A 72,089-nucleotide genomic window follows, 5' to 3' on the forward strand; every position below is an offset into this window, starting at 1 on the left:
GAGCAGTGTAACGGTCAGGAGGAAAGTGGCCGGCTGGGCGCGCGCGCCAAGTTCAAATGTACAGGCGCGCGGCACAGCAGGAAACCCAGATTGGGAACCAGGTCCTAAAGCCCGCCGGAGAGAGGGGGAAGACTCAGGGGACTCCTCAGCGTCAGAAGAGTCTAGAAGAGGCGAGACCCCAGCGGACAGGCGGGCCCAGAGGAGAAGAGAGCAAAGGAAGAGGTGGAGCAAGGCTAGAGTCTTAAACTGGTGTCTGGGGGGAGGAGATTCAGACGGAGCTTCAGCGGTCTAGAGTTTGAGACGTAGAGCTGCGAGCCGCGGCTTTGAAATCGAAACTGAACTTCAATAGAGACTTTTGTAAATAGTAACGCACTGGCGTTGGTCCTTTGTGAGCTGGGACCTCGGGCAGCTCTGACACTATGATATACAGTGGTACCTCTAGATGCAAACGGGACGTGTTCCGGAGCCCCGTTCACATCTAGAAGCAAACATAACCAGCGACGGCATGTCTGCATACGCACACGCCGCTTTTCGCCACTTCTGTGCATGCGCGTGATGTAATTTTGAGCATCTGCACATGCGCAAGCATCGAAACCCGGAAGTAACACACTGTATTTGCGTTGCCTGACCTTGTCCACATTGTTGGAGGTCAGATGGATCCCACAAATATTTCAGGTATAAACTGGAAAATCATTAGGCAGTTTGGCTTCTGAACAGGATTTCTGGGGACAGGGTGGGGGGATATTGGATGCTCATGTCATGTCTTTTTGAAAATTAAATACTTGCCTTAATTTAAAACACTCTAACATATTGAAGTAGAAAATATGGAGAAAATTCTGTGACCTTAACTTTGTGATAGCAAAGTTATACTGTAGATATACTGTATTCCGACCCAATGCCATTTGCTATCTGCTTTTTAAGGCAATGACTGTTTTTCTGCTTGCTCTGTCCACATAGAGCAGGCTTGCGGAGCAGCTCCATTAGAACCTTCATTAGGTCACATTAGGAATCCTACAACTTACAACAATGCTAATCCTCACCTGAAAACAGAGTGAGACTTCGGCCCAGCTTTCTGGACTGCTCTCCTCTGAAAGAGGCGTGTTCTGCACATCACTAAGGGAGGAGCAGAGTCTTTGCCATGAAAGTGAATTATTGATCCCATTTTATAAACAAACAAACAAACAAACAAACAAACAAACACAGTGGTATATTTATTGAATGTCTCAAAGCTGTTTTCATAAAGGACTCCTTAAGTTCTGTGTGATTCTGGAGTCTCCTTTCATGAATCAGGAAGCATGTTCTGAGTCATTCAAGAACTTTGCCAACACTGGAAAAGTAGCTCAGAGCACTTAAGCTCAGGGAGATCAATGAGTTTTAAAGTGCCCAACTTAACTTCTTGCTCATGGCCCCAAGATTCAGGAGCAGGAATCTATCACCCTTTGTAGAAATCAAAAGATACTTTCTTCTTGGAGAACCATCGTGTTTTATTTATATATTTAATATATTTTTATTGCTGTCCAGGGATAGCTCATCCCCCACAAACCTTCAAATAATGACAAGCCAACTAGAAACATTGCTCCAGGCTGTGAGGCCTTTCAGAACATTTTTCCTAGGACAGAGGCAGAATGTGGCTGGCTTTTGCCTGCAATCTCCTCTCTTGATCATTCCTAGTCCACATCTTCAGCAGATCAGAAATAAGGGCCAATATGCATGGCAGCATGGTGCTCTTCCCTGTGCGAAGGCCCTCAGCCCCTTGTTCAACATCTTTATAAGTGGCTTGGACAAAGGAATTGAGGGGATGCTCTTCAGATGGGCAAATTTTTGCAAAAATAAGATAGGTGGTGTACAAAAAGTTGTCATCCTTTTTCTTTGGCTATGTGCTTCCCTGGGGTCAAATGTTTTAATAATAGGCTCTACAACTTGAGAGTTACAGGCTGTGTCCAGTGGCAGCCTTGTCTCACAAACAGTAATCAAATCAGCTCTCTTCACACTGTTCATTCAGACCTCTCAAAGAGTCTCCTGTAGTAATGGAGAGATCTGGAAGAGAGACACACTTGCCTCTTATTTGCTCTTCTCCTGGAGACACCTAGTTTGGCTGTCCTAGGGGATTTTAACATCCATGCTGACACGACCTTACAAGGAGCCGCTCAGGACTTCATGGAAAGCATGGCCTCCATGGGCTGTCCCTAAATAAGTCTGGCCCAACCCATAGCCGCGGACATGCCTTGGACCTGGTGTTTACCTCTATGGATGTTGGTGATCTGACACTAAGTAAAAGTGAAACAAAAGAAGTGCCATGGTCAGATCACTTCCTGGTGCAACTGGACTTCTCCATGACCCTTCCCCTCTGCAGGGAGGTGGGACCTATTCGGATGGTCCACCCCTGCCACTTAATGGATCCAAATGGTTTCTAGAGAGTGGTAGGGGATGCCATGTTGATGGCCATTCAGCTGATTCCCTGGTGGCCCGCTGGAATGTTGAGTTAACCAGGGCTATTGGCTGTTTGGCACTGAAGCGCCCTCTCCGATTGCATGGAGCCTGGACAGCCCCGTGGTTCTCCATAGATCTGAGGGCAATGAAACAATTGCTGAGACGGCTAGAGCGCTGGTGGCGAATAACTCATTCTGAATCTGACCGGACACAGGTTAGAGCTCAATGTTGAGCCTTACCAAGTGGTGATAGCGACAGCGAAGAAAACCTTCTTCACCGGCTCTATTGCATCTGCAGAAAACAGCAGCAGGAGACTCTTTCAGGTGGTTTGCAATTTAGCGGAACCACCTGTTCCAGTACGGACCAAATGATCTCCTGCAATGATTTTGCAAAGTTTTTTGCAGATAAAGTCACTCAGATTCGGGAAGAGGTAGACTCCACCTTGGGAGCAGGGCTGGGGTGGGAGAGCGCTAGAGTCCTGTCCTGTTGTGTGGGATCAATTCCAATCTGTTACCCCCGAGGATGTGGACAGGCTGCTTGGACGAGTGAAACCAACCACTTGTCTCCTTGATCCTTGCTCATCCTGGCTTATAAACGCTAGCCGGGAAGGGCTGGGCGATGGGCTTCGTGGGATGGTGAATGCTTCTCTCTGTGAGGGAGCCTTCCCAGACCCGCTGAAAGAGGCGGTTATTAAACCGCTTCTTAAAAAAAACATCTTTAGATGCAGCCACGATGGTCAACTATCACCCAGTCTCAAATCTTCCATCCTTTGGCAAGGTGATTGAACGAGTGGTTGCTGAACAACTCCAGGCACGCCTGGGAGAAGCGGACTATTTGGATCCCTTCCAGTCGGGATTCATGCCTCATCATGGGACTGAAACTGCCTTGGTCGCACTGGTTGATGATCTCCGGTGGGCTAGGGACAAAGATGAAAGCTGTTTCCTAGTTCTGCTTGATATCTCAGCAGCGTTCGATACCATCGACCATAACATCCTTCTGGACCGTCTTGAGGGGCTGGGAGCTGGGGGCACTGTCATACAGTGGTTCCGCTCCTTCCTCCTGGGCCGTGTTCAGAAAGTGGTGGGGAGGGAGGGATGAGTGTTCAGACCCCTGGGCTCTCACTTGTGGGGTGCCTCAGGGTTCTGTCCTCTCCCCCATGCTTTTCAACATTTACATGCAGCCGCTGGGAGAGATCATCACGGGGTTTGGGCTGGGTGTTCATCAGTATGTGGATGATACCCATCAGAACCAGTGAAGGCGGTGAAGGTCCTGTGTGTCTGGAGGTGGTTGGAGGATGGATGGTGGCTAACAGGTTGAGGTTGAATCCTGACAAGAAAGAAGTACTGCTTTTGGGGGACAGGAGGTGGGTGTGTCTGGAGGACTCCCTGGTCTGGAATGGGGTAACTGTGCCCCTGAAGGACCAGGTGCGCAGCCTGGGAGTCATTTTGGACTCACAGCTGTCCATGGAGGTGCAGGTCAATTCTGTGTCCAGGGCAGCTGTCTACCAGCTCCATCTGGCACACCAGCTGAGAACCTACCTGCCCATAGACTGTCTCGCCAGAGTGGTGCATGCTCTGGTTATCTCCCGCTTGGACTACTGCAATGTGCTCTACGTGGGGCTACCTTTGAAGGTGACCCGGAAACTAGAACTAATCCAGAACTCAGCAGCTAGACTGGTGACTAGGAACAGCCACCGAGACCTACATTGGCTCCCAGTACGTTTCCAAGCACAATTCAAAGTGTTGGTGTTGACCTTTAAAGGCCTAAATGGCCTTGGCCCAGTATACCTGAAGGAGCGTCTCCACCCCATCGTTCTGCCCGGACACTGAGGTCCAGCACCAAGGGCCTTTTGGCGGTTCCCTCATTGTGAGAAGCAAAGTTACAGGGAACCATGCAGAGGGCCTTCTTGGTAGTGGTGCCCACCCTGTGGAACGCCCTCCCACCAGATGTCAAAGAGAAAAACTACCAGACTTTTAGAAGACATCTGAAGGCAGCCCTGTTTGAGGAAGCTTTTGATGTGTAATAGACTATTGTATTTTAATATTCTGTTGGAAGCCGCCCAGTAAAGCAAGATGAGCGCCGCAACTCCAGAGTCGTACACGACTGGACATAACAGTCACGGGGCCCTTTACCTTTTTACATGTATTTTCATCTCTGAGGTAACTAAAATCCTCCTTTTCCAGTCCGCCTAGTTAATGGCTTAATCAATCTTATAAACGCTTTGGATAGAGCTGATCAGACTAGCCCAGATAAGGTAAATTTAGGAGTGAACACCTTTCCTGAACTGTAGTTAGACATATAGAGCACTTAATGCAAAATAATATTCTTAGTATGGCAAATATAACTCTCATCTTAAAATAAGCTTCCCTGCTTGCTTTTCAAAACCCCTGCCATTTTTTGCTCCATGGACTTATGACATATTGAAAGGGTGAATACTACACTTATCTTGGAGATATAGATGCAGGCTTTGGAAAGTATTCTGGGGAAGAGAATTTGAAAGCATATGCTATAATGATTGTATAACATTTATGTTATATTTAAATAGTTTATTAAAAAAACAATTATATTAAATACAGACTAACAGAATATTCATAATACAGTATATTTTACAGAAAAAATAGCCAAGTAGAAACATGTTTCTTTTAAAAAAAGTTCTTTGAGCTTTCTTTTTAATAAAATATTTTACCCGTGAAGATAAAAGTTTCTCGTCAGACCTGTATAAAGACAAAATAAAAATGCTTTTACTTTGAAACCTCGGGTGTGATCCACTCCACACTATATTACTTATAAGTAATTTCACTGGAATAAAAATGAGCTCATGCTTAACTCCCCAACTGAAATCCAGGCAACTTAAAAAGTGCTTAGCTAGGATTGGGTCTTATCCAGTATGTTTAATATCTTTACAAACTTACAGTCTATAAATTCTTCAACACAGAAGGAGAGTTACCTTTCGGGATCAAATTGGTCACAGGCTGTTAATTAAAAAAACACACAAAAAAACACAAAGTCAGTGGAGACTCCCTGAATCCATTCTGAAGTGCCTTTTAGCCCTTTAAATTTTTTCTGGGTATCCATAGTGCAGATTTAGTTGGGATTTCAGAACTCCTTGTGTGGCAAGATGGAAAGCCAGAAGTGTGTCAGTGGCAGGTTGCAGCTGCAGAGACCACAGAGACTGACTCCCTGCAGTATAAGAAGGGACAAAACTCTGAGTTCCCAAGTCTAGCGCAGTCTATGCTGCAGCCCAGTCATTCCAAGGCTTCTGATAGTTAAAATGCCACATGCAGATTCCACAGAAGGTGGTGGATATCCCTCATTTGCTTTCTAGATTGTAGCAATGGACATCTCCTTTCCCCTTCCCATCATATCCAGGGAGTCGCTGCCCATATTTATCCACACACCAGCAGTATCCTCTTTTTCGGCCTCTGGATGGACGACACTGCAAGACAAAAGATGAGATTTGATTAGTGGCATCAAGCCAAATGTTTTTGGTGGCATTATGCCTGACGTATAGCATGGAAGGCAGATTGAGAGTACATGGATCAAAACTGTAGGAGGGAAACAGCAGTGACCTTACTGTGGGAGTCTGCCATAGATCGCCAAGCCAGACTGCAGACTTGGGTGATGCCTTCTGAGAGCAGATTACCAAACATTCAAAAAGGAGAGATATAGTAGTCATAGTAGGAGGCTTCAACTTCCCTGATCTGTTGAAACTCAAACTCTGCCAAGAATGTAAGGTCCAACAAATTCATCCATTGCCTCACTGACAATTTCATTTCCCAGAAGGTGGAAGAACCAAGAAGTCCTCAACAATGGGGGGGGGGGACTGAAAGATGAAGCAGAAGTACCTGGAAACTTGGGAGGAAGTTTCATGATACAGAGGCAAGGGAAAGCTGAGAGTAGTCAGACATGCACTCTGGACTTTAAGGTGGCCAATTTCAAAAAGCTGAAGCAGTGAGTGCTTTTTGGGTGAGGGGCACCTTGGGGTCCTACCAAAGCTCTGTTTTCCCCCAGTTCAGTTAACCCACACACAAAAACCTTGAAAAACTCTTTGGTGTTTTCCCTAAGTCAGAAAAATGTGCATGCATCTGGAGGGCATCAGCATGTGGTTTGAGACTCAAAGCCTGTGTTGTACACTGTCATCTTATCAGCGCTGCCAGTGCTGGGAATGAGTGGAATTTTGATGATCCACATAGAAGGCATACAATCAATGTTTCAATGCCAAATGACTGTTAAGGTTCTAATTATCGCACCATAAAAGCTATTCATAGCAGCCCCAAAATGTGAAGAAGCCTTATAAATCACATTAATGTGTAACATTACACACTACAGCTGTCCACCACCATGGAGCTGCATCAACCTTTAATGAGTCTATGGTAACCTCATGAGTAAGGGAGTTGCATATGGACCCTTTATTTGGGAAAGAAAGGCACTCGATTTTTTTATAGGCCACAAAGGGAGCACATGCCTGGCCAAGACACTGTGGCAACAGAAGCCACTCCAGTTGCATTTGCTTGCCAGAGGAATTCCAGGCTTGCAGCTGACCTTTATGAGCAACTGAGCTATCACTTCATATTGAAGGCCTACATGCCTCTTTCCTAATATACAGGGCTGTCTTTGAAAATAAATAAAAATAATTTCTAGAGAAAGCATTATTCCCTGACATGATTTATCCAAACAGCAAAAGCAGAGGTTTGCTCAGAAATAATAATTGAGTAAAGATGATGGGCAAGAAAGACTATTTACCTGAACTCTCCTTTACAAGTTAAAAATAGCAAAGGTTATGTTTGGAGCACACATATTAGGAAGCATCTCAGGTGGGGATAGAAAGCTCTCTCTTTAATATCTGTGAACTGTCATATCGTGTGTTGCTTGGCAAACCTCCTTCTGCCAAACTGTAGAAGTTGTTGTCCACATGTTAACTGATTATTATTATCATTATTATTGTTTTATTTATACCCTGCCCATCTGGCTGTGTTGAATGTTGATAAGGTTTTATGGCATAGGATTCAGAGAGCACCTTACTGCCCAAAAAATGTTTTTTTTTTAGCATTGACATAGTTAATTTGTTCAGGAGCGTTATATTTAGAGAGCGTGGCATGAATTTTGCCAGTCTTCACCTGGGAACACAGGAAGCTGCATTAGATGAAGTTAGACCACTGGTCCCCCTTATTCCACACTGGGGAATGCTGACGGACTCTGACAGCCCAGCCTAAAGTGGGCATCTTCGGCCTGCACTACCTGCCCTCTGGCAGACACGTTGCACTAGAAGGAAGCTGCCCTTGAGGGAACAGAAGCCACAGGACCTAACAATCCTCTCTCTTTTTCTCTTCTAAAGAAAACAAAAAGGAAGGAAATAATGGAAGAAAAAATAATGGATTATCTAGGACAAAATTATTCTTTTAGGCAACTTTAATGGAGTTACCCAACCGGATTACGACAGAAGGAAAAAAAACATAGCAAACAAAATAAATTACCAAACACTTTCTTCCAATTAATAGATTTAATTTGTCTGAATGATGCATGGAAGTTTAAACACCCAATGGAAAAGGAGTTCACCCACTTTTCTGATCTCACTTTTCTGATCCTAACAACTCAGCAGGAAGAACTGATGGAATCTGGATGTTGAGTGAAGTCAAAAAAGCTGAAATTCATCCCAGAACCATCTCAGATCACAGTTTAGTGGAAATTTGTTAAAAGGAAAAGAGAGGAAATTAAGGAGGTGGCGCATGAATGAAAGCTTATTAAAAGATGAAAAGATTTTACAGAAAGCCAAGCAAACATCGAAAGAGTATTTTGAAATGAATTTAAGGAACCGATCAAGGAACCAATGTGAAAATTGTCTGGGAAGCAAGCAAAGCAGTGTTTAGGGTTTTTTCATTCAACTGAATGCATACAAAAGAAAAATGAAGGAAAAAAACCTGAAGTATGGGAGAAACTGAAGAAAAAAGAGAATTATTTAAGATGATCAAGATGATGAAAATATCAAACAAAATATCAAAATTCTTCAAACCCAATTCTCAATGCTGATAAATGAAGAGCTAGAATGGAAAATTAAATGGTTGAATCACAAACATTTCGAATTTGGGAATAAGTCTGGAAAACTTTTGGTTTGGCAGCTAGAGAAAGAATAATCAACCAAATCAAAATAGAAGACAAATGGACCAAAATGAAATTAATAATAAATTTGTTAAATATTATAAAGAATTATGCAAAGAAGGTCCAGAAGGAATAGATAAAATTAAAAATTACCTAGAAGAAAGCAAATTATCGTTGATCCCAGAGGATAAAATTACTTCATTGAATTCACCAATCATGTCCCTAGAGGTTCAACAAGCAATACAAAGATCAAAAATAGGGGAAACTCCTGGCCCAGATAGGGTCCCAGCAATTTATTATAAAAAAATGGAAGAAATTTTATTCCTTCCCCTAAAATATTTAATGAATGATATATTGATGAATGGAACTCTCCCAAACACGTGGAAGAAAGTTAAAGGTAAAGCTAAAGACCGACTCTGGGGTTGCGGCGCTCATCTCGCTTTTTTGGCCGAGGGAGCCAGCGTACAGCTTCCAGGTCATGTGGCCAGCATGACTAAGCCGCTTCTGGCAAACCAGAGCAGCACACAGAAACGCCGTTTACCTTCCCGCCGGAGCGGTGCCTATTTATCTACTTGCACTTTCGAACTGCTAGGTTGGCAGGAGCTCGGACCAAGCAATGGGAGCTCACTCTGTCACAGGGATTCGAACCGCTGACCTTCTGATCAGCAAGTCCTAGGCTCTGTGGTTTAACCCACAGCACCACCTGCGTCCCTGGAAGAAAGTTACAGTATGCTTATCCCAAAACAAGTCGATTTAACAAACATAGCTAATTATAGACCGATCATATTGTGCTTCTAAAGAATGACTACAAAATGTTTGCAGACGTCTTAGCCTCCAGGGTCAAAACAACTCTCCAAGAATTGATACTTAGAGATCAGACTGGATTTCTACCTGGACGTCACATGCAGGAAAATCTTAGGTGTGTGTTATTCATGTGTTGGAATACTTGGACTTTAAAATAGATAAACCTGCTGTGATTATGTTAGTTGATGCTGGAAAAGTGTTTGATAATATCTCGTGGAAATTCATGAAAGAATTATTGAAAGAAATGAGGTTTGGAGAATTTTTTTGTAGAGGAATAAGTGCTATATATGCTGAACAGTGAGCTAAAATAATCATTAATGGCAATATCATGAAGGAATGCCAAATTAGCAAAGGTACATGCCAAGGCTGCCCTTTATCTCCTCTAATATTTATTTTGGTATTGGAAATCTTAAATAAAAAAATATAAGAAGTCAAATTAAAGGGATAACCTTAGGGAACCGGGCTTATAAAATAAAGGCTTTCACCGATGACTTGCTAATAATGACGGAAAATCCAAAAGAGAGTCTATCAAAAATAATTGAAATAATACAAGAATTTGGTGAAGTAGCAGGCTTTAAATTGAACAAAACAAAAACAAAATTATTGGTTAAAAATATATCAGTTCAAGAAAAAGAAGAATTGGAAAAAACATTTGGCCTGAAAATTTGCCAAAAAGCAAAGTGCCTGGGTATTTGGCTAACCCCAAAGAAGAGCAACCTGTTTCAGGATAATTATGTAAAAACTTGGGAGGAGATCAAAAGAAACTTGGATATTTGGACTCAAGTTATCTTTTACAGGAAGAATTTCAGTTATAAAAGTGAGTGTACTACCTAAATTACTTTTTCTATTTCAATCGATTCCTGTGCTGGGTGGGACGGGCTGCCTCAAGGAATGGCAAATATCTATTTCAAGGTTCATCTGGCAGGGGAAGAGGCCCAGAATCAAATATCAGATTTTAATTGACATTAAAGACAGAGGAGGCCTGTCCCTGCCAGATTTAAGATTGTATTACGAGGCAGACTGTCTTATGTGGCTAAAAGAATGGTGTACACTCAAAAATCCAGAACGGCTTGATTTAGAGGGATACAACAATAGGTATGGCTGGCACGCATACCTAGCATACGAGAAAGTAAAAGTACACCAAAACCTCCTGAATCACATTATTAGGAAATCACTGTACAAGATCTGGGAAAAATATAAAGATCACTTAGAACTTAAAGTGCCTTGGTGGATATCTTCAACTGAGGTACTAGCGGTAAAAAGAAAAAATACAGAGGGAAATTGGCCGACATACCAAGTTCTATTGAAAGAAGAGGAGAACCAGTTAAAATTGAAGAAATTTGAAGAAGTGAGAGAATACATTGCTGACTGCTTCCAATATTTCCAATTATTTGAGAGATTTAAAGTTGACAAAGGAAAAGGCTTCGCTCTAGAAAACTCAAGTTTTGAAATACATTTAATCAAGACCAAAACCAAAGTTCTCTCAAAAACATGCTGACTCCTCCTTGACTGGGAAGTCAAGGAGAAGGAGGTTAAACCAACTATGATTAGATGGGCCCAAGATTTTGGCCACAATATAGAGATACCACAAGGGAAAACCTCCAAAAGATGTTCTATCGCTGGCATTTGACACCTTGCAAACTAGCTAAGATGTATAAAAACCTTGCAAACAATTGCTGGAGATGTGGAGAGCCTGATGGAACTACATTGCATTATGTAGTGGACATGCAAAAAAATAAAACCATTCTGGAATGATATTTATCTTGAACTTAAAAGAATATTGAAAGTGAATATCCCGAAAAAAACAGAATCATTTTTACTGGGCATTACTGGTTTGGAAATTCCAAAAAGATATTATTATTATTATTATTATTATTATTATTATTATTATTATTATTATTCTTTATACTATGCCCTCCCCAGCCCAGCCCAGCCCCAGCTAACACTGAATATAAATACAGTAAAAATATATTAAAAAACAACAACAACAAAACCAGTTGATTAAAGTATAAGTTAGAAAAAGGAAAATCTTTTTGTATGCTGCCATGGCTGCGAGGGTTATAATATCTACACCTTGGAAAAGTGGATACATGCCCACCAGATTTGATTGGACATTGGAACTGACAGAATATGTGAAGTTAGATTATTTATCAGAAAGAATTTAATATAAATCCAAGCAGGAGTTTGTTTCAAATTGGAAATATTTTAAGGAATATTTAAAAAGTAGTTGCTCCAATCTGAAAACGGTAGCGGCCTTTGAGTAATTTCTGTAGATAATAAATATCAAAAGGAAAACACATAGAAACGGCAATATCTTAAATAATAAGAAAATAGATAAATATAGGCAATAAGTTTACTAGCACAAAATGGAAAGAGATGGGAAGTCATTTATTTATGAATAATATGATTTTTAAAATTGCATCTTTCCTTCTTTTTATGCGTGTGTTTGTAACATTTGATGATTTAGGGTTGATGATAATAATGAATATAAATATACTTTGGAAACAGATGTAAAGTTATGGTGTAAAGATACAATTGTGAGCAATAAAGCAGAAAAGATTTTTAAAAATTAAAGAAATAAAAATGAAGAAAACAAAAAGGTGTTCGCAAAGAAGGATTATCTTAAGAAAAACAAAACCTATCCATCACCAAGGACTATGGCTTCCGCCAAGCCCACCATGATGGTCTTTGAGAGCCAGAGGAGATGGTCCAGTTTTTGCATGTCTCCTCTTGGCCCTCTACAGGTGCAAAGGAATCTGAAGCTGAGTGTCTGCTCAGAGCCTCCCTTTCTTCCTCACAGATGTCAGTCACACTTTCAGCGCTGACAGTCAAGGGGTAGGTAAACCAACCATTTCGCCAGTTGTATTACGGTGCCTGGGAAGAAGCGAGGAGGTAGGCCGCCTCTTGCTCTGGGGTCCCGCTAGGTGCTTAAAGGACTTGGGATGGAGGTTCGTGACACAAATTCGCACAGCCTAATTTATCTGTAGAGATACCTCTAGGCAAGGCAAGTGTTGGGGTCTTACCAGCAGTGCACTTTAAGCCAAGTGACTACATGTACTTTTTTTAAAAAAATGGAAGGAAAAGGTCCACGCAGAAATCCAATGAGGCCAAAGATGGAGCTTATTGAGGAAAGTCCCTGGGTGTCTCCTAGCAACTGAATGACAAGGAGACCAAACTAACTGATGCTTTTAAAAATATGCTGGTGTCCCAAATTAGTGATGCATTTCACAAATGAGACCAGCTTCCCTGCAGAGACTGCTGCCCTGCCCCACCCCCAGTTGTGAGGCAAGACTCAAGCATCATCCACATGAACTATGACAACTGCAAGAAGTCCTGAAGATACTCACAAAACAAGAGGTTTATTTCAATGCTGAGCTCTTTGGGCTATTTAACCCCTACTTTCTGCTAGGTCTACAATCCCTCAGCGAGGACAGTTTGGGAACAGCGGGTCCCTCTTTCCCTTCTCTGGCTGCAGCCTCCTGTCATGGAGCCAGCATTACCCACAACCTTCCAGGGTTTGTGTTCATCAAAAAGCTGCACATTGTGCTGGGCAGACTCCTCTGCCTCCCAAATGTTTGCTTTATCCATGTTTATATCATTACAGTATATGAACTAACACAGCTTTATTCTAGCAGAAAAATAAAGGGTGTATTCTCTTAGACCTTCAGGCAGGAAAAGCAAACATCATGCCACATGCTAGAATAGCACAATGCTGGCTGTCCTACAGAGAGATCCTCAAGGGGTTGGCCGGCTGGCACTCTGTGCATGCAACAATCCTATGTGCTGAAATGGAGCCCTGCCCCAGAACGAGAGGAAAACCTGTGGCAGAGTTAACAATTGGCTGAGTGCCGGTGGGGAGAAGATGTCACCATTTTTCTTCATTTGTCCCTTTGCTACATAGGTGAATTTTGGATCAAGTGGGTTTAAATACAACTTCTTCAATAACTGTTGTCATTTGTGAGTGTTTTGTGAGGGGTGTGTGGGAGCAACTGATATCCTAATGGACCATAGTGGATCACTGGCATGCAAAGCCACATGGCACCAAAATATGGACAGGGGCATTGTCAGGGTGGGACAGAGCACAGAAGAAACCACTTGCGTACATCAGCTCAAAAGGCTTTCTGCAATCTTCCAGCCAGCTACATATAATCACAATATTATGTTGCTGTGGATGTGCATCTCATAGGGCAGCACAGCAGGAAGGAAACTATGTGATCTCAAAGAGCAAACTAGAGAGCCTGTTTTTCTGCCACCAGAAAATGAGTAGCTAGGGCAGAGGGTTAGGGCAGAGAGTGTCTAAAGCAAGCAAGATTAACAAGTATTCATTGCTTGAATACTTAAATTTTCGGCAGATTCACCAACAAAGAATCACAAAACTGTAGAGCTGTAAGGGACCCCTGCAATGCAAGAATCTCCACTAAGGCATCCATGACAGATGGCCATCCAACCTCTGCTTAAAAACCTCCAAGAAAGGAGAGTTTGCAAGGGAGACCTTTCCACTGCAAAACAGCTCTTCCTCTCAGAAAGTTCTTCCTGATGTTTAGTCGGAATCTCCTCTCTTTCAGAGTCTCCTCAAACTGCAACGGTGCCTCTTGCTCGCCTGGGAGATGTGCCTATAGAAACCTCTGACTGTGTGGCTGCCCTGAAGGCCAATGTCCTGCTGCTCACACTCCAAGCTCAAGTGGCGACCGACTCCAGGGGGTTGTTCCCTTGGAACATAGCTCAGCGGAGCCAGTGGTGTCTTTAGGGTATGTGGTTTTCTTTGCACCTTTTTAGCACCTCAGTGGGTCTTGTTTCTCCATTAGATTTCTAGGGAAGCCCCCAATTCAGCTTTGTGTCCAGCACAGAGCAAGTCATGTCCCTTGGTCTTTGACTTCCAGCATTAACCAAAGCTCCTTGGCTCATTGCTCCCCATCCTAGAGGGATCTGGCATCTAGCCAGGTGGAAGGGTGGGCAGGTGAGGAGAGCAGCATCCCTTTGTTGCCACGACGGCCACATGGCTCACTCTGGGAGATGCTGATGAGAACACTGAAGGGGCCAAGCAAGGCCAGTCAATGCCTTATAAAGAAGCCAGCCAACTGGTTCAGCATGTTCCCCTCGCAGATTCTCACAATCCTACATTCACAGGCTCGCTGGTCTGGAAGGGACCCCCAAGCCTGTAACAATATAATTCAACTTCCTGCACACAGGAAACTAGCATGTCAGGGAGAAGGGTTCTACCTTAGCCCTCTACCTGACAGTTTTTGTCATGTGAAGTGTTGGGGGGAGATGAAGGAATGTAAGCATACAAATCCCTACTTGCAGTCTGAAGTGGGACATCCCAGGAACAGGTTGAGCGAGAACAAAGCCTTCTAAGCTGGTTTGCTTTACATGCTGCATCATTTTCCTACCTGCCGCTTTTCTCCCACAGCTCCCCTTTTGAAATGTTTTTCTACCCCCGACTTTGGCAGAGCTACAGATGTACACTCCCCCCTGACATGAAGCAACACACAGCACAACGCTTGCTCCAGAGGAATTATGAACTGAAATTGGGGGGAGGGGTGGCCAAGCTGGAAGTGGAGAGGACTGTGCAAAAAAAAAAAAAAAAGCTCTGTGTCTGACAGGACAGAGCCCCAAGGGGACGTCTGAACATATCCATAGTGCTGGAGTGCAAACAGTCCTCCTGGAGCAGCACAGCTGCTGGAATTTCAATGCCCACCCCCACCCCTGCCCACCCCATGAAATAAATCCAAGGTTCAAACTAATAAGGAGCGAGGCATCAGCTGCTGCTGCATGGAGCCTGCATCTGAAGTTACTGCAAACGATAGCTGTGAGAGACAGCGAGCACCAATTTCCAGGAACGTGTACTCAGTTATTGTTCTTGGTAATAAATCAGGCAACAGCCCAAAGTGGCAAAAGCTATGCTTACTGTTGATTAATTTGATCAACTTTTCTTAATTTATTATGCCTTGGTTGTGGCAGTGGGCAAAAAGATTGTTAATAATGCTGTTATCTTTTAGGAGGTTGTATTTTAGAGGGTGAGAAGTGTAGACAGCATAGAGGCCAGGACTACCACCTGATATATAGGCACTTTAAACACACTGAACTCACTTCTGAGTAGACGCAGATGAACTTACTGTTTCTTAAAAGAAACATGCATAGGATTGCACTGTAAAGAGTGTATCTGCCTCTTTTTGAAAGGACTTTCCCTGGAAAAATATGTTTTGCAATGCAACAATTGTCACCCTGATCTCCACTGTCTGCCTTGCTTTCCAGTCTCCTGCCCATGCTTTAAGGGGACGAGGGAAGGTGGATGGGTGTCACCGTCCTGGGAGTCAGTCAGTCAGTCAGTCAGTCAGCACCTGGGGCTCCCACTGCATATGGACACAGCTCATACCCCATGAGCTTTACCATCAACAGGTAACTGCATGCCTGCATAGTGTTAAGTTGTATCTGGCCACCAATCCAGAAATATTTCTTGGGTGGCTTACAAACAAGACCAAAGCAATATTAAAAATATAATGTATAAAAATTTAAAAACTAATTTTTAAACAAAAATTTCCTGGCAACCACATAAACTGCATAGTTTACAACCCAGATTAAAATTATAACAGTCAAATGTTAGTTTAAAATGCAACTAAAAAGGTCTCTGCTTGTGAGCTGTGGAAGCTCTTCCGCAGCATCAGTTACCACTGCAGAAAAGGGCCCCTGTTTGCTTGGTAAGCCCCCACCTCCCATCCCTTGGCAAAGAATCTGGAGCATCTTCAAGTTCACTTGCATGTGGCTTCGAAAGCTCCTTGCCAACCTCTCCAGTCCCCTCTGCCCCGTAGGGAGCGAGCCCCTTGCCTATCTAGCAGGAATCCCATCCCCGCTTCTTCATTTCTGGATAAAAAGAAGCTAAATGCACAATTCCAAATTGCTAAAAGCCAGAAAGAAGACCCTGCAAAATGATAGCATGACCATTGTAAAGAATTAGAAGACAATGTGAACTATCTGAAAATATGGTTCTAATTTCTTACATCTGGTCCATGGGATCATAAAGAGTCGGACACGACTAAACGACTAAACAGCAACAACAATTTTTTTACAAGGACCAACAAAAATTCACAAAGTAGCACAAACACTTTTGATTTAAAGAAAACTCTTCTTCAGGATGGACGTGAAACAAAAAAAAGGGAGGGGGGAGATTAAGATGTTTTAAGTGGAAGCCCAGACTTCTCTCCCCAGAGTGATTAAGGCAGATTGCGCCTGGTAATAAAGACTGCTTTCTCAGAAAATCTAAAAGTCAGCAGTTATTAGAATCCGTTTCTGGCCCTAATATTGGTCTACTGTAAGAAGATAGCAGAGCTAGCGGAGAACATGGTTACTGTAAAAGGAACAAGATCTAGATTAAGTACTTGAAACCTGAACTACAGCCCCAAATATAAAAGGAGGAAAATCCTCAGCTGTTCAAGATAAACTGTAGGGGTAAATATAAAGCAAGTGTTGCACTCCTTCTACTTGGACAATGAAGAAAAGTGAAATCAAGGCCCCACAAATGCATTTATGCCTTGAACGATTGAAACTGCCTTTAAAGATGTCACACACAGAGAGAAAGTCAATACAGAGCCATATGAGCAACATATGGGGAAGCAGTTCTTTAACATAGAAGTCTGTGTACTCTTTGGAAGGTACAGCAGGTTGGCTGGTCGCTTGATGTTGACTTTCTTCATTTCCAACTCCCAAACCACATAAAAGGCCAACTAAAACATACAGAGAATGCTTTACTAATAATATTTTCTAATGAAAGCACAGCAGACATCGCACATTTGCATCATTGCTGCAAAATGGCAACTGGAAGCAGGAGGTGTGGCCTGGGAAACCATTCATGGGAAAGACGGTGGTTCATGTGACAAAACTATCTTTTAAAATGTAACGCGTCATGCAAAATAGCAAGGAAGCCTCGTGCAATATCAGCTTTAAGCACTTACATTTCTAAAAACAGGAGGTATTAGGAATCACCTGTCATGAAGCCATGTCTCCTAACTTGGAAATCATGATATAAAATTCTCATTCTCTAATGGTTGCCTGACACGTTTCAGAACTGACCTTGACACTGAAAACAGGTTAGGGATTTGGGACATCACTGTGTCACACATCACAAAGTACCATATTTTTCCATCTATAAGATGCCCCTATGTATAAGACGCCCCCTAGACGCCCCTTAATTTTTGACATTATTTTTTAGGGGAAAGACATAGTCTGCTGGAGAAGAATAGCTTGACCACAATGGTCCAAGCATTGGTAACTTCAAGACTGAATTACTGCAACCCTTCAGCTTGGTCCAGAATGCTGCAGCACGACAACAGGGGAACACCTGGTACTGGGGATAATGGTTTCACTGATGCACAGGAAACTGAGATCATCCTACAGAAACCTGCAGAAAACCACAGAAGCTAGCAGTTGGAGGGAATAACTTCTGCTTTCAGTTATTTCTATACTAATGCACAGTGTAAAGGAAACAAGCAGGACAAATTTGAGCTCTTAATACAGGATGATGAATATGACCTAATAGGCATTACTGAAATCTGGTATGAGAGTCATGACTGGAATGTAGAAATTGAGTGGTTTAACGGTTTAACCTATTCAAAAAGGATTTACCAAACAGGAAGGAAGGAGTAGCATTATATACAAATGATGTATACAACTTGTGAAGAGATCTATGACTTGGAGCATGGAAGACAGATTGAGAGTATCTGGGTAAAAAACTATAGGAAAGGGAAACAACAGTGACCATACTGTGTGTGCCTGCCATAGACCTTGAAGCCAGACTGAAAACTTGGACGATGTCTTCCTAGATCAGATCATCAAACATTCAAATAGGAGAGATATATTAGTCATGACAGACTTCAGCTGTTCCAATATTTAAAGGGGTACTAAAGGAGCTTGCGGATATAATCTCAGAGCTTCTGTCTAATATTTGAGAATTCTTGGAGAACAGGTGAGGTCCCTGTGGAATGAAGGTGGGCAAATGTTGTCTCCATCTCCAAATCCGGGGGGGGGGGGGGAGACCTAGACTGGTCAGCTTGATATCAATACAAGGAAAGGGCAGATTATTAAACGAAAGCGCCTACAAAAGGATGCATGGGTTTCTCAAAAATAAATCAAGCCACGTGAACCTCTTTTCTTTTTTTGAAGGAGTTACAAGCTTGATGGATCAGGAGCAGGCAGTGGATGTATTGTATTTTATTTCAGTAAGGCTTTTGACAAAGTTCCCCATGATGCACTTTCAGAGAAGTTGGTAACCTGAGCTGGAAGAGATAACCATTAGGTGGATTTGCAGCTGGCTGGTAGACCAAACCCAAAGAGTGCTTACTAATGTTTCCTCACCATCCTGGAAAAAAGTGACAAGTGGAGTGCTGAAGGGTTATGTTCTGGGTGCTTAGCTGCTCAACATCTTTATAAATGACTTGGTGTTTATGTCATTTATACCAAGTCATGACACCTCTGGTGGACCTGCCCTAAGGTGAAGGTCTTCTGGGAAATGATATATAATGAGTTGAAAAAGGTATTTAAGTATACCTTCACTAAGAAACCAGAGGCCTTTCTTCTGGGTATTGTAGACCAGAAGGTGTCAAAGAAGGATAGAACATTTTTCATGTATGCAACAACAGCAGCAAGGATACTACTCGCTAAGAACTGGAAAACTCAAGATCTACCCACACTGGAAGAATGGCAGATGCAACTGATGGACTATATGCAATTGGCGGAGATGACTGGCAGAATCCGAGACCTGGGAGAAGAAAGGATTGAAGAAGATTGGAAGAAATTCAAGATTTACCTACAGAAATATTGTGATTTAGTGGAATATTAAGAAGGATGCTTGGTTATAAATAATTGGCCATCATTAAATTGGATCAGAATTTGATGATAAGAGAGGTTAAGAGAAACAAAATTTGTAGGAGAACTATTATATTGTATTTAAATATGTGGTTATAAAATTGAAAATAAGATGATAATTTGCTTGATAAAAATTCATTAATGATGTAAGTGGGAGCGGGAGATGTGAGGAAGCCCAAAGATGTTATGAAATCTTGTAAAAACAAAGTAACGCTGTTTAATATTTCTGTATTTCTTTTATTAAAAACTCCAATAAATATTTATATATATAAAAAAACATCTTTATAAATGACTTGGATGAAGAAATTGACAAGGTGCTCATTCAATTTGCAAACGAAACCAAACTGGGAGGGGTAGCTAATGCCACAGAAAACAGAATTGAGATTGAAGATACTTTAACAGATTGAACAAAATGAATTTTAATAGAGATAAATTTAAGGTTCTACACTTAGGAAGGAATAACCAGTTGCACAGATATAAGATTGGGGACAACTAGGCTACAGCAACAGAAGTCTTGTATCCAGACTGAGGGAAATCACAGTCCTGCTATATTCTGCCTTGATCAGACCACACCTGGAATACTGTGTCCAGTTCTGGGCACCACTATTTAAGAAGGTTATTGGCAAGCTGGAACATGTGCAAAGGAAGGTTGACCAAGATGATCAAGGGTCTAGAAACTAAGTCTTATGAGGAATGGTTAAGAGAGTTGGGTATGTTTAGCCTGGAAGAGGAGACTGAGAGGAGATAGTATAGCCATTTTCAAATATCTTAAGGGCTATCACATGGAAGAGGGAGCATGCTTGTTTTCTCCTGCTCTGGATAGTAGGATGTAAACCAATGGCTTCAATTTACAAGAAAAGAGATTTCTACTAAACATTTGGGAAAACTTTCTGACAATAAGAGCTGTTCGGCCGTGGAACAAACTCCCATGAGAGGTGGTAGACTCTCCTTCCTTGGATGTTTGTAAGCAGAGGTTTGATGGCCACCTGTCCTGGAGGCTTGAGCTGAGATTCCTCCATTGCAGGGGGTTGGACTAGATGACCCCCAATGCGGATTTTATGATTCTGTGATTGCCAACAGAAGTAATATTCAGTATATTACACTCCTCCTCAAAGATCCTCAATAGCTTCAGTTTGTTATTGGGTCAAATTCAAGGTACACTGGTACCTTGGGTTACATACGCTTCAGGTTACAGACGCTTCAGGTTACAGACTCCGCTAACCCAGAAATAGTACCTCGGATTAAGAACTTTGTTTTAGGATGAGAACAGAAATTGTGCAGCAGCGGCGCAGGAGGCCCCATTAGCAAAAGTGGTGCTTCAGGTTAAGAACAGTTTCAGGTTAAGAACAGACCTCCAGAACGAATTAAGTTCTTAAACCAAGGTACCACTGTAAAACCCTCAATAGTTTGGTGCCAGTATAAATGAAGGGTAGCTTTACTCTGTGTGCAGTCACTCAAGCACTTCAATCTGCAGAAGTCAAGAGAGCCTCTCAGGTGGATCTTAACAAATATGGGACAAAACGGAGGACATAGATGATGCCTTCCTGGAACAGATGGCCAAGCATGCAAAAGGAAGGGAGATAGTGGTAATGGGGGACTTCAATTACCCGGATATTTGTTGGATGTCAAACTCAGCTAAGAGCACAAGGTCAAACAGATTCCTCACTGGCCTTGCAGACAACTTCACTGTCCAGAAAGTGGGAGAAGCAACAAGAGGAACAGCCATTTTAGATCTGGTCCTAACCAATGTTGATGACCTGGTTAGTGGAGTAGAAGTGGAAGGATCATTAGGTGCGAGTGATCATGCTCTTCTGAAGTTTACTATACAGTGGAAAGGAGCAGCCAAGCATACTAGGACTCAATTTCTTGACTTTAAGAAAGCCAACTTCATAAAACTTAGGGAAGTGCTGGGTGAGATCCCATGGACAGTAATACTAAAAGGAAAGGGAGTTCATGATGGCTGGGAGTTTGTTAAGAGGGAGATAGTAAAAGCACAACTTCAGGCCATACCAATGAGACGGAAACATGGAAGGTGCCTAAAGAAGCCAGGGTTGCTATCTAAAGAAGTTTTAACTGAGTTAAGATTAAAAAAGGATGTGTACAAAAAATGGAAAAGGGGGGAAACCACCAAAGAGGAATTCAAACAAATAGCCAGCACGTGTAGACACAAAGTCAGAAAAGCTAAAGCACAAAATGAACTCAGGCTTGCTAGAGAGGTTAAAAGCAACAAAAATGGCTTTTATGGGTATGTTCGTAGCAAAAGAAAGAAGAAAGAAACAGTGGGGTCACTCAGAGGAGAAGATGGTGAAATGCAAACAGGGGACACAGAAAGGGCTGAACTCCTCAATGCCTTCTTTGCCTCAGTCTTCTCCGATAAAGAAAACAATGCCCGACCTGAAGAATTTAGACCAAATGATTCAGCAGAGGAAACACAGCCCAGAATAACTAAGGAGATAGTACAAGAATACTTGGCTAGTCTAGATGTATTCAAGTCTCCAGGGCCAGATGAACTGCATCCAAGAGTATTAAAAGAACTGGCAGATGTGATCTCAGAACCACTGGCAGTCATCTTTGAGAATTGCTGGAGAACAGGCGAAGTCCCGGCAGACTGGAGGAGGGCAAATGTTGTCCCTATTTTCAAAAAGGGGAAAAGAGAGGACCCAAATAATTATCGCCCAGTCAGTCTGACATCTATACCAGGGAAGATTCTGGAGCAGATCATTAAGCAAACAGTCTGTGAGCACCTAGAAAGGAATGCTGTGATCACCAATAGTCAGCATGGATTTCTGAAAAATAAGTCATGTCAGACTAACCTGATCTCGTTTTTTTGACAGAATTACAAGCCTGGTAGATGAAGGGAACGCAGTGGATGTAGCCTACCTTGATTTCAGCAAGGCATTTGAAAAGGTGCCCCATGATCTTCTTGTAAAGAAGCTGGTAAAATGCGGTCTTGACCATGCTACCACTCAGTGGATTTGTAACTGGCTGACTGACCGAACCCAAAGGGTGCTCATCAATGGTTCCTCTTCATCCTGGAGAAGAGTGACTAGTGGGGTGCCACAGGGTTCTGTCTTGGGCCTGGTCTTATTCAACATCTTTATCAACGACTTGGATGATGGACTCAAGGGCATCCTGATCAAATTTGCAGATGACACCAAACTGGGAAGGGTGGCTAACACCCCAGATGACAGGATCACACTTCAAAACGACCTTGACAGATTAGAGAACTGGGCCAAAACAAACAAGATGAATTTTAACAGGGAGAAATGTAAAGTATTGCACTTGGGCAAAAAAAAATGAGAGGCACAAATACAAGATGGGTGACACCTGGCTTGAGAGCAGTACATGTGAAAAGGATCTAGGAGTCTTGGTTGACCACAAACTTGACATGAGCCAACAGTGTGACGCGGCAGCTAAAAAAGCCAATGCAATTCTGGGCTGCATCAATAGGAGTATAGCATCTAGATCAAGGGAAGTAATAGTGCCAACGTATTCTACTCTGCTCAGACCTCACCTGGAGTACTGTGTCCAGTTCTGGGCACCACAGTTCAAGAAGGACACTGACAAACTGGAACGTGTCCAGAGGAGGGCAACCAAAATGGTCAAAGGCCTGGAAACGATGCCTTATGAGGAACGGCTAAGGGAGCTGGGCATGTTTAGCCTGGAGAAGAGGAGGTTAAGGGGTGATATGATAGCCATGTTCAAATATATAAAAGGATGTCACATAGAGGAGGGAGAAAGGTTGTTTTCTGCTGCTCCAGAGAAGCGGACACAGAGCAATGGATCCAAACTACAAGAAAGAAGATTCCACCTAAACATTAGGAAGAACTTCCTGACAGTAAGAGCTGTTCGACAGTGGAATTTGCTGCCAAGGTGTGTGGTGGAGTCTCCTTCTTTGGAGGTCTTTAAACAGAGGCTTGACAACCATATGTCAGGAGTGCTCTGATGGTGTTTCCTGCTTGGCAGGGAGTTGGACTCGATGGCCCTTGGGGTCTCTTCCAACTCTATGATTCTATGAAAAGGCACCTTCAAGTATTGCAACACAGTTCTGATTAAATGAAAATTCTATCCTAATTCAAGTATGTGAGGATCAGCATGCATACAGAGAAAAAAATAGAGGCAAAAGTGCAAAACTGAAAGAGAAAACAAGACAGAAAGTCTGCAAGGTGGGCTCTTTGGTGGTGCATGTTTATGTCTGAACTAACCAAGGTGTGGGTAGGTCTGGTGGTCTGCAATTGTCAAGAAAGGTCATAATCTCATGAGGCAGGTGCCCAAAATCCAGACTGCTTGAGATGCCAGCATTACTTAGAAGTAAATGTTCTGAGTGCATATCACTTTCTTGATCACATGACCTAGATTTTGGAAGCAATCCTCAGCAGCATGTAAAGGATACATATGTAAAGTTGCTCAGGTTGTTGTCTGATGGGAAGTTTTGCTTCTGCACAAACCGCTCTAAGCTGAAGCATTCCTTCTGCACATGACTAGAATGTTCAGTTCACATTGAGTTCATGAAAACATTGTACCCTGACCTGTTCCTAATGAATGATTGACCACATCTACGGAATATGATTGTTATGTCCTTTTAAGTCTTGCTATATCAATCACTAGTTATAGTTTAATAAGGAGGTTTTCATGCCGTCTAGTTCTGTGTTCCCTTTCCCACCCTTTAATCTATTGGTGATTAATGCCTATATGCAACCTTTGCATAGTATTTGTGTTAACCAATCAGCAACAAGCACATATGTGGCAATGCTGTTATATTCAATAAAAGGGACTCCCCGAGACATTGTCTGTAACATGACCCAACTCAATTTTTCTAGGAACCCTCAAGCAGCTAATTACTATTCAAAGCATTGATCTATTACAGCCATATGCTCATTTTGCTGTCCATCCCCTTCTTTTTCAGAGAGCTTCTTTTTTTCAACGAAGGGTACTGGAAACTAGGGCCAGTGTCAAGCTCATCTGTGACTTGGCAGAGGTTTCTCCAATTTGATCTGTTGTTATTGACATCAATTGCATCTGACAAGAAGCATTGGAGCCATGTCAGCAGGTGCCCCAAACTGCTGTATTTGATAAAAATGGCATGGGTTGATGATTAATTATTTATTGTTCAGTGATATTTTACTGGAATTACTGACTATAACAGATGAAGGAAGGAAAAACATAAATGGCTGAGAAATTTCACTCACCTGTTTTTTCTTGTAGAATCCCTTCTTGTCACAATTCGGAATATGCAATCCTCTCGGGCTTAAGACATTCAGAATCTTTAGGTTGTTTAATGTGTCTTCCATTTCTCTGCGACAAGGACCCTGACAATATAATGATTACTTATTTATTCTTACAAATCAGAAAATCCTTATATGCCAATACTCTTAGCGTTCTATTTGACACTATGGTAAACACTGGTATTAAGTGTTGTATTAAGATGGAGAATGAAATTTTGACTAAAATAGCAAAAGAACACTAAAGGGTTAAGGAAGGACATTTCCTTAGTCCTGGGTGAAGCCTCCAGAGGGGTGTCACTGTGGGTTTTTGACCCGGGTGAAATAAAGCCTAGTTCCACTCCATCTTAGCTGAAGGTTTCTAGAATATTAGAGAGCCAACTTTGTCTTCACATAAAGGCAGCTGGACTCACACATCTGCCTATCAAGAATTTGGCTGCTTTAACTACTATTTTACACAGCAGATTGTAATTAGGCTTGCATTAAAAAAAAATTAAATGCTCCCAAGCTAACTGTACCCACATAGAGAACTGCATTTAGGGATCAAATAAACTGCCACCTCACTGTGAAGACATTTAGTGGGGAGAAGGGGACATCTAAATCCAGCTTCTGCCCTCTTCAGAGTAGCTGATTAAAACCTGATCCACACTCACCTATTGCACCACACCACACTACACCTAAACTGAACAAATGTTCTACACATTTAGGGCAATTGCTTGGATCCTAAGATTACCGTATTTTTCGCTCTATAAGCTGCACTTTTCCCCTCCTAAAAAGTAAGGGGAAATGTGTGTGCATTTTATGGAGCGAATGCAGGCAGGAGGCTCTGCTCAGCGCTCCCTTTAAAGAGCTGCATGGACCGTGGGGCTTTTTCCCGAGGAGGGAGAAGGGCCGCACACTCCACGCACTCTTTACAGGGAGTGCGGCTCTTGGGGGAGCCTTAGCCGCGGGCAGCCTCTCCCGGGCAGGGGGATGAAGGCTCCCCTTGCCCAGGAGAGGCTGCGAGTGGCTATCCCATAATGCACACAAAAGCTTAGTTGGTCTCTAGGGTGCTACTGGACAATTTTTTAATTTGGGGCTGTTATTCACTTTTTGGTGTTTCTTTTTTTATTTTACATGTGTTTATTGTTTTATCATAAAGGTAAAGGTAAAGGTACCCCTGCCCGTACGGGCCAGTCTTGACAGACTCTGGGGTTGTGCGCCCATCTCACTTAAGAGGCCAGGGGCCAGCGCTGTCCGGAGACACTTCCGGGTCACGTGGCCAGCGTGACATCGCTGCTCTGGTGAGCCAGAGCCGCACACGGAAACGCCGTTTACCTTCCCGCTGGTAAGCGGTCCCTATTTATCTACTTGCACTTAGGGGTGCTTTCGAACTGCTAGGTTGGCAGGCGCTGGGACCGAGCAGCGGGAGCGCACCCCGCCGCAGGGATTCGAACTGCCGACCTTTCGATCGGCAAGTCCTAGGCGCTGAGGCTTTAACCCACAGCGCCACCTGCGTCCCTTTGTTTTATCATACACAACTGCAAATATTTTAAAGATGTTTAGCATGATTCTAATTGCAGTGTAATATATGTTTGCCTATTGCCAGGCTGCCAGAAAAGCCCTTCGTCTGTAAGCAGAAACAGGCAGTACAGTGGTACCTCAGTTTTCGAACGTCTCCGTTGACAAACATTTCGGTTTTCACACGCCATAAACCCAGAAGTAAATGCTTCAGTTTTTGAACATGCCTCAGAAATCAAACATGCCATTCCGTATTGAGTTTTCGGTTTTTGAACGTTTCAGAACTCAAACGGTATTTCAGAACTGATTACATTTGAAAACCGAGGTACCACTGTAATTAACTTTTTTGCCCAGTAACCAAGGAGACGCAGCACATCCATCAGCTAAGCAAGTCAGTTGCAGAAGCTAAAGTTCCGTCCTCTCTTCCCCCTTATTTATACCTCCCACCGTGCTTTTTCACTGTGACTCGGCTTTTCTTAATTGTTCTAAACTTTTCTTGACTCTTCTTTCCTGCACTGAGAGTGGGGAAGAGAAGGAGCTGAATCAGGACTGTATTGCAGGCAGGAGAAACCTCCCCTGCTCCTTCTCTTTCAGTGTCTGTGGCTCTCTCAAGCCTCTCCCCTTCCTCCTCCCTCCATTCCTCCCTGTTTGCCATGTTTGAATAAAAAAGAATGGCAGGCACAAACCCTCTGCCTCTCTCCCAAGCCCTGTGTCTTGCCACTCCTGAAGCAGTTGGGGAAAGGTAACAACGGAGGCAGAACTGCAAGAGACTCCTGGATTTTCACACTTTCTCCATCCTGCAGCACAAGCCAAGCCCTGGTCTCTTATAGAAGCCTCTGAACATGCTGCGAGGAGTGGGGGAGTGGTGGCAAAGAGAGCCACATTGATATTTGCAACCCGCAGATAGCTCTAACCTCCAGAGCAGCTTTAGGAGATTATGAGACAGAATCCCTTTTTAAGCTACGGTGAGCAGGCAGGGCTTGGGCTATGACTATCAATTAAACAGCTATACTGGGAGACCAAAGAGAACATCTCCCAAGGAATCCAATGCTTCTGGCTATATTCCAAAAATTTACAGCAAGCCTGCAACTTACACAGGGTCAGTGACAGACCTTGGGGTCTCAACCCCAAGGAGATGGGGCCCCCCATCTCCTACCCGAGTCAGCACGCTTGCCAGAACTCCAAGCACATCTGAGGCTATTTAGCAGCATATTTAGGGTCCTTCTGACCAGGACACCCCCTCAGCTATGTGGGACCTGCAGCAGCCTAGTTGTCTCATGCCACGGAGACGATAATGTCAAATGCCTGAGTTGCGTGGGAAGGTTTCCCAATGGGACAGTTTCCCAGGAATGGGGAACTCATGGCTCTCCAGAGACTGCCCGACTCCAACTGCCATCAGCCCCAGGCAACACAGCAAAAGGTCGACTATCACAAAGCCATAGGCCAAAAACATCAGGAGGATCCCAGGTTCTACATCCTAACTTACAGCATCATCCTAGTTCCTGCCCTGCTAGGATGAGGTCAGAAAGGGCTCCTATTCACAAAAGATCCATTGTGGAGCAATAAGATTGCTAAAAAGTTGTGACATACTTCGTTAGTACATTTTGTAGCACAGTGCAGTAAACTTTCAATGAAGATTTTCTCATTAATGCTCAGGAGAAGTAGTGAAATGATGGCAAAGCAGTTGCCAGCAGATAACGCATTGAGAGGTTCGTGCTCCAGCAGATCTCACTTGGGCTTTCACTTGGCAGCTTAACGGATCAATCAACTGATCAATCAACTCTTTTAACATTTCCCACAAATTAGCCTCCAAGAGGCAATTGGCCCAACTTTGAATATGTTTTTTAAATTCTTTACATCGTCTATTCCTTACAAATAAAGCAATTCAGGGGCATTGACTGTAGGTCACATTACAAGCTTTTTACAGGTAACTTGTTTCTGAGGTAAAATGCATGAAACAATTATTTTTAAATGGTCAAAATTAGTTGCTTTATTAATTAAATATTCCAATTTCTCAATTAATCTGAATTTAACCACATAGTAAGGCACAGGAGTTTCTAAATCTTCAAGCCCTTTTCCTTCTGGTCACATAGCTGGACTGCAGAGCTGTACAGCAGACAGCAGGAGCAGTTACTGGGAAGCAGCCATCACGAATGAGATCTTGCTTTTGTAATCACCACTTTCCTCTTTTCTCACCCACTGTCTGGATGGACTATATCCTACTGGCCAAGTTTTTGAAATCCTGGCTGTCATCTCTCAATGAAACCAGGTCTGTTCATTGACATACTGTCAACAATATTTCTGCTGCTTCCACTATTGCTGTTTCCCTTTTTATTTTAAAGAAAAATGCTCAGAAGATGGCCTTTGTGCCGTTTGCACTCAGAATAGATTGCGAAATTAAATCAGCATCTCTAAATACGATTTACTGCAATGTCAGAACTTGAAGTTCCCCAGTTTCAGAATTGGTCGGAAGGGGATAGCATGGAAATAAAGTCAACCTGTCTATTACCCTGTGAACAGAAACCTTTGTGTTTCCTTCCTCCTTGTGGAAGAGAAGCAGCGCTCTCCGAAAAGCCAGGCACCCTTGGGCTCCCACTGGAACATTTCTACATTTTGTGACAAATGAGCCAGGCAAGGCCACTTTTTACTTTAATCAGACTCTCTACATTTTCCATTTATGTAGGTTTTTGGAGTGGTCCCTCCCTATTTTTTTTCCTTTTCAACAGCACAAAGTTGTGTCTGGATCAGCCGTGAGTGTTTTGATGCACAGCCAAGAAAAACACAGCAACATTTTGTGTGCTGTTGGCATGGGGATCTGCCGCTTGCCTGCCAAGAGCAGTACATGAACCAGAGTATTCTCTGCTCCCGTTTCCTCCAGTCCGGCAGGTCTGCAGACTTTGTTCATATCCTACACATAAGGAACAAGAAACAGTGACCACTTCATCCTCCATGTGTGGTTTTTTTTTTCACCCAGAGGCATTTTCAGCATGGCAGAGCAATCACTAGCAAAGCTAGACACTGCTTTGTGTGCAGAAGAAAACTTCTGATAGCCAGCCAAAAGTTGATACTGAGTCCTGCATTCACAGCACTTGCTATGACTGGCTGCTTGGGATTATAGGCTCGCAGACATAGACAGAAAGCAAGGAAATTTTTATTTATTAGCCAATCTGTTGTGTATGTAAGGGGAACAGGACATTGCCACCATAAAATCTTGTCCAGCCAGGCAGCTTAAGTATGGAGTGGTGTGGAGAATCCTCTTTGAAACGTCACTTGTCTTCCTCAAACTTTTCCTTCCTTCAGGATGACTCAGAAGTTTCGGCTAAACACAAACCTCATTTACCTTAATGTTTTGCGTTAGGAATGAGACAAGCCATGATTTACACCAGCTTTGCTTACTGGGCAGAGATATCCTCCACCAGCCGTGGATTCCAAACAGAACCCTCAGCTGCTGGTGAGAGAGATGGAGGAAGACCCTCAGCATCACATGACTAACAACCTCCAGGAATATTTGTTGTGGGATATTTAAAACTCCCTTGGGAAACCAACCAATGAAATTCACTTTTCTGCTCTCAAAATTCCTCTGATATTTCTCCCAAACAAGAAGCTTCCACATCTGCCTCAAAATTTCATTCAAGGCAAAACCTGATGTCACCTCTGGTTCGGAGCTGTATGCAATGATCAAAAGAGGCACAGGGACTCTAACCTGCCTGTGAAGTGACTGCTGGTTGACAGATTAAATGTGATTGCAATGGTTCTGTATAATTCAGAAATCTTGCAGCTGTCAGGATCAGTTCTAGTAATTCTGGCAACAACACAAGCTCAGACAACTAACAATATCTAGAGTCTGCATCCATTTAAAGTGATATTTACGGAACACATGTATGTTGCTTTTTCTGTTAAATAAAAATTACTTACATATTCAGTCTCCTGCTTGGACTCAGAAGAGAAATTCAGTGTGTCTGTGCTTTGTGAATCGTATTTGTAGCGTTGGGTATTTTTGGCGTGCTCTTTCCTAATGACATCTATTTTGGTGTGGTGAGCATGTGACTTGGGTTCCAACAGTCTCTGTGTGTTGGAGACAGACTGATTCTCTGTGCTGCTGATGTTCTGGTCTTCTTCTGAATTGCTGGCATTCCCTTTAAACAAAAACAAATGTTCAAAAGTTAGCCCATCGTTTATTAATTGTAGCGGAAGAACTTCCACATGATAATGTCTCTGAAGGTTATTATCACGGTACATTAGGATGGTACACGGAGCATTCAGGATAGCAAAAATAAGAAACTGCAACCTACTTTTTTTCAATGGGGGAGACAAAACAGGGGAGGGCAAACAATAGGAAAAAGGGGGTGAAAGTGAATGGATGAAGCTGCGCTTATGGAGGCTTTCATAAACATAAAAAGGTTTCAGCTACTCAGGCCACAATGCTTAAAAACCAGGCACTTATCCAGGAGGGCTCCGCTGAAGTCAGTGGAGCTATTTTGGAGTAAGTGGTTTGAAGACAGCAGCCTCAATATCATAGAGACGGCAGAATCTATTTCCTGAACAGAAAGAGTTCAGTATTTTCATGACTGAAGGAACCTAGTGACTTTGCAACCAATCATGCCAGTGTTATTATTGGGCTGCAGGAGTTGTGTGTCTTTCATTTATATTTAGATGTTTGAAACCTTTCCTATAAGCTCTAAATTGATTTGTTTTCACAGTCATAATTTTTAAACCACTAACATCTAGCAAATCACCTTGCCTGAATTTGAAGCATTTCCACTTCTTACCAGGAGAGGGCGTATTTTGTCATGACTTGATCATTTCTGAAGTCTGGACCCCAATGAGAAGTTTGTCAGCAACTTACGCCCCTGCAAGGCATGCAAATATCTATACAGGTAATTTGTCAAATTTGCATGCCCTGCAGGCATATATTCATGGTGCATAAAATGCACTGTGAGAGTGCTTATATTTATGATTAACATGAAAAACAATGTGTTTTCTTCTGAATGAGGAGGAAACTAATAACGAAAGGTGACCCACCATCTATGACAAATGGGTTGATATTTATTTAAATGGATATTCTGACCAACTGCTTATACAGCTGCTGTCATTGGGTTTTATTCCATGTTCTAAATTATTTCATTTTTAATTCTCTTTAAATAAACCTAGAATCTACAGTGGTCCCTTGGGTTAAGAACTTAATTCGTTCCGGAGGTCCGTTCTTAACCTGAAACTGTTCTTAACCTGAGGTACCACTTTAACTAATAGGGCCTCCTGCTGCTGCTGCACGATTTCTGTTCTCATCCTGAAGCAAAGTTCTTAACCTGAGGTACTATTTCTGGGTTAGTGGAGTCTGTAACCTGAAGCGTCTGTAACGTGGAGCATCTGTAACCCGAGGTACCACTGTATTTGAAAGCTGTGAACATTGTTTTGCTATGATCCTTAGACATTATGCTGATTTGGCTTTTGCTAAGCATTACAAAGAATTGCTTTCAAATATGGGACAGACACAATGCTTCCAGGTCTGCACAATATTTCATCTTCGTGTGACTGCAGCGGGTTGCATTTGGTTTTGGATGTTTTTAAAGGGAGCATCTCTCAAGCTTGCTTCAGGCTTCCATTTCAGCTGTCACCTGTGGCAATTACACTGGGAATGCACAACTATTAAATGAAGAGCAGAGAACTGCCTGGCTTTAGAACCGACCACAGCAAATGTGTACTGACATCTTTATTCAAAATGACACAAGGCAAGAAGTTCTACAGTGGAGCTGAAGGCCTGAGCAGCAGAAAATGTGGCCGGTTGGCAAAAGGGGGGCCAAGGCATCACCTTCTGGCAGGTGGTTTTGGCACAGCTACTACTGACACTCGGCACACACAAAACATAAACGTTTAAGAAGCCGGATTTGAGGAAGCAGAGTATTCTGTTTTCTATGGGTTTTATTCAAAGCCTCAGCAATGTTTAAACTTCACACTGTTTGTGGTTTGTTAATTTGGGTATTTTGCACAATTCAATTTAAAACATACACACAGAAAGTATGTTAATAAAGTCTGCACAAATTTTCTGTTGAAAAACCTTATTTTTGTTTTTAGATTTTTTTTCAAGCATTCCATGTTACTTTATCATTTCCCATCTGCATATATATATATATGCAGGGAATGGTCTGTCAAAGACCCCCAGCAGCAGGGATGGGCTGTCCTGTGGGGCCACCTGAGGTGAAATAATGTGCTGCCCCACTTCTGCCACTGGTGGAATGCACCACCATGTGCCAAATTAGGAGAGGGGGGTGTCCTGCCAGGCTGTGCCACTCACCAGAATGCCAGCCTTGCAGAAAGTCGGTGAGAGGAGGGTGCTCTGGCAGCCAAAGCGGTGGGGTGGGCAGGGGGCCCCCTTTTGCACTTCTGCCACCTGAGGCAAATGCTACCCCCCCCACCTCACTAGCCAGCTCTGCCCAGCTTATGCCAGCATGTGTCAAAGAGTCTGCAGCACATTTCAAGCTGCGCACAGTTTATGTGGCACAAGGGCAAGTCTTGCGGAGCCACACCGCTGCCCCATGCTACTAGCCAGTGTGACCCAAGACAACAATGGTACATGAGCTCCATTTGGGGAGTCCACAACATGTCTGTTAAGAACACGTACACTGTGAAATCCACATTGTGATGGAAGACAATAAAAGAAGCCCCCCACCACACACTCTTTAAAAAAATAAGCATACAGCATCTAGCACAATGCATTGTAAACTGAAAACAGTATTAAAGTGATCCACCCAGACCCTCTATGCTTTTCAAGTGCTCTGGGGGGTGGGGGAGTTTAGGAACCCCAGACCTAGAAGATAATGCATACTCTCTTAAGCTGAACATTGCAGTGAGAAATTGGCACCCTGAGAGACTTGCCTGTCATTATGGATCCTTTACAGGGAGGAAGCTCTGAGAAGCTTCCAAGGAACCCCAGGGGTTCTGGAACAGTGAGGGTCCTATTTACTTTAGGCAAATCTCAGCTTGATTGCTGATTTTTTAATTTAAAAAAATGGTTCAGTGCTGCATTTTTCATTCATTTCAGTAAGTATTTTCATTTCTTAGTATTTTATTACAAAGATATTTCATAGCAGTTCAGAAAGATAAAACCATTTTTTAAAAAGTCATACATATTGCAGCACACATAGGCCAGAACAACTCAGCGACAGGGCTTCAGGAAAGTCCAAGCAAACAGGTGAGTTTTCGCTAAGTATCAGAAACCACCCCCCTTTGCTTAGTGCTTCCTGAATAAAAGGGGGGGGGGATTCCATTCCTGAGAGTCAGTCTGCTTCTGCAGGGACCACCATGGCAGCCCCCAATAAGCCCCATTGAGAAGGAAGACTGCACATCACATCAGCTGCACTTATTGAGCTGAATCTTTCCACTCACTTCTGGCCACTGAAACTGCAATCCCACATATATGAAGTCCCATGTCTGTAGCACTGCACTGTGAGAGTCCTCCATGCCCCACTGCAGAGAGACGGGGTCTTGCTTTTATTCACCGTTAGGGAAATCAAAGGTGAAAGAATCAGGGCAAGTAGTATCCCTAACGTGGAAAAAGGAGCCAGCCCGGCCTGCCCATTCCCACGGCTGATATATGAGGCCACAAAATCCACCTTTTCCCCTTCTTAACCGACAAATAGGCTCAGGTTTGATTTGTAAAGGTAATGGTAAAGGTACCCCTGCCCGTACGGGCCAGTCTTGACAGACTCTGGGGTTGTGCGCCCATCTCACTTAAGAGGCCAGGGGCCAGCGCTGTCCAGAGACACTTCCGGGTCACGTGGCCAGCGTGACATCGCTGCTCTGGCGAGCCAGAGCCGCACACGGAAACGCCGTTTACCTTCCCGCTGGTAAGCGGTCCCTATTTATCTACTTGCACCCGGAGGTGCTTTCGAACTGCTAGGTTGGCAGGTTTGATTTGTACATCTGATTAAATAATAGCTGCCTATTATTCTGAGTGGACTCCAAGAAATGAAACTGATGTAGCACAATGCTGTTTGCAAGCGTGGCATATTTAAAGATTTTCCTCATTCAATTGTCACAAGGTGAGAGTCAGAAATGTGCAATTGTTAATGGGTCATGTTGAATTCCAAAATCCACATTGGAGTGATACCTTCCTCAGGCCCAATCAGAATGCGTGGCCTGCTTTAGAGTTCTCCAGAACTCTTCATATCAGGTGAGATGTTCAAAAGGATGGGCAAGGGGGATGGAAGTAGAGTACAAAAACTGGGCTGATACTTGTAAGCCATGAGGTTTGCTTGTAGGTTCAGTTCCAGGGTAGATATTGCAAGCTAAACAAATCCATGGCAGGTGCTACAGGCATCAGGTTACACACCTAGATCCTGGGATAAAGAAGCAATTTCTACTCATCATCTGTGAGAAATTAAAGTCTGGTAGTAATCCATATCTTAAATAACAACAACAACAACAATTTATGGTATTATTTATACTCCGCCCATCTGGCTGGGTTTCCCCAACCCCTCTGAGCAGCTCACAACAAAATTTTAAAAGTACAACAAAACGTCAAACATTAAAAACTTCCCTAAACAGGGCTGCCTTCAGATGTCTTCTAAAAGTCAGATAGACACAGGTTCCTGGGAGTTGAAGTAAAGAGAAGCATGACAGTCTTTATTTATTTATTTATTTATTTATTTATTTACTTAATACACGAATTTGCATGTCATCCTTGCGCAGGGGCCATGCTAATCTTCTCTGTATCGTTCCAATTTTAGTATATGTGCTGCCGAAGCGAGCACATGACAGTCTTTATTTGAGGAAAGGCAGGAATGAATGTTGGGTGGCATACCAAGTTTTAAAAAGTCAATCGAAACAACTGATTGGAAGATATATAACCCTCAAAGCCCATCTCTGGATGGTGAAAAATTATCTTTCTGGGTTGTAGATTCTGCCTTGAATGGGTTGTTTTGGATAAGAAGCAGCCACTGATTCTTTATCCCAGAATCCTAGATATGTAATCTCTGCTGCACTTGGGAATGCTGCCATCTCAACCTTGGAACTGAGGATACAAGATGACCTTTTGGCTGTTAACACCCACTCTAATTTTTGTTTATTTTTGTTAATTTTTCCTGACCCCATCCCTTGCTTTGTGTAACATCTCACCTGATGAAGGGCTCTAAAGCTTGCCATACTTTCATGATATTTTGGCCCAGCTGTGGACTCGGGAGGTTATTTTTCTAATGGACTTTTGCTTTTATGGCCCAGTCTGCATGTGATGTTTAGCCAAACCGTGAACCATGACAATACCACAAATGTGCAGGTATGCACAGTAAAATTAAAATATAATATTTTTTTTAATGGCCACTTTGCTCCTCCCTGGTCAGCCTGCTGTCACCCTACCCAGAGCTGAACCATGTGATGTCCAAACCCAGCCTTGTGGTTTTCCTCTCCCAGACAAACCATATGCAGTAAGCCAAGAATGAGCCTTGGCTATGTCTTCGGGTTTGAAAGGCCACCTGTGGATGCAACACAAAGGCCTTAACTTCAAGTAGGGTAGCCCCACAGGAGCAAAGCAGCCTTGATTTCTACAGTGAGTGCCCACACATTCCCACTTAGCTATGGTTTGGCCTAAAGTCCTTCCTTGCATACAAGGCTAAGACACTCTGGGGACTTAGTCAACTCAAGTGTAGACAGAAAAACAGCTTCTTAATTTAGGAAAGGTCAGCAAAAGACAATCTTCTATCAAGCAACAAATCCTCAAATGATCTTCTTCATCAGCAAACCAGTCTCTTATAATGCTTTTTTTTTTAAGCCTATGCAACTTTTCCAGTCCTGAATCCCAACCTTGTGTTTCTGAGAAAAACTGTGTATAAGGAAGTTGACTTGACCACCTGTGCTCAGTTATAGGCACCACTGTAATTGGAGTCACTGGTTTTCTTCTGCAAGTTTTTCTGGCAATGTAAATTGAGAACCCTCCTTTTTTGACCCCTTAGGAAGTCACTGGAAGTCCCCAAATTTAGTTTGAAAATGACAATTTACACCATCATTTGTATCATACATTATTACTATAGCAAATCCGAAACCCGCTGAGAGTATGTCCCACTGAAAACAATGGAACTTATTTCTGACAGGAAACACGTAGGACTGAACTGAACAGTTGCAATTCTAGGCAAACTCACAAGGGCACAAGTCTCTGTTGAGCATTAAGCTGCACTTCCAAGTGAATATGAACAGGGTTGCACAGCACAGTTTTTGCTCCAGGCAGCGCTTCCCTCCTCCCCTCCACTTTCTAGGAAGGCTGCAAATAAGACACTTGACTATGCTTGAGGAGACTGACCATTCATTCGTTCATTTGGGAAGGCTCTTATGCAGTCCATCAGTGTCCCCTCCCTCCATCTTTTGCATGTGCAAAGAATGGTTTTGAGACATAGATAACTTTTTAAAAAGTTATTTATTTATATATATTACTGAACTGAGCCAGAGCTGACACATTTTTGCAACAGAATACAGTCACAATTGTGACCAGAATATAGAGCAATTCAACACCTAAACTTTTTTCTCATTTGGGAGCTAAGTGTTCGCAAAGGAAAAAATGTGTCAAGTGAGAAGGTCAAAGGTCATATTACATCATCATGCCCTTTTCTGTCTTAAAGTCAAGCATTTTGGTCACAGGTGATCATCAGAAACTGAGTTGTTGTGGACACAAGCACAAATCAAACGCCAGGGGGCGATACAGCAAAGCAAACTTCACTTGCTCTCCGAAGAGCCGAGCCAAAATTGCGCAGAAAATGGTCCGCACCAAATTCGCCCAGCCAAGCGCCAACTCCGCTCCCAACGAGCAGGATCCGCACCCGGAGCGGGGCAGGCCGGACGCCAGGGCATTTCAAAATGCGACTGAAGGAGAGAGGGCTGGATTTATAGCATTTGTATGCCACCCGGTAACATGAAGGTCTCCGGCTGGCTTACAAGGAATAAGGAAAGGTCGTTCACAGCACAAGACCAGACGCGAAGTCCGAAGCGCCAGGAAGACCGCTGGAAATCAGCAGAATCTTGGAAGACAGATTTCTAAGGCAATGACCCGCGGCCAGAAGCGGCGCACAGCACGAACTGCCGGCACGAGGAGGAACGGGAGTGGCGCACGGGACCTTCCATTCCTGCGCCGCGGGAAGCTGCCCCGGGGGAAGCCGACGAGCGCCCGCCTGTCCCACTGAGGGCGGGCGGGCGGCTCCTCCCTCCCTCGCTCGCTCCCTCCCTCCCTGGGCGCCGCCCGCTCACCTGGCCCGCGGGTCCCTCGCAGCAGCAGGGCTCGCACTTCGCCGCCGCCGCCTGCTCCGGGCGCGGGCTCCTGGGGGGCGCCGCTGACGTTGGTGCAGAGCCCCCTGCCGTCGAGCAGCGCGTGGAGGGGCTTCTGCTCGCCCCGGCGCGGCCGGCAGCGCAGCCCGGCGCCGCACAGCTCCGTGTAGACGCCGCACGGGCGGCCCTCGGGCAGCGCGCACGTCTGGCAGCAGCCGCAGCCCGGCTCGGGCACCAGCTCGGCGCACGGCGCCGCCGGCGCCTGGCACTGCGCCCGCGCCCGGGAGTCGCACGGCTCGCAGCGCACCACCGGGCCCGGAGGAGCCCCCGACGCCGCCGCCAGAGCCCACAGCGGCGCCCACAGCAGCGCGCACAGGCGGCGCACCATCGCCGTCCCACCGAGCGCGGGACCCGGCGCGGCGGGCGAGGCTCTCCGGCGCCCGGGCGACGCGGCGGGGCCCCGCAAGGCTCCCTCTCGGGCGGCCCAACCGTCAGGCGCGGCCGGAGCTGGACGGAAGGAGCGCCGAGGCAGCCAGGCGCGCCCGCACAGAGCTCCCTGCCGCCGGACAGCGCGGCTCGTCCATCTGCCGCCCGCCCGCCTCCGGCGCCGCCTATATAGCGCCCTGGCAGGACCCGCCCGCAGCCCGAGGGGCGGGGCTGGGGGCAGCGCGGCGGCCGGACCCGCGCGCGACTGAAGCTCGTGCCCTTGGGATCGCCCCCGGCTTCCTATTCAGCACCCGCCGTAACTTAATCAAAAATAAGGATACTTTTTTGGGAGGGGAAGTTGCTAATCTGTACAGTATTCTTAAATCTAGCAATGTATGTTGTCTGCCTTATGGAAAGATACCCACCTGCTTGGGCAGAGCTTTCATTAAGGCGTTATTCGCAGTCTTGCCGTCTATATCCATAATGCAGTTGCACCGAAACTATTATTCAGGAAGCAAGTGTATTATCCTATTAATATGCAACAAGACTCCCGTTTCAATCACTTGAATGACAGTGCCGTTCAAACTGCGGGCAAGCGCCGCGTCTCGTCATCAATTAGGCGGGGCGGGGCATACCTGTGCCCCCCCCCCAATATTTTATTTAGGTTGACACCTCTGTATCTCAGAATCCCAAGCAAAATCGAGATCTAATATCATCATATATCATCATCATAGAAAAGAAGAGGGCAAGGAGTGATGGGAAATTATTAAGTGATGGGAAATTATTACGTGATGGGAAATTATTTGTCTCTGTGTTTTAATCATCTGATGTCTCTCCCTTCCCTTTCTTTGTCTCTCCCTTCATCCTAAAAACACACCAGCAGAGGTCGCTGGGTGCCCAGTATTGAGTTGAGGGATTGAATAAATGAGCAGATTTGCAAAGAAGGGACTGGGTACTGACTCCAAATGGAGAAAGAAAGTTTTCTGTTCTGTTTTAACACCCTCATAGCCTTTTTGGGGTCTGAAAAGCTTTGGGATGATTATGTAGATTGTGTCCAAGATCCAATGGCAAAATAAAGAGCATTTGAGCCATTGATGTCTGCATCTTCCTTCCATTGTAACTGGGACTGATTTTTATTGCACCTTTTCTGTTCCATTGCAAAATAAGGAGTTCATCATTTTTTAAATTTGCAAGTGCCAAGTTTACACCCAGTTAAATAAATATTTAAGTTCTACCACAATCCCATGCAAGCCACCAATCTGCATATTCAATCTAGTTCTCTCTAGTATAGATTGCCATATGCCACTCATTTGAAAGTACACTTTGAGTAAGAGCCATACAGTGGATCTTCTCCTTCCCTCTGAACCTCTCAGCCAGACTTCTCTGTGACCCTTCCCCTCCACCGGAGGTGGGACCAGTTTGCTTTGGCCCAACAATAGCTGTCCAGGTATCAGCTGCCTTGGGGCGGCAGGCAGCCCTCACACTTCTTCACTCTTGCCTCTTGTAGTTGGGCTTGGCTGCCATAAACAAGTCTTTGCGCTCACCATTATTATGGAGATCCTTTTGATATTTTCAAAGCTGCTACTATGGTTGCCCTTAGTATGTTTTCTATACAAACTCGTTCAGTCCTCCATACCAGATATGTATCTTGGTTGCTCTCTTTAGAACCCTCACCAGTTAGATTTCACTGATAGTAAGTGGAAGACAGAAGTACCTGGCGTGCTCTGGTCCATGGGGTCACGAAGAGTCGGACATGACTAGACGACTAAACAACAACAAAGGCAGTCAAAAGCACACCATACCCTAGAGAAGGCACATCCTGTTGAGAGTGTACATCCGGGCTTTGTAAACCAGCTGGGCTTCCAATATCAAGATCCGATACACGAGGGGAATTTGTGGTTCTCCTTGTCAGTGATGGTCAGGGTTGCTGAGAGCTGCAAGTCAGCAATATCTAGAAGACCATAGATTTCCCATCCCTGCTATACTTTGCCCCTTAGCGCAGGTGAGATTCATCCTAGGCCTCTAAATATCTCTGAGTACTTCTGACAATACTTCTGGTAATACAATCTTATGCAGGATTGTTGTTGTTTGTTGTTGTTGTTTTATTAAAATTATTTAGTTTTTCAGATTTTAAAATTTTACATTCAATTATCCAACCGCCATCATAAAAACAAGATTTCAAAGAACCTGCTGAACTTCCCTCCTCCCCTTTGTGGGTCCTATTGTTAATCATTTCCTCCTGCATCTTTTATATTGATCCAAATCTTTAACATCTCCATTATATCCAAAATTCCAACATTAAACTACAAGTGTTATTCCAATCCTGCTAATGATTTTAGTTGTTTACAATGCTTTTTAAGGTAAATTATGTATTTCCCCCATTCTTTATTAACATTTTGGTCTTCCTGATTTCTAATTCTTCTGGTCATTTTTGCCATTTCAGCATAATCCATCAACTTCATCTGCCATTCTTCTCTGGTAGAGACTTTGTCTTCTTTCCATCCCTGGACCATTAACATCTGGGCAGCTGTGGTTGCATACATAAATAGTCTTTTCTGCTCTGTTGGGATTTTGGCACCTAGAATTCCTAAAAGAAAAGCTTCAGGTTTTTTAGAAAAGGCAACCGTATTTTAAACATTATTTTTTTCTAATTCATTGTATATCAATCTTATACAGGATTATTGACTCATCTTCAGATTTTGCTCCAGGGTTGTAAACTCCTTCACATAATATTTTATGTTTCAGCTAACATTATTTAACCTCAATTAACATTAAACTATTTGTTTATTAATGGCCTCAATCTTCCCTACAAAAATAACCAAGAAGCATGCCAGAGGTAGTTTAAATGCTTTCTTTTTATTGGATTTTAAAAGATGTGACCTGTGTAACAGTTTTACAATCTCAAGAACTTATCTGTAAGTTGGATAAGTGCTTCCTCTAAAAGTATGAATCAATTTTTTCCATCTATGGCAATGTACATAAAGAGCCTATGTTTCATGGGCAAGTGTCAAACTTACAGCAATGTTTCATTTGGAACTCTGCAAAAAAAAAATCTGGCCGATGAACCATTAATGGTTCTGTCAGTCAACCAGCTACAAATCCACCTAACAGTTACTGTTGAAGTCAGAGTAGCAAAATCGCAGCAAAAAGCTCAAATCATATATAGGACTGACGGCCTTCTTTGGAAATTAAATCAATATCCAGACTTTAACATTCAAAAACTTTACTCACAGAAACTTATAGATGAATTAAAACACAATATTTATCGTCACATGCTTATAGAAGCATGGCCTTGCAGTGTCCTATTATATTTTCCTCTCTTTCCAGAGCTCAGCACTCAGCCTTCTGTGTCTCCATTAGGCCATGCCTTGCAGCTGCTAGGAGAGATTTCCACTTTCACCTTTTCCTGCAGCTTTGCTCTTTCTTTCAAGCAGAGAAAAGCACTCCAAAACTCTATTCAACCTTGCAGTGTTCACAGTGGATTCAAACACACAACCATCTTGCTTACATAAGATGGAGTCTCGGCTTCACTAGATACCTCCCATATGACCAAAGTTAGCCAATCACATGAGAACCACTAGAGAACTCTATAGAATCCAGTTACCAACCAATCATATTTAAATACATAGTGATGCATACAAGCATTTATAATTTCAGTGAATTAAATTACTATACTTAACATTTACCTCACTTAGCCAATATTTTACTAGCCTCCTTACAATAATATCATGGGGGATTTTGTCAAAAGCCTTACTGAAATCAATATATGGTATGTCCACGGTATTCCCCTGATCCATCAAGCTTGCACTTTACTCCATCCGGGGAAAAATTGAAATTTGTCTGGCATGACTTATTTTTGAGGAACCCATGCTGGGTCTTAGTAATCATAGCATCCTTTTCTAAGTGCTCACAGACCGACTGTTGAATTCTCTGTTCTAGCACCTTTCCTGGAATTGATGTCCAGTTCATCTGTTGGCAGTTACATGGGTCTTCTCTCCCCCCCCCCTTTTTGAAGATGGGGACAACATTTGCCCACCTCCGCTCTGCAGGGATCTCACCTGTTCTCCAAGAATTCACAAAGAGCAGAGACAGAGGTTCTGAGGTTACATCTGCAAACTCCTTTAGTACCCTTGTATGCAGCTCACCAGACCCTGGAGATTTGAATCCATTTCAAGTAGCCAGGTGTTCCCTTACTACCTCTTTTTATATCTTGGGCTTCAGCTCCCTCCTTACATCATTTATTCTGTTATAACCAGGTTGGGCATCACTTTCCTTATGTGTGAAGACAGATGCAAAGTAGGTGTTGAGCAGTTCCGCCTTTTGCGTGTCAATACCCCTCCCCCCCCAGAAATAAAGACACAGGAGACGTTGATTAAGTTAATTGGGCATGAAAAGGCCACAACTTTATTGATTAGAGAATTGAAGGTATTGGCCTTAGGCATTGGCACCTATCCACTACCCGGCATGGTGACCGGGATGGGTTAACACGAACCGTGGGGGGTCCTGTTGAAGTACGCCAACTAGGATCCCACGGGTGTCACCGCTCGGGGGCGTGCCGGAGGCCCTTACCTTCCCAGGTTTCGGACAAAACAACGCCCCCCGGAGTCCTTTACCGGACTACCCCTTTTATTGGGGAAGGTGATGGCGTACCTTCCCCCCGATCCATTTGCATAACAATTGAACCCCCAGCCAATGCCTAACCGCCACCCGAGCGGAGCTCGCCGCCAATACCTTCAAACCTGCAACCAACTCCTAATCCCTGACATAATGTCATCCAACCAAATATCGCTTCCAGCATCAGAAAGATGCACACCATCCTTTCTGTAGAGGGCCTCGTTGCTGAATTGAATGCCTGGGTGCCCTATGACGCACCCGCCCAGGGCTGCCACTCTACGTCCAACTGCCCGCTCTAAAACTTTCCTAGCCTTGTTGACCCCCACTGGGCTTGCACAATCCCGCCATGTCCTCCTCTCCAGCAATGAGGACCATAAAATAGTGATATTTGGATATGTTGCCACCAGCTCGGACAAATCGTCGAAAATGTTCCATCTCAGATCAATGGCTTTACGGTAAGCCAGATCATTCTCACCCAACTGAATCACCAGGGCATCGGGCGGCCCATCAACCGCGGCCCTCGCCATCACCACTGGTTTGAATTCACTCCAGCGCATCCCTCTACGCGCTATCCAAACCAGTTCCACGTTAGCAGGTAAACTCAAGTTGCTGCCCATTCCAGAACTCAAGGCACGATTCCTGGCCCAGTGAACAATACTGTGGCCCACCAACCAAATGCGCACTCTCCTGGGATCCAACTGAATCACCAGGGCATCGGGTGGCCCATCAACCGCGGCCCTCGCCATCACCACTGGTTTGAATTCACTCCAGCGCATCCCTCTATGCGCTATCCAAACCAGTTCCACGTTAGCAGGTAAACTCAAGTTGCTGCCCATTCCAGAACTCAAGGCACGATTCCTGGCCCGGTGAACAATACTGTGGCCCACCAACCAAATGCGCACTCTCCTGGGATCTGCAAGGTAAATGGACAGGGGAACAGAGGTCAGGGGTAGCAGTCCTAGTCATAAATTGTTTCTGACATAAGCCTTATACGCATTAGATTTCCACCTCCCCAATTCTTTTATCCTTTCGGTGGAAAGCCCCATGTGCACCGCTGTGGTGGCCGCTCCAATACGGAAGGAATGGGCTGCAAACTCGAGTGGCGGTAAACCACATGCCGACAATGCCGACCTCATCACCCTGGTGAATTGATGCCTAGTCAGGGGGGATCCATCTGCGTGCAACAGAAGTGGGCCGGGTCCTTTCGGCCTCAGGTACAAGAAACGCCGCGTATCCCTCACTGGACAGGGGCCTTTACTGTGAACTGCTGGGAGCCGAATTAGGCCCCCCTTGCCCTGCTGATCCGTCTTTGAGCTCCGCACCCGGACAATGAGGTCGTCTCCAGAGAGGGTCAGATCACTCATTAACACACCCCTCTGCGAGTGGGTGCCCCCTCCTTCGCAGACCACCTCGCCCACGCGTAGAGCACCAAAGAAAGATATGGAATACGCGGCCGAGAATAGGCGCGCCTCGTACTTCGACCAACATATAGTTCGCAGTGATTTGTGTATCTGTGTCAGTAAATCATATGTAACGGGCTGCCTCCTGTCCGAGCTGCGGGGGTGCTGCCTGCGCCATCCCTCTAGCGTTTTACGCACAATGAATGCCGCACACGGGTCGGTTTCAAAGAAGGCTTTACAAAAGTATGAAATCCCTGCGGACTGGATATTAAGCGGTTTTGGGGCCCTGCCTAAGTCCTTCAGGTGCGCCAGGTAGTGGAGGACCTCCCTGGTAGTGGGGGTAGCGCGATGACTTGAGCCAGGCAAGCTCATGCGAAACCTTAAGAAATCGGCCCAAGCCTTCCTGTACGACCTCATCGTGGATGGGGCTACAGCCCCGAATACTCCCTTCATAATTTCTCGCTCCCAATCCTCCAGAGGTGCTCCGGGAAAGGCATCGATGATTGCTCCGCATCCGGCGCTAATAAGCGGAAGCGCTCCATCTGGAAACGAGATAGAGCATCCGCAATGTCGTTATTAATGCCGGGCACGAATCTGGCCGAAAAACATATATTCTGTTCCAGGCACAACAAGACCGAGCGGACTGCCTAGAGAGAACCGCTACGACTGCTTGGTTATCGGTATTGAAACATACCCTGTGGTTGCGGAATTGGTCTGCCCACAGGTGTACAGCCACCACAATAGGGAAGAATTCCAAAAATGTAAGGTCCCGAGTAATGGGCTGGCCATGCCAGTCTGGGGGCCATTTTTCAGCACACCACTGGCCACGAAAGTAGACCCCAAAACCCAACGACCCTGCTGCATCTGAATGAACTTGAAAGTCAGAGTTGAGCACCAAGGCATCCTGCCATAATGATATACCATTGTACTTTTCCAGAAATTGTAGCCAAATACCCAAGTCAGCCTTAACTTCCTTGGGGAGGCGTACCCGGTGCTGAGGGGCTTTAGCCCGGCTGACAGTCTAGCCAAGCGGCCGCGGAATGGGCGGCCCGGGGCAACAACCCTGCACGCAAAATTAAGGTGGCCTAGCAGGGATTGGATTTGTCTTAGGGTAACTTTCTTGAGAGGCAAAAGTTGCTGTATCAGAGCCTTGAGGGATGCTAGCTTTTCTCGCGGCAACCTGGAATTCTGGGCCACTGTGTCTAGTTCGATACCCAAATAAACCAATGAAGTGGCCGGACCCTCTGTTTTATCGGCGGCTAGGGGTACCCCTAGTTCGCCGGCTAGGGACGTGAGAGCCTCAAGCAAGGCGGAGCAGCGCGGCTTGCTATCTGCTGCCAAAATAAAGTCATCGAGATTAGAGACACACCCGCAGATCCCGTTCTGAAGCGTAGGGCCCAATCTAGAAATGTGCTAAAGGATTCGAAGCTGCACAAGCCACGGAGCAACCCATGGGCGTAGCTTTGTCAATGAAATACGCATCCTCAAATTTGAAACCCAACCATTTGAAATCATCTGGGTGTACAGGGAGAAGGCGGAAGGCAGAATCAATATCACATTTTGCCAAAAAGGCCCCTCGGCCAAATTTACGAATCATTTTGACGGCCTGATCGAAGGAGGCGTATCTCACTGTACAAAGTTCTTGAGGAATTGAGTCATTGACCGAGCCTCCCCTTGGGTAGGAGAGGTTATGAATCATGCGGAATTCGCCCGGGGCCTTTTTTTGGTACTATGCCTAGCGGAGACACGTGAAGGCCCTCAAAGGGTGGTTCTGGAAATGGCCCAGCTACCCTACCAGCTCTGATTTCTTTATCTATCTTTTTTCTGACTATATCTGGCCTTTCCCTGACTGATTTCTGATTCCCTGCCTCCCTAGTGTTGGGGGGGGGGGTAGCCACCGGGATTCTGAATCCCATTGAGAACCCCTCCCACAGGTATTTCGCCGCTGTCTTATCTGGGTACTGATCCAACAACACTTTGAGGGGCTGCAAGCGGATGGGGGAAAAGGCCAAGCAAAGATTAACGTTACTGGCGGTTGCTGGTTCCTTGGGCGGCAGCACCGGGGGCACCCCTGCTGCTGTTTTGGAAGTACCCCCTGCCCCCCGAAAGGGCTGTGGCTTGTTTTTAAAGCACGCGGATGCAGGGTGATTACCCCAGCACCGCTCACATTCGTGGAGATACTTACAAAAGGGGCGTGAGCAAACGCCCCTGTTGAATTCCCAACACTGGCGCCGATGCTTTGTCTCAGTCTTACCAGCCTTGGCCGCGTCCAGACTTTTCTTCTCAATGTAGGGATTTACATCCTCGCCCCAGAAGTTAGGATCCGTAAGGACCCTCGGAATCAGAATCTGAAGAGGACGTACCTGACTCTTCCTCGGTCTCGGAATGCTTGCACCTTTTCTTCTTAGCCGAGATGTGCTTCTTTTTAGCTTTCCTCTTACCCCCTTGCGTCTCACTATTAGAGGCGCTGGCCGTTGTCTGAGGCGATTGTGGATCCTCACGCTCTTCCTCAAGGCAGGAACCTGCGCTGTCCTCAGTGGAACTATGCGTAGCCTGCTGGTCCTGAAAGACACTAGGTGTACCTATCGCTCGTGAGGTGGTGCTGCTATTGCTCCCTTTTTCGTGTGCTTTAGCTTTGCCGCTGCCCTTTGCTGGCGCCTTGCCCTTTCCGGCTCCTTGAGCAGCTTTTTTAGCTAGGGCGGACCTAGCCCTGGTATTGGGGCGGCCCCCTGCTGTGGTATCGGATTGAGGACCTGCAGCTATAGCAGATGACGTACCCAACTGCCCCTGATTCGAAGGCAGAGTGTCAGGAATCACGCCCTGCGATGGCTCAGGGGCTGGCAGTGCCAAAGGCCCTGGCTTACACTTTTTATAGAATGTTTCAAAAGCCATGAAAAACTGGGCAAAGGCTTGTGGGTCACAGGGCATGGCAGCCATTAGCGCGTTACCATTGGCCGCTGAGGGTGCTAGCTGGTTGGCAGAAGTAGATGGCTGCTGATCCCCGCCGGAAGCCATAATGAACTGTGCGCGATTCTTGTTCAGTATTGCCAACACAGCACCAAGGCTTGGACTAGCAAAATTTAGGATCTGTATATTTTATTTTATTATTTTATTTTATTTATTTATTATTTATTTATTTATTTATTTATTTATTTATTTATTTATTTCAGAATTACCTATTGTAGTGAAATGTAGTTCAGAATTATCTACACCGTACTGTTCAGCAATTCCACCCCCTGGTTGCACTACCACCTTGGGACGGGCTAGCTGTGACCAGAGTGCTGATAGCCACCACTGGCCCAGCTGTTGAGACACTCAGAGAAATTCAGGCAAATAGCACACAGTTTGAATGATTGCTAAAACGGTTGCCTGCGAAAGTATTAAATAAGTCCCACTTAATAAATGTAAATCACAGAAATAACTGTGTTTTTCTTGCCTGAGCTACTCCTCCTACCAGTCAATCTCAATATATGAGACTAAATGTGCAGATATTATAGTTTGCAGTAAAACAGTTAAATGAAATATATTCCACCTTTATCTAGTAATCTGATGTTTAACTTTTCAACACCTGGTCTCCCATCCAATTTGAGACCACATCGGACCAACCACTTGCTTTTTCTTCTTCTTGTTTTGAACATTGCCAAATAAACATTTATTATTATTTTTAGGCTCTCTTGCAAGCCTGAGCTCATTCTGAGCTTTGAGCTGCCTGACATTCTCCTTGCAACTGTTGGCTACTCATGTATTGGCTACTTCTTTGGCATTTCCCATTTCTTCCATTTCTTATAAATGCCCTTCTTACTTCTCAGCTCATCTGTAGGCTCCTTATGCAGCCACACCGGTTTCCTAGATGCCTTCCACTTTCCTTTGTGCTGGAATTGTCTGCATTTGGGCCTCAAATATTCCACCTTCAAGAAACTCCCATCCATCTTGGGTTCCATGAGAATGCAACCGGAATACATGTCCAACTACAGTCAGCTTTCCCTTTCCCTCTATCATGAAACAGCAACAAGAACCCCCACATCATTCTAAAGGTTATCAATATTATTTTTAAAGTGCACATTTTATATGCACAAAATAAAATGGGATGGGTGGAGGATGGTGGCAGCACCAGGTTTAGGGCGGTGCAGGCAGCTCCCCACACAGGACACTAACCCAAGGGGACACAAAATAATAATTATAAAATAATAAGGAATAAATAAGGAATTATTGTAAAAATGAGAAATGGGGGCGGGGGCAGATTTTGTCCTCTCTGAGGGCTGCACATTACCAAAATCCATCCCTGATAGTGGCAAGACTCCCAGGTCAAAGGGAATTTGTCACAGCAGCAAGCTCACCCTACCTGGGTTCCTTTGCGCCTGGGAAGGGGGTGTATCTGCCGCCACTCCAAATATCACTTGACTGCAACTGCTGCTTTAGAAATTGTTACGTTTCACATGTCCCACATACTCAAAACACTGTCAAGCTTCATAGACTGGAGCAGAGGCTGGGTCCTTTGCTAACTGAACTATTTTGGGGTGCAGTTTCTTTATTTTTAAAAAGCAAATGTTCCAGTGAGCGTCAGTCCAAAATGCTTGCACAGTAACAGCCCTTGCACACCCCATTCGAGATATTGGGCATGTTGTTGCTATACATATGCGGTAAAGGCAAGAGAAGGGAGGGGACTGTGCTGCCAGGAGGGGGCTCCCTGTGCCCCTTGGTGCCTCACGGGAGCTGCTTCCTGCTGGCTCTTGGGCAAGGCGCTTCCTGGTCCCCTTGGCAAGCATCACCCCCAGAGTGGGGAGCTCAAGCCCTTCTGGAAGCTGCCATCTACTGAGTCAGAGCTTGGGTCCATCTAGCTCAGCATTGTTGGCACTGCTGCCAGTGGGGACTGAACCAGAGATCTTCTGCTGGCCAGGCAGACACGCCACTACTGTACTTCCCCAAGCCTTTGCAGAGCAACATTAGCAGCAAAAGACAAAGTCAAGGGAGAGAGGAAAAGAAAGGAAATGCACAAATGTATGTACAACTGACTACAGGAAAAACAAAAAAAAATTCCTTCCAGTAGCACCTTAAAGACCAACTAAGTTAGTTCTTGGTATGAGCTTTCGTGTGCATGCACACTTCTTCAGATACACTGTGTATCTGAAGAAGTGTGCATGCACACGAAAGCTCATACCAAGAACTAACTTAGTTGGTCTTTAAGGTGCTATTGGAAGGAATTTTTTTTGTTTTGACTATGGCAGACCAACACGGCTACCTATCTGTAACTGACTACAGGAAGAATGTGGGTGGCAGCAAGGAGAACAGCTGGCAAAACTCATGAACTTACTCAGATGTTGGCCATGAGAAGACACGAATGGAGTGAGGCAAGAGCTGCAGAGGGTGTCCACAGACCAACACTGTTTTGCTGGCAGGTTTCAAGTGTAAAATCTGGGCTTATGCAATGGGCTTCAAGTGGAAATCTGGGCTTATGCAATGAAAGTGGCTTAGAATTCTGTTGCGCTGGCTCAATAAAGTGGTCTCAATGAGCCTTTCCTTACAGGACTTTGGAATGTTCTACATTTCCCAGATGTGTGAGAAATGGCCTGAAACCAGAAATGTGATATTGGATAGTCAGACCTCAAGCTGAAGTGCTAAATGTTTTATATATTGAGGTAAAAAGGTAAATGATGTAACAAGTTTATTTAGTATTGTGAACTGAATGCCAAAATGCACAAAAGTTAATCATGCAGATAATTTCATAAGGCTAAAACAACAACAACAACTAGTGCCCTATTTACACCAGCTTGTCTATGGGGATAACAGACCACATATGTAGAGGGAATCTCAGATAGTGCTCTTATGCCTCCTTCTTTACACATGGGCTCATATCACCCCATTTCATTGAATAACTTTGATGCCAAGTTGTTTACCTTTGCTTTTGCTAAAAGACTAAACATCTTTATTGGAATGTCAGAAATTCAGGGTTCATTGCCAGAAGACATATTTCTGACTCCATTATTATATTTCATGCTATTACATGGTATTTCAAACATATGTTACCTTAGGTCTCTCTTATCAATAAAGAGACTTGAGAAGGCTGCCAATGTGTTTGTGCATCCTTGCAAATTTGTCAGGATGTTACGGGGGGGGGGGGGACACCACTTTTAAGCAAGATAATGCAATGACCTTGGTGTTTCAGGTAAAACTGTACTCACCTGAAGTGACCCAAATAGTGCCTGTCAAACAAGTTTTGGAGAGAATGGAAACCCTTTAACCACACCATCTCTCTCTCATAAACAGCAAAACTACAGAGCAATGAGGAAATAAAACTGGGAGGAGGGACATGTCAGAGAGATATTGTCAGGCTTCAGGGGGGGGGGACACCTCTGAGGTCTCACGGGTACCCTTGACCTATATTGTTCTTGGGAAAACTAGAAGACTCTGAGAAAGGGAGTTTTGTCCCAAGGCGAAGAAAGAGTTCCCAGAGAACAAACAGAGGTTGTAAGAGGAGTCACATTAAAACTGCAGCACGAAAGCCACAGCAAAAGTGCAATTTCCTTCCATGCAACAATGAATTCACTTTTCTCTCAATTGAATGAAGGCGAGTTGTGTATCGCACTGGGTCCAGAACCAAAAGTTGCACTACAAAATTTAAGATGCAAACATGAGAGGGAGCAAATATGTTAATTTCCATTTTGTTTACATGTAGATTTTTCATTTGGAAAAACTCTAGTCATGTTCCATATGAACCTGGGTTATTTAGCTCAGTGCTGACAGCAGCTCTAAAAGACAGGTAGAGAGATGGGCCTGCTTCTGAAAGCAATTTAATTGGATTTGCCAAAGACTGGACTGCATATTGTTGTTTAGATCTGGAGGGTAGGCTAGAATATTATTTATTATTTACCATTCCTCTTACTTGTGTGAGTTTAACATTTAGTTAGCAGAATTTAAAATTGCCATCCCTTTGCAGCATAAAGTGTGGAAACATCTGCAACAAGGTTTCTTAACCTGATTAAGAAATCCAGGATGCTTTAGCCAATTGGATATTCTTCTTTCTTTTATCCTTCTAAACAAAAGAACCACACTGAAGTATGTAATGTAACAATAAAAATTGTAATATAACAAGACCAGATTATACCAGAAAGCAGCAGTGAAAATAAGATGGTGGGAATCTACTTTTAGATTACAAAATCTTATATTTTTAGATTACAAAAGTCATCTGAAACACAAACCTAAACACTTACAGCAAAAAGAGAGAAGACACTAGACACCTCCAGAGGTGAGACATTTCACTTGGATTCTGAAGAGAAGTCATCCGCATGAGTGTGGACATCTGCTTTTATACTTTTCTAAACTGTCTTAGGCCAGCCCCCCATTCACAATGCCCATCTTTTAGGGATCATGACTGGGCATCCAGTCCATCTAAAACAGCCACCATATAGGCTGACTGAAACTCACAACCCTCTGAGTAGATTCTACACACAAGCAAAGTTGTTACTGGCCTTGGCAAGTTTCCAGACTCAGCACTTCCTCGTGTCTTATGAACATCTGCAATTACCTCATACTGTTGAGAGTACTTCTGAAATGTTAGCTCATAATAGTCTCGGTACTCTTCCACCATTGAGGCTGATGCCCTGTCACCTAGTTATATCATCAGGCAGTACCAAGATTGACTCATCCCAGTTTGTTGATCCTCAGGAAACATCTGGTTTCATTTCTGTTGGCAATTCAGCCTGTTTGCAACTTCTAAGCAGCTTGATGGTAAAATTAATCTTTTCCTTTGCAACAACTTAAAGCTGTAAGCATTTGAAGTAATCTAACAATCCTTAAATAGTCATTGGTCAAATTCCCCCCTCTTTGTGACTCCCCCCAGGCATGTGGCATATAATGTCTTCTACCACCTCTGTAAGCCGGCTATCCTGCACGCTGGGCACAACAGATCCATGTCTGCCAAAGGATGCTGCATTTCTCCTACAATACCCAGCAATAGTCCTGGATTCCAAGCTGTCCCAAAAGGCTCAGGTGACCTCAAGGATGAGGCATGCGTATTTCTAGCTGCAACTGGTATTGGGCAAATATATCGTAGCTGCAATTATCCATGCCCTGAGGGTCCATAATACTTAACACAGCAGTGAGATTGATATACAGGTTTCTGAGACTGAAAAATGGAATCATGCTTCTGCCTATACACTAGAAGGGCCAAGTTAAAAATTATTACTGTATATAAAGCCGTCAACAGCTCAGCCTCTCCCCAATATGCCTCTCAGCCCATGCTATGAGCTCAGCAGAGGAGGTGAGTGAGCAACATTCCACAGCTGTGCAGGAAAGGGTCTTCGCTTTAGTGGTGCCCTGACTATGGAATGTCGTATTCTGACAGTTATTATTTCTAGTATATATTTATTTATACAGTACTCTGCCTTTTCCCCTGATGGTGACTCAAGACAGCTTACTGTCTGTTCATACACACACACACACACACACACACACACACAATGACTTTTAAAGTGACTTTTATCAAAAGCGGATTTAGGGGAACATGGCCGGCTTGGTCGCTCTGGGTGAGGAACCATAGAGACACTGTGGGAGGCGCCACAACTATTAAGTAGGATGGAGTGAGGGGCTGGGGAAGCCCCAAATTTTGGTGTTGCACAGGGTGCCACTGAAATTGGAGACCCCAAGATCTGCCGCTGCTTTTATCCACTCAGCTTTGGGGCAGAGCTGACAATGGGAGGTTTGCTTGATATTGTCCCTGAGGCCTTCTGCTGTGTATGTCATTTTAATATTAGTTTTCGATTTTGTTGCTATTCAGTTTATTTTTATTCTGATTGGATGAAGGGCAGGATAGGAAAAATAATACCAAAAATTAGATAAAACAAATGCTGGGAACTCTTTAAGAAATGCTGCACACCAAGATTCTGTTGCCAGGCTTATTTCTAGCCAAGGAGTCTTTGTTGTGTCAGAAGGCATGATGCCTCTCTGCTCCAAAGAATACTACTTTGGGATGGAAAAGAGAAGCCAGTTGCCTCATTCCAAAGAACAGGGAGGCTGTAAGGACATTGGCATTTGCAGCAGGATATTCCTTGTGGGGCCAGCTGGCTCAACAAGTTCCTGCTGTGGCAAGGCAGGATGTCCGATGTGGTGACATCAGGCTTGGAGGTTTGCCCAGGTTACATGTGTGGCTGTTAGGCTGCACAGATTCTGGGAAGCGGCAACACTTACTATGCCGAGAGAATGATGGAGAAGGATTGTGAGAGAAGGCGGTGCTCCTTTTTCCTTGTTCGCTTAAGTTGGGGCTTCCCAAAAGGTGTGGTGCGCCCCCCCCCTTGTGGGGCAGGAGAGGGTGGCAAGTGTAGCGGGAAGATTTAAGAGCAAACATTTGAACATTTCAGTGCAGTATAGTATAGTATTGGTTTTTTTGTAATTTGCAGATTATTGATAGATATGCTCTTTTCAAAATGAGAGCCAGAGCATCAAGTGATACTGAGAACAATCCTGGTTGTGATTCAGAATCACCATTCAAACAGAGCACTGGCTTTTCTTCTATAGTTCCCCTTGACTTCTTGTTGTGAATGGGGATTGTCTGCTCTGACAAATGTGAAAGATCATCAAAGAGAAAGGACTCAGCTATACAGCTACAGATAAATGTTTTAAGTGTGTTGTAAAGTGCAATATAAAAATGTGACACTAGATGGTGATGTTGAGCTATGGCAAATTCAATATATTTTTCAAAACTTTTTTTAAAAAGCATTTTCACAGCTTTTTTTATACATATGTAAATTCCACCAAAGTCTTATTTGTGTTCACAAGGAAATGAGAGTTTGTTTGCCTCAGATTAGACCTAATAATTGGCAAAAGCAAGCTCACACCTCTCACTGAGTTTGTATACATCCTTAAGGTACATATGTAAGAGGCTCATTTATAATTATATTTTGGGAATGAATCATGTTCTTATGTAGCTGAATTATTTTATACTTTCTAGATGCCCCACGATCATATTATAAAGTACTTTATTTATTTATTTATTTATTTATTTACGGCTATTAGCCCATATTATAAAGTACAGTGGTACCTTGGGTTACAGACGCTTCAGGTTACAGACTCCACTTACCCAGAAATAGTACCTCGGGTTAAGAACTTTGCTTCAGGATGAGAACAGAAATCGTGCAGCAGCAGTGCAGTGGCAGCAGAAGGCCCCATTAGCTAAAGTTAAGGTTAAGAACAGTTTCAGGTTAAGAACAGTTTCAGGTTAAGAACGGACTTCCAGAACAAATTAAGTTCTTAACCCAAGGTAGCACTGTAGTCGTGTTTTGTGTTATAAATCAAGCACTGCTGGGAGTTTTTTCTTTTTGTTTTCCAGTATATTTCTTATCAATAAAAATTTCAGTGTGTCACAGGAAAATTTTTATTCTGAAAGTGTGGCCCAGAGAAAAAAGTTTGAGAACCGTTGCTTTAACACCACAACGGTCAATGATCCCCTTTCTGGCCCTTTTTTTTCAGTCAGATATTTGTACATTCGTACCTTGGAAGTCAAACAGCTTAGTTTCTGAACATTTTGACTCCCAAACCTGGAAGTGACTCTTCCGATTTGCAAACTATTTTTGGAAGTTGAATGTCCGACGGGGCTTCCAATTGGCTGTAAGGGCTTCCTGCAGTCAAGCCATGCTTTGGTTTTCAAACATTCTGGAAGTCGAACGGACTTCCGGAATGGATTCCGTTCAACTTCCAAGGTATGACTGTATTTGAATTGCACCTCTGTGTGCAGACAATCACATGTTCAGATCGGTGGGGCTTGGGTGCTACTGCCATGTTCCTTCACATCTACAGCACATATCAACTGGTTTGCATCAGGCTTCCTTTCTGTGCTGCAAGGCTTTCTGTTGTGTTTGCATGGTGGATTCTGCATCAGCTGCGACCATGGACCTCCCGTTTCAACCAGGTCCAGTGCCAATGCAGAGGGGCCAGTTTGTTCAACTGGTGCTTCCATGTTGATGGTGAAAATGTTCTGGAAGGCCTGCAAACACAATCTTGGTAGTCAATATAACCCTGGGACTAATTGTTACTTGCTGCAATAATGAGTTCATATATGCATATCTGCTGGCTTTGGAGTTTTGAAGCCTTAGTTTTGGTTTAGCTAGTTGGGAAAGGGGAGGGTTCTCACGGTGACGTCTCCAACTGTGGGTCAAACCTCCTGCTTACCTGAGCGCTTCCATGCCTTAGTTGTAAATGGGAAAGAGCTCTGACCTGAAGCTCATAACTGTCACAATGTTAGGTAGCTTCTCTGCTGGCCCTGAGAGCTTCCAGGAAGATAAGAAGCTTTGGGTAGCTGGTATTTTGGGATCACTGGCCTTACTTGCTTGGCTGGTCTGAGTCTGACAAGGCATATCTGGGATTTTAAGATACGATTCTCTGTGAGATCTTCACTGAATTTAGTTGTGCTTCCTATGAAGGGGGCTGTCATACCATAGCAAAACTGTCAAAAATATCAGAAGTTTCAGTTTTCAGATACCATGAACACCTATTGTATTCTACTTTGCACTGAAAATTCAGATTTTGACCAAAAACCTGAGAAAAGGAAAGATTTTTGTTATTAATCAGCTAATCAGGGAAAACAATTCCCTAACAATTCTGGAGGAAGAATAGAGGGAATTTGGTCCACCAAAGATCTACTAGGTGAAGTGAAGAAAGCTGAAATTCTCCCTAGAACAATTGCAGATCATAAACCAGTGGAAGTCTGGTTAGAAAGAAAAGAGAAAAAATCCTGTAGATGGCGTATGAAAGAGAGTTTGTTGAAGCATGAAAAGATTATACAAAAGGCAAAACAGATGCTATAAGACTACTTCGAATTGAATCTGAATCCAGGAACAGACATAAAGATGGTTTGGGAAGCAAGCAAAGCTGTACTCAGAGGGTTTTTTATAAAAGAAAATGCTTATCAAAGGAAAATGAAAGAAAGGGGGTGGTGGAAATATGGGAGGAAATATGAAGGCATGAAAAAGAATTATTTAACAAACCAGATCATGAAAATATTAAACAAAATATAAAAATCCTTCAAACACAATACTCAGTGGTAATAAATGAAGATCTTTCCTATTTTTGCTCTCTGAATTGCTTGTTGTACCTCTAAAGCAGGGGTCGGCAAGGCTTACTGAGCATGGGCCGGATCACTCCCGCGGAGATCCTCCATGGGCCGGGCTGGCTCAGTGTGATGCTGGAAAGCACGTCTGCGCATGTCCGCGGTGCCAGAAATTGCTTCTGCGCATGCCCAGATGCTGAAAATTGCACCTGCACAAAAGTGATTTTCGGCATCTGGGCATGCGCAGATGTGATTTCCAGCATCGTGCTGCGCCAGTCCAACCTGTGAGTGTTCAGAACTTAACTGGTTAAGTTGTTCTGAGTGTGCGTCACATTCCGACGTCAGACGTAAGCTGGGAGGAGACAGAAGCTTTTAGAAGCTAAGGAGGAGGAGTTGTTTCCTGTACTTTCACTTCTCTCTGTGTATCTGTGAGAAAGAGACATGGCTGAAAGAAGCCCTGGTCTTTGTAGCTGAAATGTTTTAATAAAGAGCTGTAAATAGACGAACCTGTCTGTGTATGCTTGCCAGAAGAAGGAAGAAAGTCTGCTTTACACCGCTGTTCAACTCTGCTAAGCCGTGACCTGAAGGGAGCAACAGTGGCGCAGCTTTGAAGAAGTGTGCCGGACCCGTTATAAACTGCTGATTGGCGATCATAAAGTAATCAGGTGTCACGGCAGATCGATACTCAAGAGGTTATGGAAGGTCAGCCAACGCTCGTAAAGCAGACGCTGTGAGCCTCAGGAATGCTTTGAAGTTAGCGTTCTGAGGCTGAGGGGCCGTCGGAGGCCAACGGGAGCTGACTGGATGCCGGAGAGCAAGAATGATTAATTGCCTGCTTCTAAGAGGCAATGAGAGCTGCTGATACAGAGAGCTAGCTGGAAGCTGAGAAGCAGCTGGAGCTAAAAGCAGCTGGAATCGTTACTCCAAGCAAGGAAGAGCCGCAGGAGCTGGTACTGAGCACTGAGTACGGAGTAAGTACAGCTTAGGGCACCTTGGGAGAACGGGAGAAGATGGCCAAAAGCCAGAATATACCTCTGGAAAAGCTCACTCTAAAGAGTTGGGCAATATGGAGCAGACAAATAAGGGGATGGTTCCTAGTCGAGGGGCTTTGGGAAGCAAGTCAATGGGAGCCAAAATCACCCCTTAGCTGGCCAGCAGCTGGAACAGGCGTTGCAAGCTGTGGGGCTGCGTGGGCTGAAGATAGCCAGCAGAGAATGCAACTTGAGCTGGATATGCTCAGAGCATGCGTTGATGAATCGCTGAAGCCTCATCTGGAGGGCGTTGAATCGGCCCATGCCGCCTGGCAGGCGCTGAGGAGTGTGTGTGAAAGCTCAGCGGGAGTCAGGCCAGAGGGGGCTGGGACAGTGTTGGGGAGCTGTTGTAATGCTTCTACACGTCTGTGTGATGGACTGGGTCCTGGAGAGGCTGGACTGGCAGGCCCTGTTCCCGATGTCTTGGCCTCTAGGAGTGCTAGTGAGCAGATCGGGGGGGCGAAGAGTTCCAAAGGCAAGTTTAAAGAGCTTTTCACTTGTGCTGAAGCGAAGAGCAGCTTCAGGGGGGGCCAGGCTGGTGGGAGGCGCCGTTCCAGAAGGAGGAAGGCCAGGCCAGCTGGGAGGAGCCCCAGGCAGTGTTTTTCCACTGGAGTTCAACGTCTACGTGGCAGTAGCCCCCACCGGAGCAGAGAGCCGAGGCAGGATGTTGGCAAGGACACTTCTCATGGGAACCAGACGGGTTTCCATGGCAACAGGCCTGGGAAGACAGGCAAGCGTGCAGGTGTTCGTGCAAAGCACCCGGGAGAAGAGTCTTATCAAGTTTCTGCTAGCATGGCATTGTTCGAAGACGGCCGAGTGGAAAATTTCGAGCTCAGCCTTGTTATTGACTCTGCAGCTAACCGCAACATGGTTCCAGAGACCCCTGCAGTCGAGATGTGGAATTGCACGGCAGTTTCCACAGGACAAACTGTTTTATTTGCAAATGGACAGCGGAAAAATGTCACTAACTGTGGTACATTGTTCCTTTCTGTTTTGCAGGAAGCGGTGCAGTTTTGTGTTGTTCCAGGGGTTCATCACTGTTTGTTATCTGTGCCTTATTTGTTAAAAAAGGGTTTTCAGGTTTGTTTCCAGGGGGATTCCTGCACAATCTCCAGAGAAGGAAGACGACTTGTTGAAGTGAAACGGGGACAGAATGATCTTTTCGTTCTTAAAACGTCTCTTGGGGGTGAGGGGAAGGTTGAGAAAGTACAAGCGTCGCGTGCTACAGTTCCCAACCAGCGTACTACAGTTCCCGCTCATGATGTCTCATGTGCATGCGTATGGCATCAGAGAACGATTCACAATCCTTTAGAGGATTTGCAGGTGTTACCTGAGGTTGTTGCAGGTTGTAGAATTAAAAATTGTGGAAGTGCCATTAATTGTGACACTTGCAAGCAGGCAAAGGTGAGAGGGTGCAGTTACCCAAAGGTGGAACGGGTTACCACCAAACCTTTTGAGCTGGTTCACATAGATCTGTCCAATTCTGTCAGGGAACAGAGTCTAGGGGGGGCCAGGTATCTGCTGACTTTTTTGGATGATTTTTCGCAGAATTCCTGGACTCATGGTCTCAGATCCAAGGAGGATGCAGCACAGCTGATCAAGAGCTGGATTGAGGGAGTAGAACTAAGGTTCTCCACCAGAGTGCAAGCGATCATCAGTGACAGAAATGCTAGGTACACTGGTTCTGCTTTGCAGAAGTTCTTTCACGAGAAAGGGATACGTCACACAGTTACTTCACCCAATCAGAGGGGGGTGGCAGAGCTGAGGAGTGGAGCTCTGGTTCAGGCAGCACAGGTGATGCTTACAGAGTCTGAGTTACCTCCACAGTTTTGGCTGGAGGCGGCTAAAGCTGCATGCTTCACCTGGAATAGGACCTACAATTCGCTGGTAGGTGACACTCCGTTTTCTCTGTTGAATGGCCGCAAACCCCAGGTTCACTTTCTGCGCAAGTTTGGGTCTCCTGCTATTGTCTCTGCGCCTGAGGCTTTGCGAGGGCCAGATGGAGCCAAATTCCAGAAAATGATCTTCTGTGGGTATGAGCCAGAAGCCCGTGCATGGCGGTTTGCTTACCCTTCAGGTGATCAGAGTAAGGTGCTGATCAGTAAACACGCTGAGTTCTGTGAGGAGGATGTAAAGTCAAAGTCTCTTGTCAGGCGTGATGTTCTCTCAGATTGTCTCTCTGATTCAGAAGACAGTTCTGATGAGGCGGAAGAAGAGGCTGAGGCTGCTGATGACGACCAGGTCACTGACCAGGGTCAAGAGCAAGATGTGGCATCTCCACAAGTTGTTAAGAGAGTGCCCAAGAGTGCGCCTAGTTCTCCTGTGAGTGTGATGGAGAGGATTCGAAGACGTTTTAAGTCAGAAGGAGAATCCCATGATGCAGAGGACACACCTGCTGATCAAAGTGAGTCAGAGGGAACACCTGAGTTTGTGCCTAGGAGGTCCAGTCGCACAACAAAGGGTATTCCACCAGAAAGATACCAGGCCACAGGTGCGTGGGTAAGTTTCGCACAGTGCGATTCTGAGAGTTGTGAGGTGGTTCCACAGTTGCCTAACAGGGACGCCAAGACATTGGGGAAGGCATTGATCTCACAGAGTTTTGCTGAGGATGTTCCACAGGTGCAGTCGGAATCCAACGCAAGGGGGGGTGTGAGTGTTCAGAACTTAACTGGTTAAGTTGTTCTGAGTGTGCGTCACATTCCGACGTCAGACGTAAGCTGGGAGGAGACAGAAGCTTTTAGAAGCTAAGGAGGAGGAGTTGTTTCCTGTACTTTCACTTCTCTCTGTGTATCTGTGAGAAAGAGGCATGGCTGAAAGAAGCCCTGGTCTTTGTAGCTGAAATGTTTTAATAAAGAGCTGTAAATAGACAAACCTGTCTGTGTATGCTTGCCAGAAGAAGGAAGAAAGTCTGCTTTACACCGCTGTTCAACTCTGCTAAGCCGTGACCTGAAGGGAGCAACAGTGGCGCAGCTTTGAAGAAGTGTGCCGGACCCGTTATAAACTGCTGATTGGCGATCATAAAGTAATCAGGTGTCACGGCAGATCGATACTCAAGACAACCCATATGCATAGAGCTCAAAATAATGTTAAATGCAACCTTTCCAAAAAACATCAACCCCAAAATCATTTCTATTGGGTATTACAGGTTCAGATATTGGTAGAAAAGAAAAGTTTTTCTGTGTGATAAAATACCCACTAGATCAGAATGGTTATTAAAGCTGGTAGAATATGCGGAATTAGACAGTCCCTTGGAAAAGATAAAAGTCAAAACAGGAGTTTATTTCAAACTGGGAACCTCTAAGGAGGTATATAAAGAATAACTGTTGCAATCTGAATTCGGTTGCAGGCAAAAGGCATATAAAAGTTATGACGCTGGAAGATGAGCCCCTCATGTCGGAAGGCGTCCAACATGCTACTGAGGAAGAGCGGAGGACAAGTACAAGTAGATTCAGAGCTGATAAGCGGCTGGGCCAAAGCTGAAAGGACGCTCAGTTGCAGATATGCCTGGAAGTGAACGGAAAGTCCAATGCTGTAAAGAAAAATATTGCATAGGAACCTGGAATGTAAGAACCATGAACCTTGGTAAGTTGGATGTGGTCAAAAATGAGATGGCAAGAATAAATATTGACATCCTGGGCATCAGTGAACTAAAATGGACGGGAATGGGCGAATTCAGTTCGGATGACCATCATATCTACTACTGTGGGCAAGAATCCCGTAAAAGAAATGGAGTGGCCCTCATAGTCAACAAAAGAGTGGCGAAAGCTGTACTGGGATGCAATCTCAAAAATGATAAAATGATCTCAATACGAATCCAAGGCAGACCTTTTAACATGACAGTAATCCAAGTTTATGCACCAACTACTGGTGCTGAAAAAACTGAAATTGACCAATTCTATGAAGACTTACAACACCTTATAGAAGTGACACCAAAGAAGGATGTTCTTTTCATCATAGGGGATTGGAATGCTAAAGTAGGGAATCAAGAGATAAAAGGAACAACTGGCAAGTTTGGCCTTGGAGATCAAAACAAAGCAGGGCAAAGGCTAATAGAGTTCTGTCAAGAGAACAAGCTGGTCATCACAAACACGCTTTTCCAACAACACAAGAGACGACACTACACATGGACATCACCAGATGGGCAGCATCGAAATCAGATTGATTATGTTTTCTGCAGCCAAAGATGGAGAAGCTCTATACAGTCAGGAAAAGCAAGACCTGGAGCTGACTGTGGCTCAGATCATCAGCTTCTTATAGCAAAATTCAAGCTTAAACTGAAGAAAGTAGGAAAAACCACTGGGCCGGTAAGATACAATCTATGTCAAATCCCTTATGAATACACAGTGGAAGTGAGGAACAGGTTTAAGGATTTAGATTTGGTGGACAGAATGCCTGAAGAACTATGGGTGGAGGATCACAACATTATACAGGAGGCAGCAACGAAAACCATCCCAATGAAAAGGAAATGCGGGGGAGAGAAGGCAAGCAAAATGCGAGGGAGATAGTGAAAGATACAGGAAATTGAATGCCGATTTCCAAAGAATAGCAAGGAGAGACAAGAAGGCCTTCTTAAACGAGCAATGCAAAGAAATAGAGGAAAACAACAGAATGGGAAGGACCAGAGATCTGTTCAAGAAAATTGGAGATATGAAAGGAACATTTCGTACAAAGATTACCATAATAAAGGACAAAAGTGGTTAGGACCTAACAAGCAGAAAACATAGAATCATAGAATCATAGAATCATAGAGTTGGAAGAGACCACAAGGGCCATCGAGTCCAACCCCCTGCCAAGCAGGAAACACCATCAGAGCACTCCTGACATATGGTTGTCAAGCCTCTGCTTAAAGACCTCCAAAGAAGGAGACTCCACCACACTCCTTGGCAGTCCTTGACATCAAGAAGAGGTGGCAAGAATACATAAAGGAACTATACCAGAAAGAAATGGATGTCTCGTACAGCCCAGGTAGTGTGGTTGCTGACCTTGAGCCAGACATCCTGGAGAGTGAAGTCAAATGGGCCTTAGAAAGCACTGCAAATAACAAGGCCAGTGGAAGTGATGGTATTCCAGCTGAACTATTTAAAATTTTAAAAGATGATGCTGTTAAGATGCTACACTCAATATGCCAGCAAGTTTGGAAAACTCAGCAGTGGTCAGAGGATTGGAGAAGATCAGTCTACATCCCAATCCCTAAGAAGGGCAGTGCCAAAGAATGCTCCAACTACCACACAATTGCACTCATTTCACACGCTAGCAAGGTTATGCTTAAAATTCTACAAGGCAGGCTCAAGCAGTATGTGGACCGAGAACTCCCAGGAGTGCAAGATGGATTTAGAAGAGGCAGAGGAACCAGAGACCAAATTGCAAACATGCCCTGGATTATGGAGAAAGCTAAAGAGTTCCAGAAAGACATCTACTTCTGCTTCATTGACTATGCAAAAGCCTTTGACTGTGTCGACCACAGCAAACTATGGCAAGTTCTTAAAGAAATGGGAGTGCCTGATCACCTCATATGTCTCCTGAGAAATCTCTATGTGGGACAAGAAGCTATAGTTAGAACTGGATATGGAACAACTGATTGGTTCAAAATTGGGAAAGGAGTACGGCAAGGCTATATATTGTCTCCCTGCTTATTTAACTTATATGCAGAATTCATCATGCGAAAGGCTGGGCTGAATGAATCCCAAACCGGAATTAAGTTTGCCGGAAGAAATATCAACAACCTCAGATATGCAGATGACACAACCTTGATGGCAGAAAGTGAGGAGGAATTAAAGAACCTTTTCTTGAGGGTGAAAGAGGAGAGCGCAAAATATGGTTTGAAGCTCAACATCAAAAAAACTAAGATCATGGCCACTGGTACCATCACCTCCTGGCAAATAGAAGGAGAAGAAATGGAGGCAGTGAGAGATTTTACTTTCTTGGGCTCCATGATCACCGCAGATGGTGACAGCAGCCACGAAATTAAAAGACACCTGCTTCTTGGGAGAAAAGCAATGACAAACCTAGACAGCATCTTAAAAAACAGAGACATCACCTTGCCAACAAAGGTCCATATAGTTAAAGCTATGGTTTTCCCAGTAGTGATGTATGGAAGTGAATTGATGCTTTTGAATTATGGTGCTGGAGGAGACTCTTGAGAGTCCCATGGACTGCAAGAAGATCAAAACTATCCATTCTTAAGGAAATCAGCCCGGAGTGCTCACTGGAAGGACAGATCCTGAAGCTGAGGCTCCAAGACTTTGGCCACTTCATGTGAAGAGAAGACTCCCTGGAAAAGACTCTGATGTTGGGAAACATGGAGGGCACAAGGAGAAGGGGATGACAGAGGATGAGATGGTTGGACAGTGTTCTCGAAGCTACCAGCATGAGCTTGACTAAACTGTGGGAGGCAGTGGAAGACAGAAGTGCCTGGCATGCTCTGGTCCATGGAGTCATGAAGAGTCGGACACGACTAAACGACTAAACAACAAAATTGAGGCAATAGGTTTATTAGCGTGGAAAAAGTTAGAAAGGACGGGAAGTCAAATTTATGTACCAAATGTATTGTAGGAAGACTTTTTTTTTTTACAAAATTGAATTATGTAAAATAAGGAAGATACATCCTTGATGTACTGATGCAATTATGGATAATTAAGCATAATAAAAAAATGAAAATAAATAGTTATGTTAAGACAAAATGGAAGACAGAAGGTTTTAACATGATTTCATGGAAGATGAGCTTAGCACTAGCAGATAACGATGCAGCCTGCTTTCTCCCTCAGAGTGTGGGAATTGAACACTCTGAAGTAGAAAGTTGTCATTGGCAGCACCCTCCTGGAAATTAGAAAATCCATAAAAATGAAAATGAACAAAACACCAGATGTCTTTGTGTTACAGCCAAAAGGAAAAAAGTTTCAATGGCATGAACATTTAAACAGGAACAACTTGACGGTGAGTTGACGTATAAATGCGAATGTGCATAAATAATGCTCAGTTTGTATGCCTGCACTATATAATAAAATAAATCCTTAAAGGACCCCCTGCTGTCAATTGAAATAACAGCACAAGTCATAATCTGTGAAAACTGTGTCTGCTAGAGTCATTTGCCAGACGCATACATGTGTTATGCAAGAAGTAGATAAACCTTTCAGTTTATTTTACCTCACATGTTCCAAGAATGTGGGAACTTCAGAGCAGGCAGGACCTGTCATACAGCACTATATCTATATAATCTATATCTATATCTATATCTATATCTATATCTATATCTATATCTATATCTATATCTATAATTTAAAAAGCTTGCATAGCTAGGAAAGACTCTTGCTTGAGACTCTGACCAGGAGTTTTGGTTGGAGCAGACAAAACATGACTTGGTGTGCCAGTTGCACCACCAAATGGCAACTTGGTGTTTTAAATCCAGAGTGCCTAATCTTTTATGACCCAAGGCTGCAGGGAGGTTTAGTCAGCCCTCCAAGGACCCTCTGCCCGCCATGGGTGTGGCCAAAGTGGAACTGGCCAGCAATACTAGTCAATTTTGCTATATGAGCCCATTCACCTCCTCTCACTGTCCAATGTAATATAGGAAAAGTCCCCCCCCCCCGCCCAGTCCTAGCATACTGCTATATGACCAGCTGTAAAAGGAGAAAGTAACTAAATAAAATTATGAATAGTTCTAATGGTAAGTCATCCTGTTATAAGCTCACTAACTAGCTATAGTTCTCCCAAAAACATTATTTAATAACATGAGAAAATGATGTTAAGGGCATCAACAGCCTGTGTCCCACTCTCTAGATGCCCATCTAACAATGAAGGTGCTAAGTACCAACAAAAAGGTACTTTTACAGCAACATCATTTTAAATGGGAGCATGGTCTGTTGAGAGATATGTTGCCAGTTCTTTCACCTTTGGTGGACGTGCCCAAGGATTAAGGTTTTCTGGGAAATGATATATAATGAAATGAAAAAGGTATTTAAATATACCTTCTTGAAGAAACCAGAGGCCTTTCTCCTGGGCATGGTCGGCCAATTGGTGTCAAAGAAGGACAGAACTTTCTTTATGTATGCAACAACAGCAGCAAGAATACTCATTGCAAAGTACTGGAAGACACAGGATCTACCCACTCTGGAAGAATGGCAGATGAAGATGATAGACTATATGGGACTGGCAGAAATGACTGGCAGAATCCGAGGCCAGAGAGAAGAGTCAGCGGAAGAAGATTGGAAGAAATTTAAAGATTATTTACAGAAATATTGCAAAATTAATGAATGTTAGAATGATGTCGGATAGAAATTAAGCGGTTTCCAGCTGTAATGTTCTAAGAGAATATGGAAAAAAAAAAGATTTAGAAGCAGGTTAAAATTTATGGATAAGGATTTGCTGAAATAACAATTTGAATTGGAATACAAAAAAAGGGAGGTATGAGGAGGTCTGGGAAATAAGTTAATGAAAAAAAAGTTATTGAAACTTTGTGTGTTTTTAAGTATTTTTTTGTTTTTGTATTTTTGTTATTTTTTTTCTTTTTTCTTTTTGACTTTTTTATTGTATTAATATTGGAAACTTTAATAAATATCTTTTTTAAAAAAAGATATGTTGCCAGTTTAATTCCCATACTCGTTCCAGGATGTTTTGTCTTAAGTCTTTGTCCCAGTTATTTTGAGATGTATTTCTAGTTACTGGCTTCTCAAGGTTTTGGCTAAGTTCAAATGAAATTATATTTTTATGTGCTAGTTTTCACATTTAGCCTAGGGCTTGCAGATCAGAAGTTCACCGGTTTGAATTCCTGCGACGGGGTGAACTCCCATTGCTCGGTCCCAGCTCCTACCAACCTAGCAGTTCGAAAGCACATCGAAGTGCAAGTAGATAAATAGGTACCACTCTGGCGGGAAGGTAAAAGTCTTTTCTGTGCGCTGTTCTGGTTCGCCAGAAGTGGCTTAGTCATGCTGGCCACATGACCTGGAAGCTGTCTGCAGACAAACGCTGGCTCCCTCGGCTAGTAGAGCAAGACGAACACCGCAACCCCAGAGTCGTCCGCCACTGGACGTAACAGTCAGGGATACCTTTACCTTTAACATGGTCTTTCAGATGATCTGCAGACAATCTGTTTGGCATTAAAAATCAGGAATTATTGTGAATTGCTCCACATTCCTTCCTATGGTAGAAGGTGGGAAGTCAAATAAAGTAATTGGATATATAGACATATAAATACATACGCATTGTGGAATCAGACATCTAAAATCTGTTGGGAAAATCATAGAATCATAGAGTTGGAAGAGACCACAAAGGCCATCGAGTCCAACCCCCTGCCAAGCAGGAAACACCATCAGAGCACTCCTGACATATGGTTGTCAAGCCTCTGCTTAAAGACCTCCAAAGAAGGAGACTCCACCACACTCCTTGGCAGCAAATTCCACTGTCAAACAGCTCTTACTGTCAGGAAGTTCTTCCTAATGTTTAGGTGGAATCTTCTTTCTTGTAGTTTGGATTCATTGCTCCGTGTCCACTTCTCTGGAGCAGCAGAAAACAACCTTTCTCCCTCCTCTATGTGACATCCTTTTATATATTTGAACATGGCTATCATATCACCCCTTAACCTCCTCTTCTCGAGGCTAAACATGCCCAGCTCCCTTAGCCGTTCCTCATAAGGCATCGTTTCCAGGCCTTTGACCATTTTGGTTGCCCTCCTCTGGACACATTCCAGTTTGTCAGTGTCCTTCTTGAACTGTGGTGCCCAGGACTGGACACAGTACTCCAGGTGTGGTCTGACCAGAGCAGAATACAGTGGCACTATTACTTCCCTTGATCTAGATGCTATACTCCTATTGATGCAGCCCAGAATTGCATTGGCTCATGTCAAGTTTGTGGTCAACCAAGACTCCTAGATCCTTTTCACATGTACTGCTCTCAAGCCAGGGGTCACCCATCTTGTATTTGTGCCTCTCATTTTTTTTGCCCAAGTGCAATACTTCTATTTCTAATAACATCAGGCTAATTGCTAATTTCCTCGCATGATATTCCTATGTAGTAGCTGGTAAAATATGAGCTTGGTTGAAGTTAGGTAGATTTGTAGCTGGATGACCAGCTGTCCCCACCCATAATCTTTGGGGAAAAGAACAAGTGGGGTTCTATCCTGGGCCTGTCAGAAAGTTATACCTGGTGTTCAGTTGGAATCTCTTTTCTTGTAACTTGAATCCATTGGCTGGGGTACAAATAAATTGTTGTTATTATTATTACCCTCCATAACAGGAGAAAACAAGAGGGACTTCCATGTGACAGCCCTTGAGATATTTGAAGATGGCTCTCATATCTCCTTTCATCTCCTCTTTTCCAGGCTAAACATACCCAGCTCCTGCAACTATTCCTCATAAGGCTTGGTTTCTGGACCCTTGATCATCAACCTCACCTGCACACCTTCCAGCTTGTCAATATCCTTAAATTATGGCGCCCAGAACTTTACAGAGTATTCCAGGTGGGGTCTGACCAAGGCAGAGTAGAGCGGTATTATTACTCCCCTTGATCTGGACATTAGACTTCTGTTGATATAGCCTACAAGAGCACTAGCTTTTTTTTGTTGCTGCATCACCCTGTGGACTCATGTTCAGCTTGTGGTCTACTACCTACCCTTCCCAGTTTGGTGTCTGCAAACTGGATGAGCATCCCCTCAGTTCCTTCATCCAAGTAATTTATAATAATGATGAACAAACATAGGTAACCACAAAATTTTGGCAACAAAGTGTTATATAGAATTTTATCCACACAACAACCTTTAAAGTACAACCTACTGCGGTTTTAGCCAAAGAACCAAGAGCACTAGCACCTTTATTACAGCACAAGCTCTTTCTTGGGCCAGAGTCGCCTTCATCAGATACCCTACAGCTGGAGACAGCAATTCTTCTGCATACCAGTTGCTGGAATTCACAGGAGGGGAGAGGGCTCTTGCACTCGGGTCCCACCCTCCTGCCCCCTCTCCCCAAAACCCGCCTCATCACAGTCCAGGTGTGTCAACACAGCTGGAGCCCCAGCTGGCCATTGCGGAAGAGGCAGTAGCCCCAGCCTCCAAGGAGTGGCTGCCGCTGCTCTGCCACCCCTGGGAATGCTGCCGCCTGAGGCAGCCACCTCACTTGGTCTTACGGCTAATCAGTAAAGGCAGGCCAAGCCAGGTGGACCAACAGATGGACGAATTACAAGCCTGGCAAGTCTTGGCAACTCGAGTGCACAAGGGCACTGCACGCCCTAAAATATTTCTTAAAAACAAAGCATAGACAACACTATACCTAACCAATGATAAATCTTCTTCTCTTGGAACCATTGACTATCTCTCTCAAAAGACTCCTCAGAAATATTTCCAAATCATAGATTGTGCTGGTTGTGCTGTTAGGAATTCAAAAATTTCCTTATGACACATGTATTTGTGAAACATTATTTTGCTCCTTCAGAAAGTCCCACTCGCATACTGTCAGATTTAAATTATGCCAAGAATCCAGTTCAGGACTGAGTATCAGTTCTAGCTAACACACAATGAAATTCAGCATATAACCAAGGAGGTTATATTTCATGCTAAAATATTGTTTACCAAAAGATCTCCAGTCTCCAGTGTCTAATCCATATGATGTCCTACACTGAACCCCTAGGTTAATCTGTTAATCCCTTCATTGCATATTTGTATACTGAAGGCTCCAATCAGTCTTGCCTCTGTTTGTTAAAATAATAACCTGCTGGCTGGCTAGCAAACTGGAGTTAGCTGTGTTTACATAACAATTTTACATAAGTAAGCAATTCGTCTCGCCGCCACCCCAGAATGCATTGAGTTCAGCAGGAGATCAGACTGCATGGCATGGCTCTAAAATGCAGCTCCCTCTTGCCATAGCCATGCATCTTCAAATATAGGCTCCCCTAATTTTCAGAGAGGAAGACTGTGCAAGTGTGTGCTTTTGAAATAGCCGTCCAACATTTACTTCCAGTTATTTAAACAGCTTTGTCTTCCTTCATGGCCTTTACAAACATCTTTTAAGAACTTTCCCTTGATGGATTAAACCAGTCACAGCCAGTCTGGTGCCTCTAGCCTCACTAGTTGGGTATGAAAGCAACTGCTTTCTCCCATCGCTAAGGTTGGCAGTTCGAATCCACTCGACAGAATGAGCTCCTGTTGCTCTGTCACGGTGTGACATTACGCCAGAAGCAGTTTAATCATGCTGGCCACATGATCCGGAAAGCTATCTGCAGTCAAACACCAGCTTCCTTCGCCTGAAGCAAGATTAGCACCGCACCTCATAGTCATCTTTGACTGGTCTTAACTGTCCAGGGGTCATTTACCTTTACCTTTTACTACTCAAAACTTGGGATAATGTCTCACCCTACATGAAGGCTGAATTTGGCAGTCATGGCCAACTGCTATTTGCAGACCATATTCACATAATTTTACAATATAATTCCTATTTAAATAACATTTAAATACAGTGGTACCTTGGGTTAAGCACTTAATTCATTCCGGAGGTCCGTTCTTAATCTGAAACTGGTCTTAACCTGAAGCACCACTTTAGCTAATGGGGCCTCCTGCTGCTGCCGCGCTGCCGGAGCACGATTTCTATTCTCATCCTGAAGCAAAGTTCTTAACCTGAGGTACTATTTCTGGGTTAGCGGAGTCTGTAACCTGAAGCATATATAACCTGAAGCGTATGTAACCCAAGGTACCACTGTAGTAGTGGCTGTTACTACATTTAACAAATGTGCATTATATTAGTTTATGTGTTGTGTACTTTCATTTGTCCTGAACCTACTGCCAGTCCATTTCATGGGTTCCACTATTAGAGGAAAGATTCCCTGCTGCCCAGATCCCAACCCAGAGATGTATAGTTTCAGAATGATGACTTTGAGCATGGAGATGCAGTTTGATTTCTGCAAAATGTAGGATCTCTTCTCACAGTGAGGAAAGCTTGTAAAGATACTCTGGTGTTCTCATTTGATTCAGTGGGTTTTGTAAGCAACTTGACAAATAAAAATCACTTTGGGGGGATCTTAAAAATGTGCATTTAGAAGTCATGGAATCATAGAACTGACAGAGGGCCACCCAACCTCTGCTTGAAAACTTCCAGGGAAGGAGAGACCACCACCTCCCAAGGGAGACCACTCCACTATCCAACAGCTCTTCCAGTCGGCATCTCCTTTCTTGGAACTGGTTCCGGTTCTGCTTCCTGTGGTCTACCTACCACACCTTTGTGTCTTCTGCTGCAGAAGAAGGTGGCTGCTGCTGTTGCTGTGTGGGCACTATGGGGCTGCCAATGGGTTCAGGGACCCTTGGCTAGAGGTTTGACTTGCTTTACCAACATGTCCCTTTCAGATTATTCCCTGCAATGCAATTGATAAGAACAGAGTATAGATTTATGGGATGGAGTATTTTCCCCACATACTTCTCTGTGTGAGTGTCAGAGGAGGAAAGAAAGAGATAATCTATACAGTGACACCCACAAGGGCAGAATAAAGCAAACCTTTTATCCAAGGGTTTTCAATTTATTCCACGGCTGGTGAAACATCACAGTTTATGTGATCGTTATCCAGTTCCTACATGTGGTACAAATCACACACAAAAACAAAAGCCACCCACACAGAAAGAGAAGAATCAGTTTGGAAACCAAATAAGTCCTGACCTTTTCCATGAAAAATGCCAAAAGATGTTCCATCCTGTGGGAGATGGAATTTTAAATTCCAGGACTTACATGCCTTGCCACATATGTTCTCACCAAGCTAAAGTTTGAGACAATTAAATAATAGCTTAAATATGGATGGATGAAAATGAATAGGGATGATTCACACAATATACTTTTCATTCCTGCAAATAGGCCTGTCACTTCCTGCTGCTGGCAGGCAATGCAAGGAGCAAACCATGTAACTAGGAGCCAAGCAGAGCCACTTAGGCGACTGCTGGAGGCTGCCCTTGAAGGGTCTCTTGGGGAGCTCTGGGTTCTTCTGTAAGGCTGAAGTCCAATGCTCTCTTCACAACATTTTTGATTTCATTCCTTTATATATCCCTCTGTAGGCCAGGGAAGATCAGGGCTCTTTATGTCGTTGGGGGTGGGGGGATGTATAAAACTGAAGGTGCTCCTTTGCATTATAGGGGGAGAGCAGTGGCTCATGCTGAGAACACTTCTTGTGCCCTCATTAAATATATGACTTACTGAAAGAAAAATATGCACATGGTTGTAAGTCAATTTTCCATAGTCACCTTTCCTACTGATAATAATAATAATAATAATAATAATAATAATAATAATAATAATAATAATAATTTATTATTTATACCCCGCCCATCTGGCTGGGCTTCCCCAGCCACTCTGGGCGGCTTCCAAAAAAATATTAAAATACCGTAATACATCAAACATTAAAAGCTTCCCTAAATAGGGCTGCCTTCAAATGTCTTCTAAAAGTCTGGTAGTTGTTGTTCTCTTTGACATCTGGTGGGAGGGTTTTCCACAGGGAGGGTGCCACCACCAAGAAGGCCCTCTGCCTGGTTCCCTGTAACATGGCTTCTCGCAGTGAGGAAACCGCCAGAGGGCCCTCGGTGCTGGACCTCAGTGTCCGGGCAGAACGATGGGGGTGGAGACGCTCCTTCAGATATACTGGACCGAGGCCGTTTAGGGCTTTAAAGATCAGCACCAACACTTTGAATTGTGCTCAGAAACATACTAGGAGCCAGTGTAGGTCTTTCAAGACCGGTCTCGGTGGCCGCTCCCAGTCACCAGTCTAGCTGCCGCGTTCTGGATTAGTTGTAGTTTCCAGATCACCTTCAAAGGTAGCCCCAAGTAGAGTGCATTGCAGTAGTCCAAGCAGGAGATAACCAGAGCATGCACTACTCTGGTGAGACAGTCCGCAGGCAGATAGGGTCTCAGCCTGCGTACCAGATGGAGCTGGTAAACAGCTGCCCTGGACACAGATTTGACATGTGCCTCCATGGACAGCTGTGAGTCCAAAATGACTCCCAGGCTGCGCACCTGGTTCTTCAGAGGCACAGTTACCCCATTCAGGACCAGGGAATCCTCCACACCTGCCCACCTCCTGTCCCCCAAAAGCAGTACTTCTTTCTTGTCAGGATTCAACCTCAACCTGTTAGCCACCATCCATCCTCCAACCACCTCCAGACACTCACACACGACCTTCACTGGTTCTGATGGGTATCATCCGCATACTGATGAACACCCAGCCCAAACCCTGTGATGATCTCTCCCAGCGGCTACATGTAAATGTTGAAAAGCATGGGGGAGAGGACAGAACCCTGAGGCACCCCACAACAGCCCAGGGGTCTGAACACTCATCCCTCCCTCCCCACCACTTTCTGAACACGGCCCAGGAGGAAGGAGTGGAACCACTGTATGACAGTGCCCCCAGCTCCCAGCTCCTCAAGACAGTCCAGAAGGATGTTATGGTCAATGGTATCGAACGCCGCTGAGATATC

General features: G+C 44.2%; 1 protein-coding gene across 2 annotated transcripts; it reads right to left on the reverse strand.

The window, feature by feature from the left end:
• Nucleotides 1–4,942: 4,942 nt before the first annotated feature.
• On the reverse strand, nucleotides 4,943–37,574 carry IGFBP3 (insulin like growth factor binding protein 3). 2 transcript variants are annotated; one of them, XM_081931177.1, is made up of 4 exons: nucleotides 37,137–37,574; nucleotides 29,826–30,046; nucleotides 24,378–24,497; nucleotides 4,943–5,866 (listed from the first exon to the last, which is right to left on the reverse strand). In XM_081931177.1, exons 1-4 carry the CDS (start codon nucleotides 37,540–37,542, stop codon nucleotides 5,741–5,743), a joined length of 873 nt encoding a protein of 290 aa, XP_081787303.1. In that variant the 5' UTR covers nucleotides 37,543–37,574; the 3' UTR covers nucleotides 4,943–5,740. The 2 variants fall into 2 exon arrangements, with proteins under 2 accessions (XP_081787303.1, XP_081787304.1); XM_081931178.1 differs by lacking the exon at nucleotides 24,378–24,497.
• Nucleotides 37,575–72,089: the final 34,515 nt, after the last annotated feature.

This window comes from Podarcis melisellensis (assembly GCF_964234715.1).
Source record: "Podarcis melisellensis genome assembly, chromosome: 12".
Lineage (NCBI taxonomy): Eukaryota > Metazoa > Chordata > Lepidosauria > Squamata > Lacertidae > Podarcis > Podarcis melisellensis.

Bases quoted from the DNA above. Each gene is read 5' to 3' on its own strand.
- IGFBP3 (XM_081931177.1), bottom strand. From the start codon at position 37,542: ATGGTGCGCCGCCTGTGCGCGCTGCTGTGGGCGCCGCTGTGGGCTCTG. The intron at 24,498-29,825 runs GTAAGTAATTTT...TTATATTGTCAG, and splicing joins CCAAGCAGGAGACTGAATAT to GGTCCTTGTCGCAGAGAAAT. The intron at 5,867-24,377 runs GTGAGTGAAATT...TTTGTCTTGCAG, and splicing joins GATTCTACAAGAAAAAACAG to TGTCGTCCATCCAGAGGCCG.